General features: G+C 36.6%; 3 non-coding genes across 3 annotated transcripts; all 3 read left to right on the top strand.

Annotated features, from left to right (window-relative positions):
* Positions 1–37524: 37524 nt before the first annotated feature.
* Positions 37525–37629, top strand: LOC128279827 (small nucleolar RNA R71). The gene has a single exon (XR_008270020.1). It is a non-coding gene; the product is annotated as a small nucleolar RNA R71 (small nucleolar RNA).
* Positions 37630–44261: 6632 nt separating this feature from the next.
* LOC128279788 (small nucleolar RNA R71) lies at positions 44262–44368 on the top strand. The gene has a single exon (XR_008269983.1). It is a non-coding gene; the product is annotated as a small nucleolar RNA R71 (small nucleolar RNA).
* Positions 44369–55069: 10701 nt separating this feature from the next.
* LOC128279740 (small nucleolar RNA R71) lies at positions 55070–55176 on the top strand. The gene has a single exon (XR_008269936.1). It is a non-coding gene; the product is annotated as a small nucleolar RNA R71 (small nucleolar RNA).
* Positions 55177–72089: the final 16913 nt, after the last annotated feature.

The raw sequence follows: 72089 nt of genomic DNA, 5'->3' as shown, positions 1-72089 counted from the left end.
TAAGAGTTGTACATGAAGTAGCCATCTGGCTTTGAACAAATTGGTAAAAATGGTGAATTTTCAGTTGGCAAGCTGAACAAGACCTTATATGGGCTCAAACAAGCTCCTTGAGCTTGGTTTCACAAATTGAAAGAGTTCATGACAAGTGAGCTATAATTTTTTTACTTCAGTCTCTGATCCTTCACTCTTCATGAGAAGAACTTCAAGTACTTGTGTGTTATGTTTAATGTATGTGGATGATATAATCCTCATTCGAGATGACCCAGAAGAGGTTGATATTGTTATCAAGAAACTCAATGGAAAGTTTTCACTCAAAGTCATGTGAGATTTGACGTTTTCCCTTGGTATTAAAATCAAAAGATGCAATAGTTTGATAAGGCTAATATAATAAATTCAAAACTAGTTTTTACTCTAATGATCATGTTTCCTTTATTATCTACTTCTAATAATTATCCTTTTACTTCTGAGTATGCTGAAAAATATCATAGTGTTGTTGGAGGACTTTAGTACATTTATCTCACAAGGCTAGACATAGCTTTTTCAGTAAAAAAAGTTAGTGAACATAGTAAAAAAAAGTTAGTCAACATATGCAAGCTTTTACTGACAAACACTAGCAAACAATAAAAAGAATTTTGAGATATCTACAAGCAACTGTTACACATGGACTTGTTTTTTTAGCTAATCAATTGATTTTAACAACTTTCTCATATTCTAATTGGGGTAGTTCGCTGGAAGATCGTAGGTTAACATCTAGTTATTGTGTGTATTTAGACAATAACTTGATTGATTAGTCTTCAAAAAAGTAAAATGTAGTATCACGTTCTACATTAGAGGTTGAATATCAAACCCTTGCTAATGCAACTACTGATTTATCCTAGGTGGTGAATTTATTGAATGAAGCTGGTAAAAAGTTGGTTGGTACACAACGAAATGGTGTGATAATATGTGTGCTATTTTAATAGTAGCCAATCCTATGCTCCATGCTAAACTGAAGGATGTAGAGCTCGATGTGCACTTTTTGTGTGAAAAAGTGATGCGAGGAGAACTTTTGATCAACCATTTACTAGCACAAGAATATATTTATGATCTTTTCACCAAGCCCTTATCTAAACAAGTTTTTGCGAGATTGAGATCAAAACTTGAAGTCGGCACTACTGAGAAGGATGACATACATAAGTTGTTTAAAGCAAAGAAAATAAAGGAAATATTGGAATCATTGAGCATATGTTAAATGTGCATTGGAAAGTTTGTTAGGCTGTTAGCTGTCAACTGTCAACAGTTAATAGATTGAATTATTAGTGTGACAGCCCAAAATAGACCCTAGCCGGAATGTGGTTTCGGGACCACTAAACCGAGTCATAAAAATAATTAATTGTTATATTCTATGCTTACTATGTGTGTGCATGCATATGTGGAAATTTTATTCTCTAATTTTACCCATTTGTATGAGAAAGTATTAAATAGGGATCAAAGTGAAACATGGTGAAATATGATAGGCTAATTTTAAATGGCTTGTTAGTACATGTTAACAAAAGGTGGAGTTGCATGTCAAATAATCCCTTCCTAAGGAGGAGTGGGCCATGACAAGGTTATGGGCAAGGAACATGTTCCCAACATGTTTTACTAATGGATGATGTTAGAAATAATAAACAACTAAGCATGGGTGAGAAAAGAAAAAAATGTGTGTGAGAGAGTAGCATCCCCCATTGCCGTGCAACCAAGAAGAGAAAACAAAAAATTTGTTCATGCTTGCTCTCTCCTTTTGGCCGAAAATACTAAGAGGAAGAAGGGATTTTGCTTCATTTCCTTTGTTTAGAAGAGATCTAGAAGGAGATTTGGCTAAGTTGCATCAAGATTAAGGTATGTATGAGGTTGTGTTGGGAGTTTCATGCATGGTTTGGTTGCTAATTTGATGTGCATGTTAGCCATGGCTCAAATCCTTGTTATGCCATGGAAATGGTATTTGGCCAAAGTTGTTATGGTGATAAAGCCATTGCATACTAAGTGTGAAGCTTGATGATGATGCATGCAATGATGGATTGTCTACTCTTGAGTAAGATTTTGAGTTTTCTTTTGTGTTTAACCATGATTGAAGTTGAATGGAGCATGATTGTCATATTCGCCATGATGCATTCATGAGCATGGTTCATGCTTCTTGCATGTTAGTTAAAATTTGTATTTTGGATGGCTATGGACACCTTGAAATTCGCCATGCTCATATTGTATATATATGTTTGCACATGATGTTTTGGCTATGAAGTAAGTGATGAATATATTGGTTTAAAGAAGAAGATGTGGAAGAATGCTTGTGAAATTGCAAGCACAATTGCCTAGCACACATATAAGTGCTTGATGCTATATTATAAGTTTTGGGCCACAATGTGCAAAGCATTAACTAGTAAAATGCATGCTGTTTTTGTGAGGTATTAAGTGCAAAATTGACCTCAACATGTACATGAATATTCGCCTTGGGTAGCCTATTGAAGGCCTTAGCTTTTCCTTGATGCTCAAATAAATTGTATTGAATTGCTTGATGTAGTATAAAATGTGCATGACCATTGTGTATTCAAGCTAAAGAGTGGCCATATGACCATTTAAACTCCTTGTCATATTCGCCATAAGCAAGCACAATGAGGTTTTAATAAATTGAATTTGTTTGAATTAGCTCAAGAGCTAAGAGGGCCACAATTGGACAAGGGAAGGAAAAGGTGATCGAATAGCCGAAAAAGCCGTTCGACAACATCCGAGGTAAGTCCTCAAGAAGTGACCCTACTTGAATTATGTGAAATAAAGTATGGATGTGTATTGATTATTGATTATGTATGTATGAGCATTTGAATTCTACCCGGGCTAAGTCCCGGCGAATATGCTTGTGATTATATTTATGTTTTGAGCCTTAGTAATGAAAATGAAATATGTATGTCCAATGATTATTGATGTATGTGTACATGAGAAATTGAATGATATCCGGCTAAGCCCAAGACAATTATGCTGGAAATTATATCCGGTTAACACCAAGGCAATTGTGCTAGTGGCTATATCCGGGTTAAGACCAAGGCATTCGTATGAAGTTATTCTATCCGGCTAAGACCAAGGCATTTGTGCACGTGACTATATCCGATTATATTCGAAGAATCTTGGGCTGGAGGTGAGTGTTGGTTGCTGTAATGAATTCAATTAGTACACTCGAAAAGCCCAAAGGATAAGGTACGTTATATGTGCATTGGAAAGTCGACATGTTTGAGCAACATTCGCTCAATCGACTAATAAATTTCAGTTATTGAATTGATTGATACTTTGTGAAAGTATATAATGATGAAGTGTGAAGTAAGAATGTGTATTAATGAAATGATGCATTTGGCTATGTGAATGTATTGCTGTAATTAGAGCTGATTATATTCCTTGAGACTTACTAAGCATAAAAAATGCTTACCCGTTACTTTGGCTCTCTGTTTTATAGATTTCGCCGATAGCAATCGGATTCGGGATCAATAAAGTCGAAGTCATCCACACTATCCATGCCTCTATTTTGGTATAAATTTTGGTTGAACTTTGAAATGGCATGTATAGGACTACCCTTGTTGGTTGAATATGTTGTGATGTATATATGTACGGCCATGCGAAAATGGCTCGTAAAAGTGAAGTATCGACTTAGACTAATTGTGGTTTGTATGTATATATTTGGTGTCATGATGTGGCTATGGCTTGAAATGGGAATGTTGGTCATATGATCAGCCATTGGCATGGTTAAAATGATCATATATGAACCTATGTATGGCAAGACTAGTTGGTTCATGGAGACTACCAAATAGGTAAGACCTACCTTAAAAACAGATGCTGCCAGCTGCAGTGACGTGAATGTGAAAAATCACCAAAATTCGTAGGAATGGAATTAAATAGTGAATAAGCTATGTAAATGAACCTTGATGAGTCTATTTTCATATGGAAGAAACGAAATGGTCATAGGAGTTACATGTTAAGAGATATTAAAGCTATTGTGAGACAGGGCCAGAATGGTTTCTGGGTTCCCTGTCGCAACTTTAAAAATTTACTATAAATTATCCAAAAATAATTAGGAGACATACCTTATATGTACAGATTCCATTTTGAGTCTAGTTTCATTAGAAACAAACGGAACCAGAATTAAAGCCCTGTACAGAGAGATATTCAAGTTATACCACGCGAAGGTCAGAGCAGTCAATCCCTGTAACATGGGTGACTTTAACTAATAAACTGTACCAATTTGCCAAACCAAAAATTCTAGAAATAAATCCATGGATGGATATATGAGTCTAAATTCAGGGAAAATTTACGAAACCAGTTTCCGAGTTTTGAAACTCGAGATATGATTTTTAAGGCTACAGTGACGCAGTTTTCCAGCCTGACTGGAAATGTCAAATGGATGGGCAAAACAAGTGAACTTGGCTTGTTAACCCCTCGTGTCCGACACCGGCGATGGTCTCGGGTTCGGGATGTTACAATTTTATTGGTATGGACACCTTGAAATTCGGCCATGCTCATATTGTATATATATGTTTGCACATGATGTTTTGGCTATGAAGTAAGTGATGAATATATTGGTTTAAAGAAGAAGATGTGGAAGAATGCTTGTGAAATTGCAAGCACAATTCGGCCTAGCACACATATAAGTGCTTGATGCTATATTATAAGTTTTGGGCCACAATGTGCAAAGCATTAACTAGTAAAATGCAGGCTGTTTTTGTGAGGTATTAAGTGCAAAATTGACCTTAACATGTACTAACAAGCCATTTAAAATTAGCCTATCATATTTCACCATGTTTCACTTTGATCCCTATTTAATACTTTCTCATACAAATGGGTAAAATTAGAGAATGAAATTTCCACATATGCATGCACACACATAGTAAGCATAGAATATAACAATTAATTATTTTTATGACTCGGTTTAGTGGTCCCGAAACCACATTCCGGCTAGGGTCTATTTTGGGCTGTCACAATTAGCAAGTATTAACAATCTTTTTTAATCTATTAATAAGTTGTTAACAACAATTAATTAGTCACTTGATTAGTTAGTATATAAACACTGAATGTCTGCATTCTACTTCTTATGATGATTGAAAATGAGTTTTATCTCAAAAACTTTCTTTCTTCTTTAACTTTTTTATATTTCATTTTTCTTTCTTTTTCTATTTGATCATTGCAAATTTTTCATTTGTTAGATTTTTTCTATTAGTTTGAAGCAAATATTGTGTTGTTTAGGCAACTTCATGTCACTCATTCTTACCGCAAGTGTAATTCCCTTTTACCTTTTTAACATCCCCTCTTTTAACTTGATTTTAGAGAATATATCACCTACAATTATTTAAAGTGCAACCAATCAATTACTATTATTTTCTTTGTAAAAATTATGATTTAAATGATGGAACTCATATATAATTTTACATTATAATGAGATAGTTATAGGATTCTAATAAGAAGAATGCATCAAAAATGATAGGCTTGGGTTGCATGTTGTTTAAATCTAATAACAACCTGATCTCCACTTTCTTTACCTACTCATCGAGCAATGATAGGCTTAGGCTTACCTAGCATGAACAAAACTTGATGTTATTAACAAACAATATTCAATCATTATGCTCCCTCATTTTATATAATCTAACAAGACTTGATTAATATCACATCAATAAAGAGTTTAAGCTTTTTTTAAAGCAAAGGTTGGATTCTGATGAAAGGCTTTAAAGCATAAAATAAACGAGAGATTGCATGCTTGGAAACTTGATCCACATCGTCCAATAGTTTATGGGTCCAACATCTTAGACAAAAAATGGTTTGCAACTCAAAAGTCTAAGCAAATATTCAAGCAAAAAGAAACCTCATTAATATATGTAATTTGACCTCTATATCTTACAGTTTGTAACTCAAGGGCTATCTCTCTTTTAAAATGATCATACATCTTTATGGTTGTTTGTGTTGAGGATATTAACTTTTCGATGCCTTGTATTGTATGACACTAAGATCCTTGACTATTTTCTTTGTGGGTCTGAAAAATTAGTAGCCTTGAATTGAACCTTATTCCTCATATACAAATATAACAATTTCTTTCTCTATAAAATGAAACATCCCATAAAAAATCTATCTAAGTATAATTTTTATTTAAAAATATTATAATCATAGTGTAGATAAACGAAAATCATTGGTGTTCATGAATGAAGGCGACAAACAAGCAAGCAAGTAGTTATACTTGGAAAGTTTTCGTCTTTAAAGGCGAATTATCTATAAGCTACGATATTGAGTAAAAATTTGGGTAGGTGTTTGCTCTATTAAAACCACCTCAAGTTTCTTGACATGCCTCTGTGGGCCAACTCAAACTCTATATAGAAAAAGATAACATAAAGGAGATATGAAGTTTTGACGGGTGAACATCTAATAAGTGGAAGATACGTGTTCGAAGAAATTTTATTACATTAGGAGTCATATTGCTTTGATTTGTTTATATTTGAATATTATTAGGAAATTGTTTTATGAAAATGGTTTGTTTTAATGGAGAATCAAGGTTGAGTAGGTGAGATGGAGCATTTGGTAGTGACTTAACGCGACCTCTTCCCTGGGCTCGATAGGGAAGATGATGGAATGTTTTATCCCTACAAAAAAGATATATGGTTGTAATGTCTGTATGAAAATTTAAAGATGAGGATGGCAATGACATGATGACAAATATGGGGAAAACATGTAAAACATGAAGTGAGGCTAAAACATAATTAAATTTAAATAATTGTTGGAATGTTTTCAAAATATTTATAATGCTCCAATTGTTATAATTGAAAAATTACAAGTGATCCAAAAATTATGTCACTTGACTATTAACCAAGACTTGTCACTATTCATACTGATGAGTTATGTCTCTTGTTACCAAAAGTCATGTCACTCTTGATACACCCAAAAGACATAAAAAGTTGAGAAACAAGAGTTTCTTTTTTTAATTCTCTTCCATCTTCTAATATTCCTAGATGTTCTATAAAGAATTATTGCAGAAGTTCTTTATAGAAATTGATATTCCTCGAAACTTATTCGCCAATAACTCTACTGCACACAAAAATATAGGTGGGGGAAAATGGAACATTAAAGAAAATGACTTTGATACACACCTTGAAGCCTTCATTAATTTTTTATAAGTTCAATTTTATCACCCCATACAAACAATTTTAAGGTTCTATTTTTGAAATTTATGAGAAATTAAAGAAGGCTTGTCTATTCACCGCTGACCGTGTTCGCGTATGCGTATAAAAAACAATTTTATAAAAAAAAGTTAAAGTGCAGTTTTACTGCAAGCGTATAGGTCAATTATAATATTTGTAGTGTTCCAATGGAACACTGGAGTATTCCAAGGATCAAACCCAAAGGAGATGTCGATTGAGTGATAAATAGCATACACTATAGAGTCTAAGCATTTGCTGTTATGATTTTATAGTATATCAAATCATAACAAGGAAGTCTTGTAAGAAAAATAAATATTCTAATATAGGAACTAAATTGTAATGTAACACCTCGCCTAATGAAGCCTTAATGTCTGGATACTATTTAGGGAAACAAGATGGATGAGATAAATTTCGAATATGTATAGTGTTAGAAATAGACTAAGTATAAGAACCTTTTGAACATGCTTATTACGCCTTGATGTTGGTGAACACTAGGTTGACACATAGTGATCAAGAAGTGTGTCTGGTAAGGAAGGATTCACCCAAAAGATTTAATGACACATAGAGTAGGCAGACTTTATTATGGATAAGGGAAACAATCCTTATGATGGGAGTTTATGTCAGCAGTGTAGAGTATCCTATAAGGTTGGCTTTGAGCCAGTAAAGATGGAAGTAATAATAGTTAGGAACTAACCAAACGAGAACCGAGATAGTTAAGGACCACGTAACAGTCTGATTTTTAGTGGTGACGGAATAGTGGTTTTGGGACCATAAATTTCCATTGAGTTAACTAGTGAATATTGCTATTAGAATATTTATGGATTTATTAGGGTTGTATTAAAATTTGGTTAAGAGATTTTAATGTTAGGATAGCTAATTAAAAAAGGATTAAATTGAAAAAGAGGTAAAGTATAGTAATTATAACATTTAAATGATTAAATAGCTTAATTATTAAATTAAAATGACAATTGTACTAAATAGTCCTTAGTATTGACATTGGACGACATTATGTATTAAAATTATAAAATATTACATGTTTTAATGGAAAATTAGTAAATTTTATGAAATCAAAACAAAATTAAATGAAGTAAAATACTTCTTCTTCATAGCTGAAAACACCATGAAAGCTTAGTTTTGGAGGTTTGGCTAGTTCACTCTATTGCATGAGTAAGTTTTTTAGCCCTATTTTTAATGAATTTTATGTTTTTGAGATTGTTGCAACTAGGTCCAGCTAGCTCGTACCTTTGTTTTTGAGTCTGTTAAAAATTTTGGAAGTTGCCACTGAAGAATCTTGCATGTTTTTTTTATTATAACTATGCATTTGAAGCTTTGATTGTGTTATTTGGTGATTTTGTAAAGTGATTTTTGTTATATTTTGATTTAGGGATTAAATTATGAAAATGTCAAAAATTTAAGGTTTGATAGTGAATTTGATGTTTAGTAGGGACTGTTTAAGGGCTTAGTATATTCACTATAATGTTGACTTGAGAAAAATGATTAATTTGATGATTTTTGGGTTGAGGGACTAAATTGTAAAAGTTATAAAAGTTAGGGGTAATTATGTAAATTCAAAAAATAAAAAGGGTATAAAATGTAAAATGAATTGGAATGTGAAATGTAAGTGAAATAGTCCCTGAACTTCTGCAACTACTACAATTTAGTTTAGGTAAGTTCGTACAGTTTATAATTTAACATCTATGTGGAATGTTTGATAATATTATGTAATATGATAGAAATTTTTTATTATAAATGATGTAAAGTTTATTTGAGGAAAAATTGTTGAAATTCTTTTACTTAGATCGGATTGAGCATGGGATAGAGTATAGTCGAGATATGGTGTGTTATAGGGGATTGGAGAGGGGATTGTTGTGAAGTGATATATATATGTTTCCCAAATAAACCGAGGTTTAGCATTTTCTGTGAACTCTCGTGTTATACTCCCTATTTTGGTGTGTTTTGATTGGACTAGCTCTTTGGAGCCATTGGTGTGTTTTGGATGGATTAGCTCTTATGAGCATCTGGTGTGTTTCGAGCAGATTAGCTCTTATGAACATCTAATGTGTTTTGGTTGGAATATCGATGAACTCTTATTTGTAAGTCGTTCATTAGATTGTAAATCTCGGTAAGTTAACTTGTTTAGTGATTTTTGATGGTTGATGGTTTTGTCATGTATTTAAGTTTTGAATTGAATTTTACAATTCACCGTTGAGATTGTGGATGATACGGAACACAAATGATTGTATTATTACTTGATTTGTTGTACTTACTTTGGTAAGATTTATTTTTTTAGTTCGTGAAACTTACTAAACTTCAATGAGCTTGCTTGTGTTATTTTCTACTCTTGTAGATACTTTGAAGGTTGGATGGTTGGATCAGAACTCAAGTCACACTATCCACTCATTTTCGATAGTTTTGGAATGTTCATTTTGGATTATATGGCATATAATAGGCTTGTATGTCATTACTATTGTTTTGGATATGTAAAATGTTAAGTACGATTTTAAGTACAAATAATCAACTTATATGATATATGAGAATGAGGTAAGAAGTTTTAATGCAAATATGAATGATATGTGTTAATGCAATGTTGTGCTTGAGGTGCCTACGATAAACACATTGGTTAGGTGTTAAATTTTTTGAATTGTTAAGTTGTGATTGATGATTCATTTTGATGTATAATTGTATATACTTGTGGTATCAATGAGGATACATTGGTTAGGCACTTAAGATGTTGATTTGACATGTTTTTAGTTTGGTTAATGTCACTATGAATAAGTTTTTTGGTTGGTAAATGGATTACTTAGAGTCTAAGTAGACCTTAAATGGAAAACTTGTTGTTTAAGGCTCATTTTGGGTCCACACGGCCTGAGACAGGGCATGTGACTTATCCGTGTGAGATACACGGCTTGGTGACATGACCTAACACATGGCCTGGCACACAAGTGTGTAGGACAACTCTAAGAGTTACACGGCCTGGCACATGGGCTTATGACACGGCCATGTGATCCCTGTTTTTGCAAATTTTGCATCTTTTTCCTAGATTTTTTGGTTGATTATTTCCATGATGTTTTGGATGGTTACTTGGATTTGTTTCTTGGATTTTTTTCTCATAGGATTTTTAGACGTTTGACATTAGCTTATTGGTTTGCTTAGCTTAAACTATTGATGATGCTTTGAGTTGTAATTTCAGATATTTTTTATGTTGAACTTTGATGTCTAAGATGCTTGTTGATTTGGTATATGTATGATTAAGTTAATTGCCCTATTCTGCTATGAATATCGATATTTAGTGTAGACATATAGATAATTGGGTAATTAGTATCGATACCATCATGGTATTTTGAATTTGCAAGAAGTCAATAGCTCATTTTGGTATTGATACAATTTCTCTAGTATCGATACTCGAGGTAATAATATCGATATTTTTTATTGGTATCGATAGTTTGCTGATTTTAATTTTTGTAGGAAAACAAAATGCTAAATTAGTATCGATTTATTAAATGATATTGATACCATCAAATGAGTATTGAAACCTTTGTTATCTTCTAAGAATTTATGTTAAATGGACTTTAAGCATGCTTCTAACTTGTTTTAAGATCGATTATTATATGTTTAAGCAAATTTTAACTTTACCTAGGGGAGATTAGACTTAAACCTCATAAAGTTACTTGATTATGATGTTAATCGCATGTCAATGAGATGTTTTTTGCTTTGTTGATGATGAGACAGCGATGTGGTGTCCTGTTACCCAAGCTCGGCGACCGAGCCTGGTATAAGGTGTTATATGAACCTTAAAAGGAAGGATATTGAGTTTGAGGTAGGAGACTGTGTTTTCCTTAAGGTATCTCCGTGCAAGAAGGTTCTCAAATTTGGTTGTAAGGATAAGTTAAGCCTTCGATTCATCGGGTCGTACCAAAATTTGAGGCATGTTGGACCGTTTGCTTATGAGTTAGAGCTACCTCTGGAGTTGGACTGCATCCATGACGTCTTTCATGTGTCCATGTTGAGTCGATCTAACCTGTCTCATATGCTTCCAGTGGAGGAAATTGAGTTCAGACCGAATCTTTTTTTTTTGAGGAGGAGCTAGTTCAGATTCTGGATCATGAGGTTAAGGTCTTGAGGAGAAAGACCATTCCATTAGGTAAGGTTTTATGGCAGAATCATGGTTTAGAGGTGGCCACTTGGAAGCTAGAGGAATCAATCTGTCAATAGTATCCCCATCTTTTTGAATCAGGTTGGAGGTTGAAATTTCTTTAAAGAGGGGAGAGTTGTAATGCCCAAACTTTCTTATATTTAAATTGTTTAAAACATGTCAATTGATATAATTTGATTTGGTGGTTAAGTTCATGGAATGTCTGCTTTGGGTCCTCTGTTTGAACCCTTGTGTGTGGAAAGATGGATTCTTTTTGCTCTTTACCTATTTGTTAGTGGTTGAGTTAATCTTAAATTCTAGATAAGCTGGTGGGTTATGATACTACCAAAATCCTTTTTATTTATTTTGTTTTTATTTTTTTATTTTTAAATAATCAAAGTATCCCTAATTTTTCTCCTCATTTACCGTTAATTTTCCACTGCCTTTTGCACGTTTCTTTTCCTTTCTTCTTTACATTTATGTTACTTTCTTTTTCTTCTTTTCCTCTTTCTTTTTCTCTTCTATCTTGGTGTGCCAATTTTCTTTCTTTGCTATCACCCTTGTTCCATTTGTTCTTTATGTTTTTCTTTTTCCAATCCTTCAGTGTTGCGTGTTAAGCGGGGTACATATTTCTTTTCTAATTATAAGAACGTATGTAGATATTTTAGTGATAAGGGTAAACGGTTCTATTACTTGTGGATGTTAGGATGTTTAGATGTTTCTAACATTCGGTGTTAATTTTTTGGGTCTTCCTAGGCGAAGTGTGTGAGATACGTGACCTATTGGCGACCTAACTTACCATTTAGTCACTACTTTTATAGGGTAAGTGTTGGTAGATCAGTTTAGGAACTGATTTTCTCAAATTGTGTTATTGGAATTAAGTTTTATTTTTGGTATTGAGTTAATTCGCATTCGTTAATCAATCCATTTTAATGTTATATGTTGGATTCAGAGTGCGATATTTGTGTTGTTAATCAAATTTGTCATTAGGTGTGTGAACTAACTCGAAACACACGATTGAATCTCGAAAAAAACCCCAAAATAGAGGCTATTTTCAAAACTACTCAGCATCACATAACCGTGTGGTAGGCCACGTAATAGACCGTATGCACCACACAGTTGTGTGGTTAGCCGTGTAAAGCACATGGCTGTGTGTGATTACACAACTAAGCAAGTAGGCCATATGGGCCACAAAGGCTAGCTTATTGGGTTGTGTGGGCCCTTTTTGCCCAAATTGTAGGCCCGATTAAGAGATTCAAAAATTGGATCTGTGGGCATTTTTGTAGGCCTATGACAGTGAAAAACTTAGTATGTTATACATAAGTAAGCTTAGGAAGCATGTTAAGTATGTTAAGCATGTGTTATGTTATATTTTATGAACATATGTCTAGACATGCATGCCATGAAGCCTATATGATACATATGTATGTTAACATGATTATGCATATGCGTTGGGGTGGGTTTTACTATGTTGGTTGAAGTGTATTCTGGCAGTTCTACGCAACTTTGGCGGTTAAATAACAATTTCTATTTGGCAGCTCAGTTGCACATTTATGAGTGGCATACCGCCACATTTTGGTGTGATTGGATGGATGGACTCTTGTAGTCCTAATTGGTGTGATTGGTTGGTCAGAGTGTGTAGTGAATGGGGGTAGGGTTTATTCTGATATGATAATTGTATATGAGAAATTCTATAAGTAAATTTTGTATGTGGGCCAAGTTACACACTCGGCTTCTAGCTTATTCATTTGTTTTGTTTCGTTTCAAGTGTCTTCAAACTTAGGATTGGATGGCGTATCCAGAGCTCAATTCAGACATTTTATTTTTAAGTATGTCTGGATTTAATTTTGGACTTTATGGACTTTTAGACTGTTTGGTTTTTGTTTTAGGACTTTAATGTTGGTTTGAATTTTTTTTACAAACATATTAATTAAAAAAGGTAGAAATAACACAAGGTAAAAATAACACGACGTTAAAAATAACACGACGTTAACGATTAAATTTTAAGATTTATAAGTTAAGAACTCTAAAATGTTTTTAGCTACAAATTTTTGGAAATAACACAATATTTTGCGGTATAAGTGGTCAAACGATTGTGTTTATTTTGGTCAAATTAGTAAAACACGATTTTCGTCAAAGCGCAAACATAATTTTATAAAAACTTATGATTTCGATAAATGAATCAATTTTGTTATCTTTGAATTAAATGATATTTTCTCGAGAACTAATCAACAATGTCTTTACGTAACAATCTAATCTCGATAATCCGATCATAATGTCTAGGCCAAGTATGGGGTGTTACAATGGTAAAGTCTTATATAGAGATTGCTGATGTCCAAAGTGAAAGAAAATGAGTTAAATGTACAGATTTGATGAGTTCCCATGTTCTGTCAATTAGGGGCTGCCAATCTACTCGATAGAAACCCAGATTTGGTGTTTAGAGCTATTAAAGGCCCAAGTCAGGTGCATACCTAAGCCGACTCTTTGAAATGTATTTTGCATATTAAAACCTTCGATGAAAATAAGCTAAAAGTTCATGATATGATGATTCTGTGAGAAATGAATGCCTAATGAACTTGCATGAATGATTCATATGGAATATTGGTATGAACAAGTCTGTTGTGAAATATGCTATCATGAGTAGGTCAGATGTGAATGAGTCTGTCAAGTATGAGTTTGCATGAAATGTCTGTTTCTATCTTCGAAGTCGTCTAAAGGGGTTCGTCAGGACTAAAAACATGAATCTTTAAAAGGAAAAGTCCTTGGCACTTTGAAAACCATATAGTGTAAGACCATAGCTAGGCTATAGCATCATATGGAAAAGATTTAAAGGACGGTTGGGTGAGTACCAGATGATGAGGGGCAAACCTCATGATGGTGAGTTTAGGAGAATCCCTATCGTCAAAAAACACAAATTTTAGTAAAAGGACGCCTTTGTGGCTATCTTTTTTAAAAGGATGCTTTTGTGGCTATCTTTGTTAAAAGGAAGCCTTTGTGGTGATCTTAGTTAAAAGGTAGCCTTTGTGGCGATCTCTGTTAAAAGGAATCTTTTGTGGCAATCTCTGTTAAAAAAAATCGTTTGTGGCAATATTTGTTAAAAAAGATGTCTTTGTGGCAAGACTCTGAAGGAAAGCCTCTATGTCTATTTTTGGAAAGGAATGCCTTCGTGGCATAATTTGAAGAACGACTCTCATGATAACCATCGGAAGACAACGCCTTTAGGCGAACCTTGTATAGTTATAAGGGATTAGGGTAGTGTGTGCCAGAGTACGTGGCAAGAAAAAGTTATGTGTTGAAAGTATTTATAAAGAGTGCACTAAAGTTAGGAAGATCTAGGTGAATTATGAGTTAAGTATTGGGCGTAGTCTACCTCGCCCGAAGAAAATGATAAGACTTGTACTTATGGGAAAAGATATTAAGTCTGATAATAAGGAGAGATTTAAGAAATGATATAAAAAGTAAAAAGATATTAAGTATAGTACGCTCAAGAGAGGGGAAAATGGTTCTGAAGAAAGAAAGATGGAAACCTCAGTATTATACCTACCAAAGAAGGAAGAAAGGTCAATAAATACCTCAAGGATGTGCAAAATAACATAAGTAATGTAGAATGAATGAAAAAGGCATTCTAAGGTTTATCTCACTAAGTTCTTATGAACTTACCAAAGTTGTTTTTATATTCAGGTTTGTAAAAAATTTGCGCCGAGAGATGATGTTAAGGCTACGCTAAGGGAGCGACGCGCTGGGCTGTTATGCATACAGAGGAAGACAAATGGCATGTTCGAGTTTGCGTATAAGTTCATTAAGTAGCAATCTCATATGTGCTCAGTAGCATAAGAGATAGAATAGAAGTCGATGGAATTTTATTATTTTGAAATGTAAATGAAATCATACAATGCATGCTATAAGAGTTTATGTTACACTCATAGATAGACGTTTACATCAATGAATAAGAAAGAAAATTTTTGAGTTACATTTGTAAGGACGTAACACCTAAGATTCAGATCCAGTAGATCAAGCCTAGCCGAGGACATTGCATGTAAAGAGTACAAACTAAGAGGTTAACCAATAAATGACTAACGGTGGTTGTAACAACCCAATTCTGGGCCTAGTCAAATTAGTGGTTTTGAGACCACAAATCCAGATTCAGAGAAATTATTTTGGAATTATTTTATTTGTTAGGCATAATTATACGAGTGCATGAAAATTTTGGTGGATTAATTTTAGCAATTGCATGCTTAATTGTGAAAAAAAGGACTAAATCGCATAAAGTGAAAAAGTCCTATTTTGATAGCTAAGGGTGTCAAATAGCTAGAGAACCAAAATTGGGGGTCTTTAAAGGGAAAATAGACCCTTAAAATAGTGGTGGCCGGCCATAGGGGCAAAAGGGATGAGAAAGTAAATGTTAGGTGGCCTAAATTGATTAAAATAAAACCTAAGAAAAAGGCTATCATCTTTTTGTTTTGCTCTTTTCTCTCTACTGATTTTCCTCCAAGAAAATGGACATGGAAGCTTGAAAAATTCCAGCAACTTAAAGCCTTTGCAAGTAAGTGACTTTGAGGGCTTTTCTTGAATATTTTTGTACTTTTAAGATCCTTGTAGCAGAGCTTTCTAACAAGGGGACTATTTTGCAAAATGGTTGAAAGTCTAGGGTTTTGCCATGATATAGACATGTTGATTTCTGAAATTTTATGGAAGAATATGAGTTATGGTTGTGAAATAAACAACTTTTTTGAAGTACTTTTCATGGAAACCTTAACTAGGGACCATTTAGCATAAGTTGTGAAATAGATGTTACATGTGTGTCATAATTAGAATTGTGGGCTGCTTCTAGTATAAAAAGCATTCGTCTAGGCTTGGTTAGTGAGAAAATATGATAAAAATCAATTTTTAGACCTAGAGGTAAAACGATCATTTTGTTAAAGTCTAAGGGCAAAATGGTCATTTTGCCCAATTATGAATTTTCGAGTGTATAGATTAATATGGTGATGAAATGAAAGAATTTCTATCATTTTAGATCAGGAATTATGAAATTCAGGCCTGGATCGGGGAAAAACAAAGCTAGTGGACTAAGACGAGCTAGTCGCCTACATTTTGTATACCGAGGTAAGTTGTATGAAAATAATACAACTACATTGTTATTATATGTATTTGAATTGATATAGCATAAATTGCTGGTTTGTGGAAATGATTATGTATGATGAATATTGAGATATTAGAACTCCCGTTTGAACCTTAGGAAATAAATCGGATATTTATGCCATGACATTCAGGTTATTTGTGTTCTAGTGTAAGACATGTCTGGGACATGCATCGGCCTCGAGATGTAAGCCAGTGTAAGACAAGTATGGGACATGCATCGGCTACGAGATGTGTCAGTTTAAGACCATGTCTGGGACATAGCATCGGCACGGATATGTGAGATCTAGTGTAAGACCATGTCTGGGACATGGCGTCAGCCTCAATTTCAATAGTCAGTGTAAGACCATGTCTGGGACATGGCATCGACTTGATAGATGAGCCTGTGTAAGACCATGCCTGGGACATGGCATCGGTATTATACCCTATGTTTGAGGCTTGGTGAATACCCGATAGTATTCCAAATGGTTCAATGGTGAAAGTTACAGTTTAAGTTAAATGAGAAAAGTATAACCACATTGTGAGTGGTACAGGTACCTATTTGAAATGTATGAGATGTGAGCTCAATATATGCTATGTGAATTGTATTGGATAGTGATTAGTAAGTTGTTCTTATGCCTACTTTTGTACTATGAGCATGATGATGAAGGGTAAAGTTGTTGTTATATTTATTTGCATGCAAGTTACTAAGCTTTATGCTTACTCCCTCTCTATTTTCTTATAGTGTCGTCTAATTAGCTCGAGGATCATTCTATTACACTATCAACCGAAGCACTTGGTATAGTTGGTTTTATTATTTTGAATATGGCATGTATAGGACTTAGACATTTGAGTTTTGTGTCAATGTTATTATGGACAAATGTTTTGGCTTGGGATGAATCCCTTCATTTTGTATAAAGCCTTGGATAATGGCTAATGTTCATTATTGATATATGCAAATGATGATATTTCCATGGATGAGTAAATTGCATGAATGAGATAATGCCTTGTGTGGCTGATTAGACCTTGTATTGTTGTGTGGATTTGCCATGTCAGATGTTATGTAGGTTAGTGCAAGTAATGGTGGCATAAAGGCTTGGTAAATAGCCTTATTTTGTCCACACGAGCTTGTGTCTAGGCCCTATGTGACACACGGGCAACCCTATGGGCGTGTTGCTTGGCTGTGTGTCCCTTGCACATAAAATTTACAAGTTGATATGCATTGTAGTAAACACACGGGCAGAGATACAGCCATGTGTCTTAGCAATGTGAAGGACACGGCCTCTGGCCACAGGCGTGTGCCTTGGCCATGTGCCCTAAATTGGATGTTGATGTCAGAAACAAAATGTCAAGGTGTTTAGACACGGGCTAGGACACGGGCATGTCATGGCCGTGTGAGGGACACGGGTTATAGACACGGACATGTATCAAGCTGTGTGAAAACCGCTGTAGGTTCGAATTTACCATTTATTTCACTTGGGCATAGGACACAGACGTGTCCCTAGATGCTTAAGTAATTTGTGTCACATGGGCTATCAGCACGATCATGTTATAATAACCACCGGGCGTGTGTCCTGTTTCAAGAGTTATTTTTCTAAAGTTAGTTAAAGGACCCGGGTTGGTCCCGAATGGTTTCCAATTGATGTTTGAGGCCTCGTAGGCCCATATTAAGGAGTTTAGAAAAAGTTTGAAAAAGCTTTTAATTTGACCGAGTCTTAATGACATTGAAATGATAGTATGTATGTGATTAAGTGTAGTAACGTCTCGTATCCCGTCCTAGCATAGGGCTCGGGTGTGGGGTGTTAGATTTAGTGGTATCAGAGTTATGGTTTAGTCAGTTCTAGGACTAACCTAGCATGAGTACTGGTCTAGCTATACATGCCATAATTGTATATTGATAGTGTGACGACTCCTGACGAGATAAATTGTGTTTTTTATATATAGTAAATGGATCTTGACTTAGCTACGGTGGATGACGTGGAAAGTAATGCACCGGCTCCCGTTGAAGGGACTGTGCCAATAGATAATGGGCCTGTGGCAATGAGTCAAGGAGGAGGCGATAGAGAGGCTTACCTCTATATGATGGATGCTTGGTACACGAAGTTTGTTCGTGCGAATCTGAACAGTCCATCTCTCCCACCTCCTCCAATTCTTCAGTATGCCCCTGTAGCTCCTCAATGAGTAGATATGGTTAGGAGAGAGAAACCTCCGATAGATAAGACTCGAAAGCAAGGGGCCACGGAATTCTGGGCTAATATTGATGACGACCCAGAGAAAGGACAGTTCTGGTCAGAAAATACCATTAGGGTATTTGATGAGCTATCCTACACGCCTGAGGAGTGTGTGAGGTGTGCAGTGTCACTCCTACGAGACTCGGCCTACCAATGGTGGAATACTCTCATGTCCGTTGTACCGAGAAAGGATAACTTGGGAATTCTTCTTGGAAGAGTTCCAGAAGAAGTATATTAGCCAGAGGTTTATCAACCAGAAAAGGAAAGAATTTTTGGAGCTGAAGCAAGACCGTAGAACGGTGACAGAGTACGAGTGTGAATTTGTGAGACTCAGCAAATATGCACGGGAGCGTGTATCTATAGAAGCTATCATGTGCAAGAAATTTGAAAATGGTCTGAACAAAGATATCCGTCTATTAGTTCACATCTTAGAATTGAGGGAATTTGTGGTGCTCGTGGAGAGAGCATGTAAGGCCGATGAATTGGAAAGAGAAGAGAAAAGACAGATGGGGAAATCACAGCAGACCTCATCAAGAGATCAAGAGAGTTTCCTACCCAATCAAACGTGTCAGTCGGGTTCTCGAGCAAGAGTAAGAACATGCAGCACACGACGTCTAAAGCTCAAACCACTTCTATCGCAAGTGTTGGTAGTGCTCAGCCAAATAGGCCAGAGTGTTCACACTGTGGTAGACGTCATTTCAGCAAGTACCGAGGGAATGAGAGGGGTTGCTTCAAATGTGGATCACTAGACCACTTCATCCAGAACTGCTCGAAATTAGATGATAAAGAGAAAAAGTAAGATATGAGGGTGAATAGTGCTCCTTCGAGGGGTAGACCACAGAAGAACTCGGGTAGTAGGGCTAGTAGTAGAGGTACTCCTAGAGATACATCTGTGAGGTCTGAGGGCCGAGTGCTTGCAATGACTTATGTCATTCGCGCTCGTGAAGAGGCATCTTCACCAGATGTGATTATGGGTACTTTTTCTCTTCATGATATTTCTATTGTTGCTTTAATTGATCTGGGGTCTACCCATTCTTATGTCTGCATGAAATTGGTACTCAGTATGAATATGTTAGTTGAACCTACTGAATTTGTAGTAAAAGTGTCAAACTCGTTAAGCAGGCATGTGATAGTTGATAAAGTGTGTAGAGATTGTCTTTTGATGATTAGAGGTCATTATTTTCCGGCTAACCTCATGCTACTACCGTTTGATGAATTTGATCTAATTCTTGGAATGGATTGGTTGACTGCTCATAGTGTGATAGTGAATTGTGGTAGGAAGTTCATTGAAGTGAAATGTGAGAATGGGGATATTATTCAGGTTGAATCAGGTGAACCAGATAACTCGTCAGTACTGATCTCGTCTTTGACTGCCGAGAAATATTTGAGAAAAGGGGATGTGTCTTACCTGGCATTTGTGTTGAACACTAAAGAGTCTGAAGTAAAATTGAGACAATGCCTGCAGTATGTGAGTTTACAGATATGTTTCCAGAAGAATTACCCAGACTGCCTGTAGTGAGGGAAGTTGAATTTGGTATCGAGTTGGTCCTTGGTATGACACCTATCTCGATCGCTCCATATAGGATGGCTCCAACGAAGTTAAAGGAGTTGAAGACTCAATTACAAGAGTTAACGGATAAAGGTTTTGCAAGACTGAGCTATTCACCGTGGGGTGCTCCGGTACTTTTTGTGAAAAGGAAAGACGGGTCAATGAGATTGTGCATAGACTACCAACAGGTCAATAAGGTGACCGTGAAGAACAAGTATCCTTTGCCAAGGATCGATGATTTGTTCAATCAGTTGAAGGGAGACACCGTGTTTTCTAAGATCGACTTAAGGTCTGGTTACTACCAGTTAAGGGTTAAGGAGCAAGACGTACCGAAAATTGCTTTTCAGACGAGGTATGGCCATTATGAGTTCCACGTCATGCCCTTTGGTTTAATGAATGATCCTGTGGTATTTATGGACTTAGTGACCCGCACTTTTCAACAATATTTGGATAAGCTCGTCGTCGTTTTTATCGATGACATATTAATTTATTTGCATGATGAGAGCGAGCACTCGAAGCATTTGAGAACGGTTCTACAAACATTGAGGGATAAGCAGTTATACGCCAAGTTTAGTAAGAGTGAATTTTGGCTACGAGAGGTCGGATTCTTGGGACATATTGTGTCGGGTGACGGAATCAGAGTTGACCCGAGTAAGATCTAGGCTATCATTGAGTGGAAACCGCAGACGTATGTGACAGAGGTTCGAAGCTTTCTGGGTTTAGCTGGGTACTATAGAAGATTTGTGAATGGATTCTCCATGATAGCTACTCCAATGAAAAGGTTGTTACAAAAAGATGTCAAGTTTGAATGGTCAGAGAAATGCCAAAAGAGTTTTGAGAAATTAAAGGCTTTGTTGACCGAAGCTCCAGTTTTAGTACAACCGGAATCAGGCAATGAATTCGTGGTGTATAGCGATGTCTCCTTGAATGGATTGGGGTGTGTGCTTATGCAAGAAGGCAAGGTAATAGCATATGCCTTGAGATAGCTAAAGCCACAGGAGAGAAACTACCCGACGCACGATTTAGAGTTGGCCGCCATTGTGTTTGCATTGAAAATTTAGAGACACCATTTGTATAGCGAGAGATGTTGAGTATTCACCATTTATAAAAGCCTCAAGTATTTGATGACTTAGAACGAGTTGAATTTATGGCAACGAAGGTGGCTAGATCTGATAAAGGATTACGAGTTGGTGATTCACTACGACCTCGGAAAGGCGAATGTAGTCACCGACACTTTGAGTAGGAAGTCATTATTCGCCTTGAAGGCTATGAATGCTCAGTTGTCTGTGACTAATGATAGTTTGATTCTAGCTGAGATAAGAGCTAGACCAACGTTCATTGAAAAGATTTGTGAGGCTCAAAAAGATGATAGAGACTTATAAGCTAAAATGGCTCAGTGTGAGACGGGAAACGAATTAGAGTTTAGTATTGGCATCGACGGTTGTATGATGTACCGAGACAAAATTTATGTACCCAAGGATAATGAGCTTATTCAGAAGATTTTACAAGAGGCACATAGTGGTTGTTTGTCTATCCACTGGGTAGTACGAAAATGTACAATGACTTGAAGAAAATGTACTGGTGGTTGCGGATGAAAAGAGACATTTCAGAGTTCGTTTCTAAGTATTTAATTTGTCAACAAGTGAAAGCTGAACACCAAGTACCTTCAAGTTTGCTTCAATCTGTAATGGTTCCTAAGTGGAAATGGGATCGGGTAACCATGGATTTTGTATAGGGTTACCTTTAACGCCAAAGAAAAAGGATGTCGTTTGGGTTATTGTCGATAGGCTTACAAAGTCGGCGCATTTTATACCAGTGTGTACTGACTATTCCCTTGTCGACTATTTCGGATAGGGACCCAAGGTTTACCTCGAGGTTTTGGAAGAAGTTGCAAGAAGCTTTGGGGACAAAGTTGAATTTTAGCACAGCTTTCCACCCGTAAACCGACGGTCAGTTAGAAAGAGTAATTCAGATAGTAGAAGACATGTTACGGTGTTGTGTTCTTGAGTTTCAAGGAAGTTGGGAAAAGTATTAACTGCTAGTCGAATTCGCCTATAACAACAGTTATCAATCTAGTCTGAAGATGGCGCCTTATGAGGCTTTGTATGGGCCTAAGTGCTGAACGCCTTTATATTGGGCCAAGCTGAGAGAGAATCAGATTCACGGGGTCGATTTGGTCAAGGAGACCGAAGAGAAGGTTAAGGTGATTCGTGATTTCCTGAGAACCGCATTGAATAGATAGAAATCCTAAGCAAATTTGAAACGAAAAGAGATCGAGTTTCAAGTTGGTGATAAGGTATTTTTGAAAGTATCCGCATGGAATAAAGTCCTTAGATTCAGTAGAAAAGGCAAGCTGAGTCCGCGGTTTATTGGACCTTATGAGGTGACCGAGAGAATTCGAACGGCAGCATACTGATTAGCCTTGCCTTGTGAGTTAGAGAAAATTTATGATGTGTTCCATGTATTGATGGTGCGTCGCTACCGATCTGACCCCTCACACGTGATTTCATCGGAAGAAATTGAGATTCATCCGGACATGACTTATGGAGAAGAGCCGGTTAAGATTTTGATTCGGGAGGTAAAACACTTGAGGAATAAGAGTATTGTACTTGTTAAAGTATTATGGCATCGACATGGGGTCGAATAAGCCACATGGGAACCCGAGGAGACTATGAGAGATCAATACCCGAACCTACTCACCGGTAAGATTTTTGGGGACAAAAATCCTTAAGGGGGAGAATTGTAATAGCTCGACTCTGGGCCTAGCCATAATAGTGGTTTTGAGACCATAAATCTGGAGTCAGAGAAATTATTTTGGAATTATTTTATGTGTTATGGCATAATTATACGAGTGCATGAAAATTTTGCTAGATTAATTTTAGCAATTGCATGCTTAATTGTGAAAAAAAGACTGAATCGTATAAAGTACAAAAGTCCTATTTTGATAGCTAAGGGTGTCAAATAGCCAGAGAACCAAAATTAGGGGTCTTTAAAGGGCAAATATACCCCTAAAATAGTGGTGATCGGCCATAAGGGCAAAAGGGATGACAAAGTCAAAGTTAGGTGGCCTAAATTGATTAAAATAAAACCTAAGAAAAAGGCTATCATCTTTTTGTTTTTCTCCTTCTTCTCCACCGATTTTCCTCCAAGAAAATGGCCATGGAAACTTGAAAAATTTCAGCAACTTAAAGCCTTTGTAAGTAAGTGACTTTGAGGGATTTTCTTGAATATTTTTGTACTTTTGAGATCCTTGTAGCATGAGCTTTCTAACAAGGGGACTATTTTGCAAAATGGTTGAAAGTCTAAGGTTTTTCCATGATAGTAGACATGTTGATTTATCAAATTTTATGGAAGAATATGAGTTATGGTTGTTAAATAAATAACTTTTGAGAAGTAGTTTTCATGGAAACCCTAACTAAGGACCATTTTGCGTAAGTTGTGAAATAGATGTTACATGTGTGTAATAATGACAATTGTGGGTTGTTTCTAGTATAAAAAGTATTCTTCTAGGCTTGGTTAGTGAGAAAATGTGATAAAAATTTATTTTCAGACCTATGGATAAAATGGTCATTTTGTGGAAGTCTAGGGGCAAAATGGTTATTTTGCCCAATTATGAATTTTCGAGTGTCTAGATTAATAAGCTGATGAAGTGAACGAATTTCAATAATTTTAGATCAAGAATTACAAAATTCGGGCCTCGACCAGGGAGAAACAAAGCTAGTGGACTAAGCTGAGCTAGTCGCCTACATTTTGTATACCGAGGTAAGTTGTATGTAAATAATAAAACTACATTTTATTATATGTGTTTGAATTGATATAGCATAAATTTCTTGTTTGTGGAAATGATTATGTATGATGAATATTGAGATATTAGAACTCCCGTTTGAACCTTAGGAAATAAATCGGATATTCATGCCATGACATTCGGGTTATTTGTGTGCTAGTGTAAGACATGTCTGGGACATGCATGGGCCACATTATGAGAGACAGTGTAAGACCATGTCTGGGACATAGCAACGACATTGAGACGAGCGCTGGTGTAAGACATGTCTAGGACATGCATCGACCTCGAGAGTAACCCAGTGTAAGACATGTTTGGGACATGCATCGGCTACGAGATGTGTCAGTGTCAGACCATGTTTGGGACATGGCATCAGCACGGATATGTGAGAGCTAGGGTAAGACCATGTTTGGGACATGGCATCGGCCTTGATTTCGATAGTCAATGTAAAACCATGTCTGGGACATGGCATCGACTTGATAGATGAGCCAGTGTAAGACCATGTCTGGGACATGGCATCAGCATTATACCCTATGTTTGAGGCTTGGTGAATATCCGATAGTATTCCAAATGGTTCAATGGTGAGAGTTAGAGTTTAAGTTAAACGATAAAAGTATAACCATGTTGTGAGTGGTACAGATACCTATTTGAAATATATGAGATGTGATCTCAATATATGCTATGTGAATTGTATTGGATAGTGATGTGTAAGTTGTGTTTATGCCTACTTTTGTACTATGAGCATGATGATGAAGGGTAAGTTGTTGTTATATATATTTGCATGGAACTTACTAAGCTTTATGCTTACTCACTCTCCTTTCTATTTTCGTATAGTGCCGTCTAATTAGTTCGAGGACCATCGGACGTCGAAGGCATCGATCACACTATCAACCGAAGCACTTGGTATAGTTGGTTTTATTATTTTGAATATGGCATGTATAGGGCTTAGGCATTTGAGTTTTGTGTCAATGTTATTTTGGCCAAATGTTTTGGCTTGGTATGAATCCCTTCATTTTGTATAAAGCCTTGGATAATGGCTAATGTTCATTATTGATATATGCAAATGATGATATTTTCATTGATGAGTAAATTGCATGAATGAGATAATGCCTTGAGTGGCTGATTAGACCTTTTATTATTGTGTGGATTTGCCATGTTAGATGATTTGTAGGTTAGTGCAAGCAAGGGTGGCAAAAAGGCTTGGTAAATAGCCTTATTTTGTCCACGCGGGCGTGTGTCTAGGCCGTGTGTGATACGTGGTCAGCCCCATAGGCGTGTTGCTTGGCTGTGTGTCCCCTGCACGTAAAATTTGCATGTCAGTATGCATTGTACTAAACACACGGGCAGAGACAAGGCTGTGTGTCTTAGCCATGTGGAGGACACGGCCTCTGGCCATGGGCGTGTGCCTTGGCCGTGTGCCCTAAATTGGATACTGACGCCAGAAACAAAATTTCAAGGTTGTTATACATGGGCTAGGACACGGAAGTGTCATGGCCGTGTGAGGGACACGGGCCTGGGTCAGGCTGTGTGAAAACCCCTGTAGGTTCGAATTTAGAATTTAATTCGCGCAGGCATGGGACACGGGCGTGTCCCGAGATGCTTAGGCCGTGTGTGTCACACGGGCCATCGGCACGGTCGTGTTATAATGACCACACGGGCGTGTGTCCTGTTTCAAGAGTTATTTTTCTAAAGTTAGTTAATGGACCTAGGTTGGTCATGAATGGTTTCCAATGGATGTTTGGGGCCTCGTAGGTCCATATTAAGGGGTTTTGATAAAGTTTGAAAAAGCTTTTAATTTGAACAAGTCTTAATGACATCGAAATGATAGTATGCATGTGATTAAGTGTTGTAACATCTCGTATCCCGTCCCGGCGTAGAGCTTGGGTGTGGGGTGTTATAGTGGTTGGTTTATATCAATGTGGTTTGTTAGTCCTCGAATGAGGGACTTCAATCATTTAAATTACTCAGTGGTTCTATTTTATCTCTCAATCTCAATTTCACCAACTTAGACGATTTAATCTAATTTATCTTATTGATTAATCTCACTTGTCTAGATAATCTCTTTAGAGTGTCAATTCTGAAGTTTTTAGGTCTATTCGATTTAGCCCAATTTATTACAATTTACTCCATTGTCCAAAAAATCAACTTACTCACATCTCCATCAACTAACCCCCTTTGAGGTTCAGCTAATCATGCTGAAAATAACGATAATGGACATGGAAATGAAAAGCAAAGAAACCACCAAAATAAAGCTTAAAAAAATATAAAAGTTTAGATTTTTATGCAAGAAAACTTAAAGAACATGAAACTAAAAGCATTCAACCAAAAAATCTAAAACAATAAACATAAAAGGAACAAACTTTAGTTGAATTAATGTAAAAGAAATTGAAATACATTAAACTAAAACTAGAAATGTCTTACAACCAAGGTATAAGGACTAAAATTGCAAATAATCCTAAACTATAGTGATAACTTGTAACATCCCACCTGGCAAAACCCTAGTGCTCGAGTGTTATTCAGGAGTAAGAATTATGGAATAGGTTTTGAGTAAGTAAGGTACTGGATTGAACCAAGAGGTCAAAGTTTATGGGTATGCCCTTGGGTGAAGTCTTGGTTAGGCGAACAAATCGGAGGAAAACTGTAACACCCCTTATCCATATTCAACGCCGAAATAGGGTACGAGGTGTTACCGGACTTAAACTCAAGCAAACATACAACATCGGACCATAAAATTTCATTCAAATTAAATTCATTCATACATATGAAAATTGTTCTTTATATGGGCCTAAGAGGCCCAAAACATACATTGGGAGTGGTTTAGGACTAAATGAGAACTTTAGAAACTTTTGGGAAACTTAAAAGCTTTTCATCGTGATACAAGACCACACACCCATGTGGGTTAAGGGCCATGCCCGTGTGGCATATCACACACCCGTGCTTCGGGCCATGTCCATCTTAAAATGCATTCTATTTATGATGTCATCATTAAATTAAAGTCACACGGCCAAGTCACACACCCGTGTGCTTAGGTCGCCTCCTCTACACGGCTGTGACACACACCCGTGTCTCTGCCCGTGTGGTGGCTACTGGACATTCTATTTTGCTAAAAGTTAAGATGCAGGGGACACACGACCGGATCACTCACCCTTCGGGGCAGACCATGTGTCACATACAGCCTAGACACACGTCCATGTGTCTACTCATGTTTACCAAGCCATTTGCCACCCTTATTCAAATATACACTCACATCAATTCAAAGGCATAAAACATAACATACTTAGGCAACTAAAACATCCACAATTATGACCAACACATGCCAATACAATATCAACAAGCATTCATAACTAATAACATAACCCATCACATACACACAATCACAAACCACATCTCAAAGACATAGGTACATGTATAATCATATGATCAATATAAGCCATCATTCATGGCTATACACAAATTGGACCATAACCATTATAAGCTAACACATTTGGCCACATTAACAATGACATAATTAATCAATAGACTAACTCCATCGACATGCCATAAACTTAAAATACTTGCATTCACTTATACCCAAATGATAACTTGATAGTGTGATAGCATCTCCGGTGAACTCCAACCCGAGCTAGCTAAATTAACCTCTAAGAGATAGGAAAGGAAGGGGAGTAAGCAATAAAGCTTAATAAGTTCATATGCAAATAATAAACAACTATTAACATTCATTTACTTTATCCATCCATAAGAATACTATTATTACAATTTGCATTAAATCTCAAGATTACCACTTATTCATTCATAGTGCTTACTCTTGTAACTTATAAACACCATTTACATTCCTTGGCATTAGCCTAGCCACCATAGTATCTGATCAAGATTTTCGTGTGACAGGTTTTAAATATTTATAATTAATCGTTCTTGAAACTAACTATTATCACGATGTAGGCAAGTGTACCTATCGAATAGTAGTATAGTTTTAGCAAGACCGGATTGTCGAACCCAAGAGAACTAAAAGTACTAGTAATGACTGTCTTTTTATTATCTAGCCTAAAAATAAGGGGGCTTTCTTTTAACTAACTAATTATCTAAACTAAGAATTCACAGAAAGTAGAATTGAGAGATTACTTTTGGAAAACGATTGAATTAAGACAATACCTAAGGAAAAATCCACCTAGACTTTACTTGTTATTCTGGCTCCAAATGGGACAATTTATTCATTTAACTTGCTCCGTAGAGATCCCTCAGTTATGTTATTATCCCTATTCAAGACTAATAATGTCTAATCCCTAGATTGAATAATTGAGACTTTTCTCTAATTAACACCCTAGGGTTTGCATTAACTCGATCTATGGATCCCCTTATTAGGTTTCACCCTAATCCGGTAAAATCTTGTCACCTTATCTCTAGGCGCGCAATCAACTCCGAATAATTATGACAAATTTACTCTTAGACAGGTTCTATTCCTCCTCTGAATAAGAGCTTATCTTGAATCAATATCCTGGGATATCAAAATAAGAATTAAGAACACATAATTAAGAACAAGTTAAATATTTATCATACAATTCAGAAAATAATAACAAGATTCGTCTTAGGTTTCATTCCCCTTAGGTATTTAGGGGATTTGAACTAAACAGGAAAACATCTTAGAAGAATAAAGAATACAAAACATAAAGAAAACCCAAAACTCCTCAAGCGAAATTGAGGGGAGATCTTCAGTCTTAATGATGAATCCGACTTCTGAGATGGAACAATCGGCTTTCTTCGAGTAATTCCTTCCTCCTTCTCTGTGCCCCTATTTTCTTTCCTCCTCTAGGGTGTATTTATAGGCTTTGGAATGCCTAAGAGCACTCGAAATTAGCCTTTTTTGAATTGGACTCAACTTGGGCTCGGCAGGGACACGCCTGTGTGACACGCCCGTGTGCAATTACTTCAGGCCGTGCTCGAGCCTGTTAAATAGGCACAGCCATGTGGTCCACCCGTGTGAGTCATGCTTCGATTCTGCCAAATTGACATGGCCGTGTGATATGCCTGTGTGAGGAGGTTTAGGTCGTGTTGAATTAGTACTTTGGCCCATTTTCTCCATTTTGGCCTGTTTTTCTTTTCTTTCTCTCTCCTATACTCTCCTAAGTATAAAACATGAAATTAAGGCATTAGGAACATCGAATTCACCAATTCTAAGGAAAAATCATCCATAAAATGTGTTAAGCATTGGGTAAAAATATGTATAAATTATGGTTTATCAAATAACCCCACACTTAAGCATTTGCTTATCCTCAAACAAAATTCTAAACTCATAATCAAAATAAATCCTTCTCAACCTATAATTCCTATTGATAATATCTCAAAATAATCCATAGTTAATCATACATTGAAAATTCAACTGAAAGAACATCAAAGTTTCAATCATTCCAAGTTGAGCACTTTATCATGAAAATATAGGTGTTTCCCCTCGTCTAAATAATTACCTTTGATTCAAAATGTCACAGAGTTTCACATCCTCACTAAAGATTCACTCAAATCACTCGAGGTGTTTAAAGACAATAAATGAAGCACTCAATAGTCAATAATGAAAAGTCATTACCATAGGCTTGCATGGAAATCACATCTCCACCACTATAAATTGCTATGATACATCAATCAAAAAGTCTTTAGATGGTTGTAATAAGGCTTGGTTAGGGGGTGTGGTCACAAGATGAAAGAAACGGTTAGAATCGAGATTGAACTGAAAAATCACTTAACTAGAAAGCAATTTAATCATCACTTGTGTACAACAGAGCTTCTTCTTAGAATATGGAATTTAAATACTTAAGCTCAAAAACAAAAGATTACTACTAATGTATATACACAGTTTTTTTTTTAAGAACAAGTTAAATAACATAAACTAACTATTAAGAACAAGACATAACTGAGCAACTATTTCAATTCAAATCTCGACAAAAATAGGGATCAAATTAATTTAGGGGATTTCAACAATAATGGGTTAAGGGTTAATATTAAGGGTAATACAAGAAATGGCTTGTTAGGCTCAATGCGTTCACTAAGGGTTAATCGTGGAGGTAGGCTTTTCATGTCATGAGTGGGTTAATCCTAAGTGCCTTAATCATTTTGACATATCAAATCAAATGGTGTGGTCTTGACATGCATAATCAAGCAAGTTCTAGAATAACAGTTCACTCGAAGCAATAATAAAAGTGAGCATGAAAGAATTAATAGATGCTCAAAAGGCTCAAAAATCTCACAAAAATTATGGCTTTTTGATGTTTAAAACTTGTGAATTCCAACTCAAAGTAATACCTAAACTTTGGGGAAAACAACCTAAAATTTTAAATTCTTAAAAGTCAACTTATCATGCTTGATTCCCTAATGTCTTAAAGTTTAAACAATTAATGCATAAATGCCTATGTTTTAATTCAGGATGTATCAATCAAAATCATAAATCAATCAAAATTTATCCTAAATATGATATGAGAGCTTTTCAAGAGAACAAGGCAGTCATTCAGGGATTTTTTTGATAGTGAAATGAATACCCCCCACACTTAAGATGTACATTGCCCTCAATGTACAAAGATAGATATAAGAATATAAAAATAAGATAGGGAGATAAGTGAAACTTCCTGAGTGATGAACGAGTTTCCTTGAACTGGAGTTTCGGAGAATAATCGGCGTGAGGGTGGAGGAAGATACTCCAGCGGTGGTAGAGGTTCATTAGTCCATAAGTCCTGCGCCAAAAGGATATTATATCTAGTGGTAGATATGGTCGTGGGCGAGCAGGAGATGGCAGTCGTGGAGAACCGTTCCCAGTAGAGTTTCGAGTCCCTGAGTAATAGTGAGCTTTGGAGCTTTTTATAATTGTGATAGCATCAGGAACTCTTTTAGAAAGTATATAAGGAAGAATGATTACTTGGTAAGAAATAGCTGGAATTCAAAATTGTTAAATAATAATTATAAATCCGAATAAAAGCAAGATGAAAGAAAAATAAAAATTAGTCTTAAAATTAAAAAAAATAAAAAATAAAATAGTAAATAATAGTTTTTAAACATCTTCATCGCTAGATGATTCGCGAGGTGGGACTGGCGATGAGATGTGGAGGTGCTGACAAATCTGCTGTAGAGTAGCATCAATGTTGTCAAATCATTGAAAACACTGTTGCTCGAATAGAGTGAGACGCTCATAAATGTCAGTATATGAAGCCGTCGCATGATCTGGACGAGAGAGTGGTGGTGGCTGAGACGGTGGGTCCTTGTGCTGTGGAGGGACAACATCAGAAATGTCCTCGGAGTCCTCCTCCTGGGTAGATTGGGCGAGACGATATTGAGGAGGGTAGGTTCCTCAGCGCTTTTCGATCATCCTCATGCTAAGAATGCTCGAGATGCCTTGTGGAGACATCTGGCCAATGAGGGTGAAGGATGATTCTTGGGCCGCGGTGCTGAGGAGCCCGAAGTGTCGAGCCAACCAGGTAATATAAGGGCCAATGGAGATGACTCCTTTTCTATGCCGCTCAGTCTGGTGCTGAATGGCGAGGGCAATGAAATAGGCAAGGTCGATGACATGCCCGTGCAACATATGATCACGTGATTCGTAACAAGTAATCAATATTTATAATGAATATCAAACCTAGACTAACTATTATCATGACGAAAAGGCAAGCGCACCTATCGAACAATAGTATAGTAATGGCAAGACCGAGATATCGTACCTAAGGGAACCAAAAGTTCTAGTAATAACTATCTTTTTATTATCTAGCCTAAGAATAAAAGTGTTTGTTTTAATTAACTAATTATTTAATCTAACAACACACAGAGCAAAGAATTGGGGAATTGCTTTCGGGAAAATTGATTGACTTGAGACAATACCTAAGGAAAAATCCACATAGACTGTACTTGTTATTCTGGCTCCAAATCGGATGATTTATTCATTCAACTTATTCAGTAGAGATCCCTAAGTTATGTTATTATCCCTATTCAAGACTAATAATGTCTAATCCCTAGATTGAATAACCGAGACTTTTCTTTAATTAACGCTCTAGGGTTGCATTAACTCAATCTATGGATCCCCTTATTAGGTTTCACCCTAATCCGGTAAAAACTTGTCACCCTATTTCTAGGCGCGCAATCAACTCTGCTTAATTATGGCAAATGTACTCTTAGACAGGGTCTATTCCTCCTTTGAATAAGAGCGTGTCTTGAATCAATATCCTAGGATATCAAAACAAGAATTAATAATACATAATTAAGAACAAGTTAAATATTTATCATACGATTCACAAAATAATAACAAGATTCGTCTTAGGTTTCATTATCCTTAGGTATTTAGGGAATTTAGTTCAAAACTAAATAAGAAAACATCTCAGAAGAATAAAGAATACAAAACATAAAGAAAACCCAAAACTCCTGAAGGAGAATTGAGGAGAGATCTTCAGTCTTGATGATGAATCCGACTTCTGAGATGGATCAATCGGCTTCTTTGGGGTAATTCCTTACCCCTCTTCTCCGTCTCCCTTTTTCTCCTGCTCTAGTGTGTATTTATAGGCTTCGGAATGCCTAGAAACCCTCCAAAGTGGCCTTTTTCGAATTGGACTTAACTTGGGCTCAGCAAGGACCCGCCCGTGTGACATGGCCGTGTGATGTGATTGTCAGGCCGTGTTTGATCCGTTAAATTACACACGGCTGCATGGGTCAATGGCCAGGCCGTGTGAATCGTGAAAGCCTTGGTCGACACCCTCAAAAGACACGGGCGTGTGAGCTGCCCGTGTGGCAAGGCTTAGGCCGTGTGATCTTCTCGATTTGGTCTATTTTGTCCCTTTTTGGCTCGTTTTTGTCTCCTTTTGACTCTTGGTGCTCTCCTGAGTGCAAAACATGAAATTAAAGCATTAGGAGCATTGAATTCACCAATTTTAATGAGAAATCATCTATAAAATGCATTAAATATGGGGTAAAAATATGTATAATTTACGGTTTATCAAATACCCCCATACTTAAGGATTTGCTTGTCCTCAAGCAAAATTCTAAACTCATAGTCAGAATAAATCCTTCTCAACTTATAATTTCTATCAATAATATCTTAAATTAGTCCATAGGTAATCATACATTGAGAATTTAACTAAAAGAACATAAAAGTTTCAAACATTCCAAGTTGAGTATTTTATTCATGCAAACATGGGTGTCTCCCCTTATCTAAGTAATTACCTTTGATTCAGAATATCACAGAGTTTCACATCCTCACTAAAGATTCACTCAAATCACTCGAGGTGTTTAAGAACAATAAATGAATCACTCAATAGTCAATAATAAAAAGTCACTACCATAGGCTTGCATTAAAATCAAATCTCCACCACTATAATTTAAGATGATACATCAATCAAAAGGTCTTTAAAGGGTTGTAATGAGGTTTGTTAGGGGGTGTGGTCACAAGCTGAAAGAAAGGGTTAGAATTGAGATTGAATTGAAAAATTGCCTAACTAGAAAAGGAGTCAACCTTCACTTGCATACAACAGAGCTTCTTCTCAGAATATGGAATCACTAATATGTATACATAGTTTTTTTTAAGAACAAGTTAAATAAAGAAGAAAAACATAGCTAAGCAACTTTTCCAACTCAGATCTCGACAAAAATAGGGATCAAATTAATTTAGGGGATTTCAACAATAATGGGTTAATGGTTAATATTAAGGGTAATACAAGGAATGACTTGTTAGGCTCAAGGGGGTTTACTAGGGGTTAATCGTGGAGGTAGGCTTTTCATGGCATGAGTGGGTTAATCCTAAGTGCCTTAATCATTTTGATATATCAAATCAAATGGTGTGGTCTTGACATGCAAAATCAAGCAAGTTCTAGAATAACAGTTCAATACTGACGCACTCAAAGCAATAATAAAAGTGAGCTTGAAAGGATGAATAGATGCTCAAAAGGCTCAAAAATCTCACAAAAATTATGGCTTTTTGATGTTTAGACTTGTGAATTCTAATTCAAAGTAATACCTAGACTTGGGGAAACAACCTATGATTTTAATTTCTTAATAATCAACTTATCATGCTTGATTCTCTAATGTCTTAAAGTTTAAATAACCAATGCATAAATTCCTATGTTTTAATTCAAGATATATCAATCAAAATCATAAATCAATTAAAAGTTATCCTAAATATGATATGAGAGTTTTTCATGAGAACAAGGTGATTATTCAGGGATTTTTTCTGATAGTGAAATAAATACCCCCTCACACTTAAGATGTACATTGCCCTCAATGTACAAAGATGTTAGAGAATAAAAATAAGATAGGGAGAGAAGTGAAACTTCCTGTATGATAAATTCCTCGAACTTAGAGTTTTGGAGAGTGATCGGTTTGAGAGTGGATGAGGATACTCCGGTAGTTGTAGAGGTTCATTAGGCCATAAATCCTATGCCAAAAGAATGTTATATCTAGTGGTAGCTATGGTCGTGGTCGATCAGAACATGGCAGTCGTGGAGAACCTTCCCTAGTGGAGTTGTAGTTCCTATGTGATGATGAGCTTAGGAGTTCTATATAACTGTGACAAAATCAGGAACTTTTTAGGAGATATTAGAAAGTATAAGGATTCGAAAAGAAATAACAGAAATAAAGAATAAAAATAAAATTCTAAAATCTAATAAAAATAATAGAAATAGTTTCAATAATAAGTAAAAACAGAAAATAAAAAGTAAATATTTCTAAATATCTTCATCGCTGGATGGTTCGCAAGGCGGGATTGGCGATGAGATGGGAAGGTGCTGACAACTCTGCTGTAGAGTAGCATCAATGTTGTCAAATTGTTGAAAACACTGAAGCTCGAATCGGGTGAGGTGCTCAGAGATGTTAGCATATGAAGCTGCCACATAACTGGACGAGAAGGTGGTGGTGGCTAAGAATAGGGATCAGGGAGTGGGGAGGAGGAGTTTTCGGCTAGGGTTTTGAAAGGGGGAAGATGATAAATAGTGGTTTGTTTATATAGGGGAGAGTCACACGGCCTAGGGCCACGCCCGTGTACTTTGAGTGTGAGCCCGTGTTTTTCAAATTTTTCAATTTAGGTCATGTCCGGCTACTGTCCCACGCCCGTGTGTCTTAGGCGTGTGTGGCACACAGTCATGTCGCACGATCATACCTAGCTTTGTTTGCTTCTCCCACGCCTGTGTGTTATGGTAGCACGCTCGTGTATTGTTGTACACGGCTGAATGGCACGGCGTGCCGCATGCCCGTGTCGAAGAAACAGAATTGAGCCTTGTCCTTGGCACGCCCGTGGATTTTCATTCCCACACCCGTGTGTTCCTATCAAGTTTACCCACGGCCATGTCGTACAGTCGTGGGGATTTATCGCACCCCGTATTTTGGGGAAATCATGTCTTGTTTCAACACGGGCGTATCGTACAGTGGTGTCTCTTCCCCTGTTTGGCCACGACTTTAGGTACACCCGTGTGCCCGGCCGTGTGTGCTGAAAAACTTTGCAATTCAAAGATTAAGTTAAGGATCCAAAGTGTTAGAAAATAAAAATAAAGAAATCAAAATATGGTAGTGCTCGGGTTTCCTCCCGAGAAGCGCTAATTTATAGTCTAAGCTCGACTTACCTCTCCGTTGATTTATCATGGTGGTTTGAGGAGTTCATACTCCTCAATAAGGTTTTAAACGAGTGTTGTTTACCTTAAAAGGGCCGAACTTGGGGTGACTCACCTCTACTGTACCGAATGGAAAAATACTGAGTACCGTAAGAGGGATTTCCTCATTTGGTATGGTAGTGACAATGTGAGGATCAACGGCATCTAGTAAGACTGTATCGCCTACTTGAAGTTGATTAGGAGAGATATCGGGCTTGTGTTTGCGTAGTTTCGATTTATCATGTGTTCTCGATTTGTGTTCTCGCCATTCGTCTAGCTCCTCTATCCATAGTCTTTGTTCTTCATGGACGTCTTTGTTCTCTTCATGATAGTAGCGCACTGTCTCTATTGTCTTGGTTCGAGGAAGTTCCTGCAAGGGCGATTGAATATTAGTTTTATCATCGACAGTTTTTATAGCATTATCTTGATTCTTAGAGGTTTTGACTGAGTCGCGTGCTTGGAGTGTTACTGCATCGTCACCTGCACGAAGTGTTAGCTCTCCTGTGCCTACATTAATAATGGTTCTGGTAGTTTCTAAAAATGGTCGTCCTAAAATTAAAGGTACCTCGTCATCCTCATCCATATCTAAGACAATGAAGTCTACTAAGTAAATAAATTTATCAATCTTAACGAGAACGTCTTCAATAATACCTTTAGGAAATCTAACTGTTTTGTTAGCCAATTGTATGCTCATCCTAGTTTGTTTGGGTTTATCGAGACCTAGTCGTTTAAACATTTTATACGGCATAACATTTATACTTGCCCCTAGATCAGCTAAAGCATTATTCACAGATAGACTACCAATTGAACAAGGAATTGTAAAACTCCCTGAATCTTTCAATTTGTTAGGTAGCTCATTCTTTAGAATAGCTGAGCAGACTGCATTGAGTTCCACATGTGATGTAGCATCTAATTTCCTTTTATTGCTCAGAAGTTCCTTTAAGAATTTTGCTGAGTTGGGCATCTGCGAAAGAACTTCAATAAAGGGTAAGTTAATATGTAATTTCTTTAAGAGTTTGACAAACTTACCAAATTTTTCTTCTGTTCTATCTTTCTTCATCACTTTAGGATATGGCACACAAGGTTCATGATTCGTACTTCCCTATTTGGGATTATTATTTTTTACCTCTTCTCGTCCTTTGTTCATCATTTTGTCTTGTTGTAATTCTGGTTCAGGTGCAATGAATCCTTCCTTATTTTGAGTGCTAATTGCATTGAGGTGTTCCCTCGGATTAGGTTCAGTATTACTTGGTAGGCTACCTTGTGGTTGTTCGGAGATTAGTTTGGACAGCTGGCCTATCTGAGTGTTGAGTCCTTGGATCGATGCTTGTTGATTCTTAAGTGTTGTCTCGGTATTTTAGAAACGGGTTTCTGACACCGAGATGAATTTAGAAAGCATCTCTTCAAGGTTTAGTTTTTTCTCCTGTTGATAAGGTGGATAATAAAAACCGTGAGGATTTTGTGGCTTTGGATTTCCTTGACCTCCCTAGGAAAAATTGGGGTGGTTCCTCCAACCTGCATTATAAGTATTACTGTATAGGTTATTTTGAGATCTAAAGTTATTGTTACCCAATAGTTGACTTGTTCCTCTTTGGTTGTGGGATTGAAGGATTGATATTCTGTATGCACACCTCCTCCGCTTGAGTCACACCTCATTACTGGATGTACCTGCGTAGAACCAAGAAACTATCAATCTTTTTATTGAGAAGTTCTACTTGATTAGAGAGCATGGCGACTGAATCGATGTTATAGACATCGGCTATTTTTTTTGGCTTTGTCCTCATAACTTGCCACTGATAGTTGTTCAGTGACATCTCCTCTATGAATTCATAGGCATCTTCCGGAGTTTGATTGTTAATGGTTCTGCCAGCAGTTGCGTTAATCATTTTTCTTGTCGAGGGATTCACACCATTATAGAACATTTGAACTTGCAGCCAAAGCGGTAACCCATGGTGAGGGCACCTTCTTAGTAAGTCTTTGTATCTCTCCTATGCATCGTAAAGTGTTTCTAAATCCATTGCACAAAAGAAGAGATATCATTATGCAATTTAGCCGTTTTAGCTGATGGAAAATATTTTAGTAAAAATTTCTCGGTCATTTGTTCCCAAGTAGTGATAGACCCTCGTGGTAACGAGTTTAACCACTGTTTAGCTTGTTTCTTAGTGAAAAGGGAAATAATCGAAGACGAATAGCATCATCAGAAACACCATTTATTTTGAATGTATCGCAAAATTCAAGAAAATTCGCCAAGTGCGTGTTGGGATCCTCATCCTGCAAACCATCAAACTGAACAAACTACTGTATCATCTGAATTGTCTTAGGTTTTAGTTCGAAATTATTTGCAGCAATAGCAGGTCTAACTATACTAGACTCAGTTCCTCTTAAAGAAGGTTTAGCATAATCATACATAGTACGTGGAGTAGGATTTTGATTAGCTGCGATTGCAGGAGGCAGCTGATCGCTTGGATTTTCGGCCATCTTTTTGGTTGGGGTTTGAGTATCGTCTTCTCGCTCGTTCTTCGTGTAGCATAACCTACGCCTTATTTCTCTTTGATTTTTGCAAAATTGTATGATCGATTTCTTCGTCAAAGAGAAATGGTCCTGATGGGTTTCTTCTAGTCATAAACTATAAAAACCTATCAAGAGCAGAGAAAAAGTAAGTAATAAATAATAAAATAAAATAAAATTGCAAGAAAAATAAATGGCTAAAGTAATAAAAATTTAGTGTTCCTAATATTTCAGTTCTCTGGCAACTGCGCCAAAAACTTGATCGCGTGATTCGTAACAAGCAATAAATATTTATACTGAAGATCAAACCTAGACTAACTATCATCACGACGAAAAGGCAAGCGCACCTATCAAACAATAGTATAGTAATGACAAGACCGGGATATCGTACCCAAGGGAACCAAAAGTACTAGTAATAACTATCTTTTTATTATCTAGCCTAAGAATAAAAGGGTTTGTTTTAATTAACTAATTACGCACAGAGAAAAGAATTGGGGAATTGCTTTTGGGAAAATCGATCGACTTGAGACAATACCTAAGGAAAAATCCACATAGACTGTACTTGTCATTCTGGCTCCAAATCAGACGATTTATTCATTCAACTTGTTCAGTAGAGATCCCTAAGTTTGTTATCGTCCCTATTCAAGACTAATAACGTCTAATCCCTAGATTGAATAATCGATACTTTTCTCTAATTAACGCTCTAGGGTTGCATTAACTCGATCTATGGATCCCTTTATTAGGTTTCACCCTAATCCAGTAAAATCTTGTCACCCTATTTCTAGTCGCGCAATCAACTCCGCTTAATTATGGCAAATGTACTCTTAGACAGGGTCTATTCCTCCTCTGAATAAGAGCGTGTCTTGAATCAGTATCCTGGGATATCAAAGCAAGAATTAAGAATACATAATTAAGAACAAGTTAAATATTTATCATACGATTCAGAAAATAATAACAAGATTCGTCTTAGGTTTCATTCCCATTAGGTATTTAGAGGATTTAGTTCATAACTAAATAAGAAAACATCTCAGAAGAATAAAGAATACAAAACATAAAGAAAACCCAAAACTCTTGAAGGAGAATTGAGGAGAGATCTTCAGTTTTTATGATGAATCTGGCTTTTGAGACGGATCAATCGGCTTCCTTGGGGTAATTCCTTACCCCTCTTCTCCGTCTCCCTTTTTCTCCTCCACTAGTGCGTACTTATAGGCTTTGGAATGCCTAGAAACCCTCAAAAGTGCCCTTTTCTGAATTGGACTTAACTTGGGCTCAGTAGGGACACGACCATGTGACACGACCGTGTGACGTGATTGCCAGGCTGTGTTCGATCCGTTAATTTGCACATGGTCGTGTGGGTCAATGGCCAGGACGTGTGAATCGTGAAAGCCTTGGTCGACACCCTCGAAAGACACGGACGTGTAAGCTACCTGTGTGGCAAGGCTTAGGCCATGTGATCTTCTCGATTTGGTCCGTTTTTCCCTTTTTGGCTCGTTTTTGGCTCCTTTTGACTCTTGGTGCTCTCCTGAGTACAAAACATGAAATTAAAGCATTAGGAGAATCGAATTCAGCAATTCTAATGAGAAATCATCTATAAAATACATTAAATATGGGGTAAAAATATGTATAATTTACGGTTTATCAACATACACCATAGAAAGTAGGCGTCGAGAGTGTTGACAACCTGGTACTAGTGCGTCCCAGCACCGTGAAGGAGAACGATGGATGTGGCAGTTGAGAGTATCTAAGTCATTCTCCTCCTTGAATTCCTCTGTATATATGCCCAGTAAAGTACCGAATTCTGGGACACTGAGCTGGCGGACTAATCCGCCTAGGTGAAATTAGACCGTGTCGGGATCATTGTAGTTCATCATTACGGTCTAAAGATGGAATGTTGAGCATAGTTCCATCGTGATCTGGAGGTATGTTGGCTCGATGATCCCAAAAACAGCTCCTAAGGGTCGGTGGTTAGGAAGGCCCGAATCGCTTCAGCCAACTGAACTTGTTCTACCGCAGCTCAATCGATGCAGCGGCCCGCAATTAAAGGTCAGGCCCGGAGTATTTGGAATAGTTCTTCTTAGGGCCCGATGGGGAACCTCAGGAAAGGGTGACGAACTTTCGCGGTAGGACCCGAAGAAGATGACGTTCCCTTCCTTTTCTTTGAAGTAGGGACAGCGGCCTTTTTACCACGTGAAAATGACATGGTAGGCTAAAAAATGGAGGAATAAGCGTCAGGAATAAAGTTGGAAGCGACGCATGGGCGTGGCGGGGAGGGCGTGTGGACTTGCAGCGGCTCGAGTTAGGGTTTTTGGGTGAAAAAGATAATGAATAGTACAACCTATTTATAGATTTTGGGGCACACGGCCATGAAGCACGCCCGTGTTCCCCAATTTTTGCTCGCGTGACTCGCGAATTTTGAATTTGGGCAGGTCTGAACAATTAGTCAACACCCGTGTTCCTTGAGCATGTGGGTGCACATAGCCATGTCGCATGGCCTGGCTTCGTTCGCTTCTTCCACGCCTGTGTATGTAGGCCTATGCCTGTGTTAGTTTAACAAGTTCAACCATGGTTGCTTGGCACAGGCGTATCGCACGCCCGTGTTGATTTGACAGGTTCGGCCATGAGTTCTAGTCACGGGCATGTCAAACACCCGTGTTGGTTTGGCAGGTTCACTCACAGCCATGTCGCACAGCCGTGACGATTTATCGGAGCCCATGTTGGGTAAATATTTGCCCTGTTTTCACATGGCCCTAAGCACGCCTGTGCGCTTGGCCGTGTCTCTGTGGAAAACCTGTATTCAAGAGCTTCGTTAGTAAGGTAGGTGTTGAAGACTAAATTTTAAAGAAGTTAATACAGTTCGTGCTCGGGTTGCCTCCTGAGAAGTGCTTATTTATAGTCTAAGCTCGACTTACCTCTCCATTGAATGGTCATGGTGGTTCGAAGAGTTTATACTCCTCATTCGTGCTATCAATCTTATCAAAATAAGGTTTTAGACTGGTGTTGTTTACCTTAAAAGTGCCAAACTTGAGATGACTCACCTCGACTGGACCAAATGGGAAAATGCTAAGTACCGTAAGAGGGATTTCTTCATTCGGTGTGGTAGTGACAATGTGAGGATCTGCAGCATCTAATAAGACTTTATCTCCAACCTTAAGTTGATTTGGAAAGGTATTGAGCTCGTTCTGGCGTAGTTTTGGTTTATCGTGTGTTCTCAGTTTATGCGTCTACCATTCATCTAGCTCCTTGACTTGTAACCTTCGATCTTCATGAATAGGTCCTCTACTACTGCTTGAGAATGACTCATGTGCTTCCTTCAAACTCATTTCCTACAAATTAGGTTGTACTATATTGTCAGTTTTAGTAGAATGGTCTAAACAATCACCTTCAATTTTCGATGTGTTGCCAGAATTGCGAGCTTGAAGGATGATTGTTTTGTCTACCATATGGAGTGTGAGCTTACTATGCCAACATCAATAATCGTTTTAGCAGTTGCCAAAAAGGGCCTTCCTAAAATCAAAGGAGTGTTGCTATCCTCCTCTATGTCTAAAACAATGAAGTCAACTGGAAATATAAATTTATCGATTTTAACTAGCACATCTTCAATAATAACCCTAGGAAATCTTATAGTTTTATCCGCTAATTGAATGCTCATCCTAGTCTGTTTGGGTTTCCCAAGACCTAATTGTTTGAACATTTTGTAGGCCATGACGTTAATACTAGCCCCTAAATTAGCTAATGCATTGTTAACATCTAAACTACCAATTAAGCAAAGAATTGTAAAACTCTCTGGATCTTTTAATTTGTTTGGTAGCTTATTTTGCAGAATTGTTGAGCAAACTATGTTTAACTCCACATGCGATGCCTCGTCCAACTTCTGCTTATTTTCTAAATGCTCCTTTAAAAATTTCATTGTGTTTGGCATCTATGATAGAGCTTCAATAAATGGTAAGTTAATGTTAATTTTTTTAAGAGTTTAAGGAATTTACCAAATTGTTCATATGAGCGGTCTTTCCTTGTCGTGTTAGGGTCTGGCACACGACGTTTATATTTGACATTCACTAATTTGTTTATATCATAACCCACCTCACCTTGATCTCTGCTTACCACAATTTCTTGCCTCGGTTCTGGCTCAGGCTCAACGAATTCTTCTTCATCTTGAACATTAATCGCGTTGAGCTGTTCCCTTAGGTTGGGTTCATTATTACTTGGCAAGCTATGATCGCGAGGTTTCATGATAGGTTTTAAATAATTATAATTACTCATCCTTGAACTAACTGTTATCGCGATGTAGGCAAGTATACCTATCGAACAGTAGTTTAGTTTTAGCAAAACCGGATTGTCAAACCCAAAGGAACTAAAAGTACTAGTAATGACTGTCTTTTTATTATCTAGGCTAAGAATAATGGGGTTTTGTTTTAATTAACTAATTATCTAAACTAAAAACGCATAGAGAAAAGAATTGGGGAATTGCTTTTGGGAAAATCGATTGAATGAAGACAAAATGCACCTAGACTTTACTTGTTATTCTGGCTCTGAATCGGACGATTTATTCATTCAACTTGTTCCGTAGAGATCCCTAAGTTATGTTATTATCCCTATTCAAGACTAACAACATCTAATCCCTACATTGAATAACAAAGACTTTTCTCTAATTAACACTCTAGGGTTGTATTAACTCGATCTATGCATCCCCTTATTAGGTTTCACCCTAATCCGGCAAAATCTTGTCACCCTATGTCTAGGCACGCAATCAACTCCGCTTAATTATGACAAATGTACTCTTAGACAGGGTCTATTCCTCCTCTGGATAAGAGCATGTCTTGATACTGGGATATCAAAACAAGAATTAAGAACACATAATTAAGAACAAGTTAAATATTTATCATACGATTCACAAAATAGTAACAAGATTCGTCTTAGGTTTCATTCCCATTAGGTATTTAGGGGTTTAGTTCATAACTAAATAAGAAAACACCTCAGAAGAGTAAATAATACAAAACATAAAGAAAACCCAAAACTCCTGAAGAGAAATTGATGAGAGATCTTCAGTCTTGATGATGAATCCGGCTTCTGAGATGGACCAATCGACTTCTTTGAAGTAATTCCTTACTCCTATTCTTCGCCTCCCTTTTTTTCCTCCTCTAGGGTGTATTTATAGGCTTCAGAATGCCTATGAGCCCTCAAAAGTGGCCTTTTTCGAATTGGACTCAACTTGGGCTCGGCAGGGACACGCCCATGTGCGATTACATTAGGCCATGTTTGATCCTGTTAGAATGGCACGGTCGTGTGGTCTGCCCGTGCGAGGAGGTCTAGGCCGTGTTGATTTTGTACTTTGGCCTATTTCTCATTTCTTTCGCTCTCCTATGCTCTCCTAAGTATAAAACATGAAATTAAAGCATTAAGAGCATCGAATTCACCAATTCTAATGGAAAATCATCCATTAAATGTGTTAAACATGGGGTAAAAATATGTATAAATTACGGTTATCAAGCTACCTTGTGGTCGTTCGGAGATTAGTTTGGACAGCTGGCCTATCTGCGTTTCGAGCCCTTGGATCGACGCTTGTTTGATTTTTAAGTGTTGTCTCGGTGTTCTGGAAACGGGTTTCTGACAACGAGATAAATTTAGACAGCATCTCTTCAAGGTTCGGTTTCTTCTCTTGTTGGTAGAGTGGTTGTTGGTAGCCAGGAGGTGGTCTCTAATTTACTTGACCGCCCCACGAGAAATTGGGATGATTCCTCCAACCTGCATTATAAGTGTTACTATATGGGTTGTTTTGAGATCGAGGATTTTTACCCATGCAATTTACCTGTCCATTATCCATGTTGTGGCCATAAGGTTGGTATTCCAAATTGCTTGAGCCACCTCCACTTGCTTCGCACTGCATTGTTGGGTGAACCTGTGAAGAACTAAGAAAACCATCAATTTTCTTATTCAAGAGTTCTACCTGATTAGAGAGCATGGTGACTGAATCGATATTATAAACATCGGTTGTTTTCACTGGTTTTGTCCTCATGACTTGCCACTGATAGTTATTTAGTGACATCTCCTCAATAAATTCGTAAGCATTTTCAGTTGTTTTATTATTGATGGTTCTGCCAGCAGCTGCATCAACCATTTGTCGAGTCAAAAGATTCAGGCTATTATGGAATGTCTGAACCTGTAGCCAAAGCGGTAACCCATAGTGAAGGCACCTTCTCAAAAGGTCCTTGTATCTCTCCCATGCATCGTAGAGTGTTTCTAAATCCATATGTACAAAAGAAGAGATATCATTACATAATTTAGTCGTTTTAGCTGGCAGAAAATATTTTAGTAAAAATTTTCGGTCATTTGTTCCCAATTAGTAATTGACCCTCGTGGTAACGAGTTCAACCACTGTTTAGCTTTCTTTCTCAATGAAAAGGGAAACAACCGAAGACATATGGCATCATAAGAAATGCCATTGATTTTAAATGAATCGCATAGTTCCAAAAGGTTTGCTAAGTGAGCGTTGGGATCTTCATCCTGCAAACCATCAAACTGAACAAACTGTTGTATCATTTGAATTGTGTTAGGTTTCAGTTCAAAAGTTTTTGCAGCAACAACAGGTCTAACTATGCTTGATTCAGTTCCTGTTAAAGAAGGTTTAGCATAATCATACATAGTACGTGGAGTAGGATTTTGATTAACCGCAATTGCAGGAGGTAGCTGATTGTCTTGGTTTTCAGCCATCTCTTTGGCTGGGGGTTAAGTATCGTCCTCTTGCTCGTTCTCTGTGTATCTTAAGCTTTGCCTTATTTCTCTTTGGTTTTTGTGAACTGTGCGATCGATTTCTTCGTCAAAAAGTAGTGGTTCTGTAACACTCCAAACCCGGCCTAGACGTTATGGCCGAATCCGGTTATAGATTAAAGTGAATGGAAGTTGTGCACTAGGTAGGATGCCCGAAAAGAGGAGGTGAGTCTATTAGACTGCTTAAGTACCAAGCTCTCCACGGATCCACTCCTAGACATACACACAACCATTACCACACTTTAACTGAATGATTGTTCAGGAAAAAACCATTTTGTTTTAAGCCTTTGAAAGCACTTGTTAATTTTTTTAAAACGTTTTCATTACGAAAGCTTTGTCTTGTTTCACGATATTTTGAAATCAGATAATTTCTTTTAAAAATGCGCCCTAGAGCTATTTAATTTCAAAACCTTTTAATCCATATCATGCCTAAGCTAATAATCATACTAAAGTACTTAAAAATAATTAAAGCAGCCTTATTACAACATAAAACCCGAAAATATAAAGGAAATAATCTAGAATAAAAGTGAAGGCATAAACACTTATTTTAAACAGTCCACATGGCCACTCTGAATCCCTCCAGCTCCAAGTCCACCAATCTGAGGCTCACCTGCAAAGATGGGAAAAAGAGGGTGAGTTTGGAAAACTCAGTGTGTAAAATAAACCCAACTAGAGCCTAAATCAGTTCAAGCTTCCTGGGCGTAAGCCCTATTCAGAAATCAGAGTTAATTGGGCCTTAGCCCATATCAATAACAATCTAGGCCATAGCCCTTACAGTATTAGAGTATACTGGGCCTAGCCCATATCAGTATCAATCTTGGTCGTAGCCCTATTACAAGTTGAGATAAATTAGGCCTTGCCCATATTAACACAGTTGGGCCCATTTCAATACAGTTGGCCCATAATAAAACAGTCTCATATGATTAACGCATTATAACCCCATCCAACCCTGCACTTGCCTCCGTCCATCCCTACACTTTGTGCGGGAAATAAATCACCCACGCCATCCCTACACTTACAGTGTTAGCACCGGTTACGACACTAACTATAATCCGCAGTAAAGCTGCTTATATCAGAATATGTGGCACAGCCACCAGAACGGGTTCTTCCTCCATAACAAAACCCAACCCCATGTAGTATGACATGTATGCAGAATAAATATAATTAACAAGGCATGCTTCAGAAAGGCAGTCAGATTATAGCGTAAGAATAATTATTTACCCTCGAGGGGCGTAATCGTAAACTTACCCCTTTAAGGGCATTACGGTAATTCTACCTTACAGAGGTATTTCAGTAATTTTATCAGTCTTTTTAGGGTTTCATGCTCATTACAGTTATTAACGTATTAACAGAAACACTTACCGAATGTTTTTACTGAATTGGGCCTGTTGGCCCATTAAACCCAAATATACCGAAGTGCACGGAATTGCGTACTATGCAATCTTACAGTTGAAGTTACCAAAATTATCAATACAAACAATCCCACGAGTGCTCACACGCTCGCAAGTTCTCGAAATGCCTACTTTTCGGCATTTCGGCTTTTCGGCGTTAGCCGATCCAGTCTACTAGTGGGTGTCGTTTACACACCTAATTTGCGACAAATGCTACCAAAATCTCCCACGATATCCTACAATCGGTCACTGGACATATCAGATCCAAAATATAATGAAAAACATCATAAACTTACTTACCATAATCAGGCATCAATACATATGGCCCTTGAGATCCTACCTTTACAAAAACTAGTGACCAGATCTTGATTTAGTCGTTCCACTTGTCCAAGTCTTCGATCAGCAGCCTCTAGATCACACTAAAACCAAAACAAATCAATTGTTACAACCCTTAGAGCCTTAAGCTCCATTCGACAGCCTCCCTATGCCTTTAGGGATTTCAGCTATTTTAAAACCCGAAATAAAGAATAGATCTGAATACTTACCACAGGTTCTTTCAACCAAAACGATTCCACTTCAGTTTCTACTCAGATCTGATGCAGATCCAGCCCTTAAACACTTGTAGAAATCGAATCTTAGAGATCTAAAGATTCGGCTATATGTCCCTAAAAACTATGGTGTTTTCGGCTTTTGGAACTATGAAGAGGAAGATGATTTGGTATGGTGGTTTTGGCAGTGGTATTGCCGACAGGGTTGAGGTTTAGAGGATGTGAAAATCGACCAAAAGAGATGAAGAAAATAGGAGGATTTTTTGGCTAGAAGAAATCGACACAAGAAACAATTTTTGGGATTTCGGCTTTTATGGCAATCGGCTATATAGGTTTAGAAAAGAATGGGAATAAAAGAAGAGATGAGTAGAATGGTAGGAATTTTTTGGCGAGAGAAGAAAAGAAGGAGAAAAGAAAATAGAAGAAGAGAGAAGAAGAGAAGGAAGAATTCGGCACTCAGGAGATCTGACTTTGCTTTTTTCGGCTTTTTGCGATACTGAGAAGAGAATAGAATGAAAGGGAAGGCTCTCGGTGGCTAACCCTAATTCGAAAAAACAAAAAGAAAATAAAGCTTGCCCTAATGGCCATTCAGACCCACGGCCCAAGCTTCCTAAAGCCCTAACCGAATTTCCACTTAAGCTCTATCACATGCCCGGCACATGCACACATAAAAAAAATAAAAGTAACAATACGCTTACCTTGTGACTTGAACTCTGGCTCCCCCTAAACATCCACACGTCACTCCCCTAACACCTAGGTGGCGCCACATGCCACTTTACCATAGATCTTTTTGTGTCCTATTTTACCACCTCAACTTTAAAAGCCCATATCGCCAGAACCCTCTCTCCCAAAATTAATATTCAGAAATTGCCTCAAATTAAATTTACTCTTGGGCCTTTTTTCCCACACCATAAACCCTTCGTAATTTATTTAATTACTAAACTAAACATACGAAATAATAATAACATCCAAATTATTCGGGCCGTTTTCCACCTGAACCCAGACTCAAGGCCCAATACTTCCAGGCCCAAAAATCGGGGTGTTACAGGTCCTGACGGGTTTCTTCTAGTCATAAACTATAAAAACCTGCCAAGAGAAAGAAAAAGTAAATTAATAAATAATAAAAAATTAAATTAAATTAAATTGCAAGAAAAATAAATGGCTAAAGTAATAAAAATTGAGCGTTCCTAATATCTTAGTTCCCCGGCAACGGTGCCAAAAACTTGATCGCGATTTTCGTGTGATAGGTTTTAAATATTTATAATGAATCGTTCTTGAAACTAACTATTATCACGATTTAAGCAAGTGTACCTATCGAACAGTAGTAAAGTTTTAGCAAGACCAGATTGTCGAACCCAATGGAACTAAAAGTACTAGTAATGACTGTCTTTTTTATTATCTAGCCTAAAACTAAGGGGGTTTTGTTGTAACAAACTAATTATCTAAACTAAGAATTCATAGAAAGTAGAATTGGGAGATTACTTTTGGAAAACGATTGAATTAAGACAATACCTAAGGAAAAATTCACATAGAATTTACTTGTTATTCTGGCTCCGAATCGGACAATTTATTCATTTAACTTGCTCCGTAGAGATCCCTAAGTTATGTTATTATCCCTATTCAAGACTAATAACGTCTAATCCCTAGATTGAATAATTGAGACTTTTCTCTAATTAACACCCTAGGGTTGCATTAACTCAATCTATGAATTCCCTTATTAGGTTTCACCCTAATCCGACAAAATCTTGTCACCCTATCTCTAGGCACGCAATCAACTCCGCTTAATTATTACAAATGTACTCTTAGACAGGGTCTATTTCTCTCTAAATAAGAGCTTATCTTGAATCAGTATCCTGGGATATCAAAATAAGAATTAATAACACATAATTAAGAACAAGTTAAATATTTATCATACAATTCAAAAAATAATAACAAGATTCATCTTAGGTTTCATTCCCCTTAGGTATTTAGGGGATTTAGTTCATAATTAAAAAGGAAAACATCTCAGAAGAATAACGAATACAAAACATAAAGAAAACCCAAAACTCCTGAAGGGAAATTGAGGGGAGATCTTCAGTCTTGATGATGAATCTGACTTCTAAGATGGAACAATCAGATTTCTTCGAGTAATTCCTTCCTCCTTCTCTATGCCCCCCTTCTTCCTCCTCTAGGGTGTATTTATAAGCTTTGGAATGCCTAAGAACCCTCGAAATTAGCCTTTTCCGAATTGGACTCAACTTGGGCCCGGCAGGGACACGCCCGTGTGCGATTACTTCAGGTCGTGCTTGAGCCTGTTTAATAAGCACGGCCGTGTGGTCCACCCATGTGAGTCGTGCTTCGATTCTACCAAATTGACACGACCGTGTGGTCTACCCGTGTGAAGAGGTCTAGGCCTTGTTGAATTCGTAATTTGGCCCATTTTCTTCGTTTTTGGCCTTTTTTCTCGTTGTTTTCGCTATCATATGCTCTACTAAGTATAAAACATGAAATTAAGGCATTAGGAGCATCGAATTCACCAATTCTAAGGAAAAATCATCCATAAAATTGTTAAGCATGGGGTAAAAATATGTATAAATTACGGTTTATCAAATACCCCTACACTTAAGCATTTGCTTGTCCTCAAGCAAAATTCTCAACTCATAATCAAAATAAATCCTTCTCAACCTATAATTCCTATCGATAATATCTCAAAATATCCATAGGTAATCATACATTGAAAATTCAACTGAAAGAACATCAAAGTTTCAATCGTTCCAAGTTGAGAACTTTATCATGAAAATATAGGTGTCTCCCCTCGTCTAAATAATTACCTTTGATTCAAAATGTCACAGAGTTTCACATCCTCACTAAAGATTCACTCAAATCACTCGAGGTGTTTAAGGACAATAAATGAAGCACTCAATAGTCAATAATGAAAAGTCATTACCATAGGCTTGCATGGAAATCACATCTCTACCACTATAAATTGTGATGATACATCAATCAAAAAGTCTTTAGATGGTTGTAATGAGGCTTGGTTAGGGGGTGTGGTCACAAGATGAAAGAAACAATTAGAATCAAGATTGAACTGAAAAATCACTTAACTAGAAAAAGATAATCATCACTTGCGTACAACAGAGCTTCTTCTTAGAATATGGAATTTAAATACTTAAGCTCAAAAACGAAAGATTGCTACTAATGTATACACACAATTTTTTTTTTAAGAACAAGTTAAATAACATAAACTAACTATTAAGAACAAGACATAGCTGAGCAACTATTTCAATTCAAATCTCGACAAAAATAGGGATCAAATTAATTTAGGGGATTTCAACAATAATGGGTTAAGGGTTAATATTAAGGGTAATACAAGAAATGGCTTGTTAGGCTTAATGGGGTTCACTAAGGGTTAATCGTGGAGGTAGGCTTTTCATGGCATGAGTGGGTTAATCCTAAGTGCCTTAATCATTTTGACATATCAAATCAAATGGTGTGGTCTTGACATGCATAATCAAGCAAGTTCTAGAATAACAGTTCAATACTGACGCACTCAAAGAAATAATAAAAGTGAGCATGAAAGAATTAATAGATACTCAAAAGGCTCAAAATCTCACAAAAATTATGGCTTTTTGATGTTTAAAACTTTTGAATTCCAACTCAAAGTAATACCTAAACTTTGGGGAAAACAACCTAAAATTTTAAATTCTTAAAAGTCAACTTATCATGCTTGATTCCCTAATGTCTTAAAGTTTAAACAATCAATGCATAAATGCCTATGTTTTAATTCAGGATGTATCAATCAAAATCATAAATCAATCAAAATTTATCCTAAATATGATATGAGAGCTTTTCAAGAGAACAAGACAGTCATTCAGGGATTTTTCTGATAGTGAAATGAATACCCCCCACACTTAAGATGTACATTGCCCTCAATGTACAAAGATAGATATAAGAATATAAAAATAAGATAGGGAGAGAAGTGAAACTTCCTGAATGATGAACGAGTTTCCTTGAACTGGAGTTTCAGAGAATAATCGACGTGAGGGTAGAGGAAGATACCCCGGCAGTGGTAGAGGTTTATTAGTCCATAAGTCCTGTGCTAAAAGAATATTATATCTAGTGGTAGCTATGGTCATGGACGAGCAGGATATGGCAGTCGTGGAGAACCATTCCCAGTGGAGTTTCGAGTCCCTGAGTAATAGTGAGCTTTAGAGCTTTTTATAGCTGTGATAGCATCAGGAACTCTTTTAGAAAGTATATAAGGAAGAATGACTACTTGGTAAGAAATAACCGGAATTCAAAATTGTTAAATAAAAATTATAAATCTGAATAAAAATAAGATGAAAGAAAAATAAAAATTAGTCTTAAAATAAAATAAAAATAAAAACATAAAATAGTAAATAAAAGTTTATAAACATCTTCATCGCTAGATAGTTCGTGAGGTGGGACTAGCGATGAGATGTGGAGGTGCTGACAAATCTGCTATAGAGTAGTATCAATGTTGTCAAATCGTTGAAAACACTCTTGCTCGAATCGAGTGAGGCACTCATAAATGTCAGCATATGAAGCCGCCGCATGAACTAGACGAAAGAGTGGTGGTGGCTGAGACAGTGGGTCCTCTACTATGGAGGGACATCATCAAGAATGTCCTCGGAGGCCTCCTCCTCGGTAGATTGGGTGAGACGATATTAAAGAGGGTAGGTTCCTTGGCACTTATCGATCATCCTCATGCTAAGCATGCTCGAGATACCTTGTGGAGACATCTGGCCAATGAGGGTGAAGGATGATTCTTGGGCTGCGGTGCTAAGGACCCAAAGTGTCGAGCCAACCGAGTAACATAGGGGCCAATGGAGATGACCCCCTTTCTATGCCGCTCCGTCTGGTGCTGAATGGCGAGGGCAATGAAATAGGCAAGGTCGATGACGTGCCCATGTGACATATGCCATAGAAAGTAGGTGTCGTGAGTGTTTACAACGCTAGTGCTTTCTCGCCTTCCTATAATCGTGTGAGCCAAAATGGCGTGTAGGTACCTTAGTGATGGAGAGAGAGCCGATGCCTTGGAGCGATTAGGATTGTAGGTGGCCCCACCTGGTACTAGTGTGTCCCAGCAAGGTGATGGAGAACAATGGATGTGGCGTTGAGAGAATCTAATTTATTCTCCTCCTTGAATTCTTCTGTATATACGCCCAGTGCAGTATCAAATTCTATGATGCTAAGCTGGCAGACTAATCTGCCTAGGCGAAATTGGACCATGCCGGGATCATCGTAGTTCGTCATTACAGTCTGAAGATGGAATGTTGAGCATAGTTCCATCGTGATCTCGAGGTATGCTGGCTCGATGATCCCAAAGAATAACTCCCAAGGGTCGGTGGTTAGGAGGGCCGAATCGCTTCAACCAATTGAACTTGTTCTACATGACCCGACCAATGCAAAGGGTTCATAATTAAAGGTCGGGCCCGGAATATTTTGAATAGTTCTTCTTTGGGCCCGATGGGGAACCTTGGGAAAGGGTAACAAACTTTCGCAGTAGGACCCGAGGAAGATGATACTCCCTTCCTTTTGTTTGAAGCAGGGACAACGACCTTTTTACCACATGAAGATGACATGGTAGGCTAAAAAATGGAGGAATAAGCGTCAGGAATGAAGTTGGAAGCGGTACACGGGGGTGGCAGGGAGGGCATGTGGACTTGCAGTGTCTAGGGTTAGGGTTTTTGGGTGAAGAAGACAATGAATAGTCCAGCCTATTTATAGATTTTGGGGCACACGGCCATGGAGCACGTCCGTGTTCCCCAATTTTAGCCCGTGTGACTCGCGAATTTTGAATTTGGGCGCGTCTAAACAGTTAGTCCACGCTCATGTTCCTTGGGCGTGTGGGTGCACACGGCCGTGTTGCACGATCGTGCCTGGCTTTGTTCACTTCTCCAACGCCCGTGTATGTAGGCCCACGCCCGTGTTAGTTTAACAGGTTCGACCACGGTTGCTTGGCATGGGCGTGTCGCACGCCCGTAGTGATTTGACAGGTTTAGCCACGGGTTCTAAACACTGGCGTGTCGAACACCCGTGTTGGTTTGGCAGGTTCGCCACACGGCCATCGCGATTTATCGTAGCCCGTGTTGGGTAAATCTTTGCCCTATTTTCACACTGCCCTAAGCACACCCGTGTGCTTGGCTGTGTCTCTGTGGAAAACCTGTATTCAAGAGCTTCGTTAGTAAGGTAGGTGTTGAAGACTAAATTTTAAAGAAGTTAATACAGTTAGTGCTCGGGTTGCCCCCTAGAAGCACTTATTTATAGTCTAAGCTCAACTTACCTCTCCATTGAATGGTCATGGTGGTTCGAGGAGTTTATACTCTTCATTCCTGCTATCATTCTTATAAAAATAAGGTGTTAGACGGGTGTTGTTTACCTTAAAAGGGCCGAACTTGAGATGACTCACCTCGACTGTACCGAATGGGAAAATGCTATGTACCGTAAGAGGGATTTCTTCATTCGGTGTGGTAGTGACAATGTGAGGATCGGATCTACAGCATCTAATAAGACTTTATCTCCAACTTTAGGTTGATTTGGAAAGGTATTGAGCTCGTTCTGTCGTAGTTTTGGTTTATCGTGTGTTATCGTTTATGTGTCCGCTATTCATCTAGCTCCTCGATTTGTAACCTTCGATCTTCATGAATAGGTCCTCTGCTACTGCTTGAGAATGACTCATGTGCTTCCTTTAGACTCATTTCCTACAAAGTAGGTTGTACCATATTGTCAGTTTTAGTAGAATGGTCTAAACAATCACCTTCAATTTTTGATGTGTTGCTAGAATTGCGAACTTGAAGGATGATTGTTTCGTCTCCCACACGGAGTGTGAGCTCACCTGTGCCAACATCAATAACCATTTTAGTAGTTGCCAAAAAGGGTCTTCCTAAAATCAAAGGAGTGTTGCTATCCTCCTCTATGTCTAAAACAATGAAGTCAATGGGAAATATAAATTTATCAATTTTAACTAGCACATCTTCAATAATACCCCTAGGAAATCTTATAGTTTTATCTGCTAATTGAATGCTCATCCTAGTCTGTTTGGGTTTCCCAAGACCTAATTGTTTGAACATTTTGTAGGGCATGACGTTAATACTAGCCCCTAAATTAGCTAATGCATTGTTAACATCTAAACTACCAACTAAATTAGGAATTGTAAAACTCCCTGGATCTTTTAATTTGTTCGGTAGCTTATTTTTCAAAATAGCTGAGCAAACTACGTTTAGCTCCACATGCGATGCCTCATCCAACTTCCGCTTATTTGCTAAAAGCTCCTTTAAAAATTTCATTGCGTTTGGCATCTGTGATAGAGCGTCAATAAACGGTAAGTTAATGTGTAATTTTTTTAAGAGTTTAAGGAATTTACCAAATTGTTCATCTGAGCGGTCATTACTTGTTACGTTAGGGTATGGCATACGAGGTTTATATTCGACATTCACTGATTTCTTTTTATCATAACCGACCTCACCTTGATCTCTGCTTACCACAGTTTCTTGCCTCGGTTCTGGCTTAGGCTCAACGAATTCTTCTTCATCTTGAACATTAATTACGTTGAGCTATTCCCTTGGGTTGGGTTCAGTATTACTTGGCAAGCTATCCTGTGGTTGTTCAGAGATTAGTTTGGAGAGCTGGCCTGTCTGCGTTTCAAGCCCTTGGATCGACGCTTGTTCATTTTTAAGTGCTGTCTCGGTGTTCTGGAAATAAGTTTCTGACACTAAGATAAATTTAGACAACATCTCTTCAAGGTTCAGTTTCTTCTCTTGTTGGTAGGGTGGTTGTTGGTAGCCTAGAGGTGGTCTCTGATTTCCTTGACCACCCCATGAGAAATTGGGATGATTCCTCCAACCTTCATTATAAGTTTTAATATATGGGTTGTTTTGAGATCGAGGATTATTACCCATGTAATTTAGCTGTTCATTATCCATGTTGTGGCCATAAGGTTGGTATTTTGAATTGCTTGAGCCACTTCCACTTGCTTCACACTGCATTACTGGGTGAACCTGTGAAGAACTAAGAAAACCATCAATTTTCTTATTCAAGATTTCTACCTGATTAGAGAGCATGGTAACCGAATCGACGTTATAAACATCGGCTATTTTCGTTGGTTTTTTCCTCATGACTTGCCACTGATAGTTATTCAGTGACATCTCCTCAATAAATTCGTAAGCATTTTCAGCTGTTTTAATGTCGATGGTTCCGCCAGCAGCTGCGTCAACCATTTGTCGAGTCAAAAGATTTAGGCCATTATGGAATGTCTGAACCTGTAGCCAAAGCGGTAACCCATAGTGAGGGCACCTTCTCAAAAGGTCCTTGTATCTCTCCCAGGCATCGTAGAGTGTTTCTAAATCCATCTGCAGAAAAGAAGAGATATCATTACGTAATTTAGCCGTTTTAGCCGGGGGAAAATATTTTAGTAAAAAATTTTCGATCATTTGTTCCCAAATAGTAATTGACCCTCGTGGTAACGAGTTCAACCACTGTTTAGCTTTGTTCCTCAATGAAAAGGGAAACAACCGAAGACGTATGGCATCATCAGAAATGCCATTGATTTTAAATGAATCGCATAGTTCCAAAAGGTTTGCTAAGTGAGCGTTGGGATCTTCATCTTGCAAACCATCAAACTGAACAAACTATTGTATCATTTGAATTGTGTTAGGTTTCAGTTCAAAAGTATTTGCACCTACGGCAGGTCTAACTATGCTTGATTCAGTTCCTGTTAAAGAAGGCTTAGCATAATTGTACATAGTACGTAGAGCAGTATTTTGATTAATAGCAATTGCAGGAGGTAGCTGATTGTCTTGGTTTTCAGCCATCTCTTCGGTTGGGGGTTTAGTATCATCCACTTGCTCGTTCTCTATGTATCTTAAGCTTCGCCTTATTTCTCTTTGGTTTCTGCGAACTGTGCAATCGATTTCTTTGTCAAAAAGTAGTGGTCCTGACGGGTTTCTTCTAGTCATAAACTATAAAAACCTGCCAAGAGAAAGAAAAAGTAAATTAATAAATAATAAAAAATTAAATTAAATTAAATTGCAAGAAAAATAAATGGCTAAAGTAATAAAAATTGAGCGTTCCTAATATCTTAGTTCCCCGGAAACGGCTCCAAAAACTTGATCACGATTTTCGTGTGACAGGTTTTAAATATTTATAATGAATCATTCTTGAAACCAACTATTATCACGATGTAGGCAAGTGTACCTATCGAACAGTAGTATAGTTTTAGCAAGACCGGATTGTCAAACCCAATGGAACTAAAAGTACTAGTAATGACTGTCTTTTTATTATCTAGCCTAAAAATAAGGGGGTTTTGTTTTAACTAACTAATTATCTAAACTAAGAATTCATAGAAAGTAGAATTGGGAGATTACTTTTGGAAAACGATTGAATTAAGACAATACCTAAGGAAAAGTCCACCTAGACTTTACTTGTTATTCTGGCTCCGAATCGGACGATTTATTTATTTAACTTGCTCTATAGAGATCCCTAAGTTATGTTATTATCCCTATTCAAGACTAATAACATCTAATCCCTAGATTGAATAATTGAAACTTTTCTCTAATTAACACTCTAGGGTTGCATTAACTCGATCTATGGATCCCCTTATTAGGTTTTACCCGAATCCGGCAAAATCTTGTCACCCTATCTCTAGGCACGCAATCAACTCCGCTTAATTATGACAAATGTACTCTTAGACAGGGTCTATTCCTCCTATGAATAACAGCTTATCTTGAATCAGTATCCTGGGATATCAAAACAAGAATTAAGAACACATAATTAAGAACAAGTTAAATATTTATCATACAATTCAGAAAATAATAACAAGATTCGTCTTAGGTTTCATTCCCCTTAGGTATTTAGGAGATTTAGTTCATAATTAAAAAGGAAAACATCTCAGAAGAATAACAAATACAAAACATAAAGAAAACCCAAAACTCTTGAAGGGAAATTGAGGGGAGATCTTTAGTCTTGATGATGAATCCGACTTCTGAGATGGAACAATCAGATTTCTTCGAGTAATTCCTTCCTCCTTCTCTATGCCCCCTCTTCTTCCTCCTCTAGGGTGTATTTATAAGCTTTGGAATGCCTAAGAACCCTCGAAATTAGCCTTTTCTGAATTGTACTCAACTTGGGCTCGGCAGGGACATGCCCGTGTGACACGCCTGTGTGCGATTACTTCAGGCCGTGCTTGAGCCTGTTTAATAAGCACGGCCGTGTGGTCCACCCATGTGAGTCGTGCTTTGATTCTACCAAATTGACACGGCCGTGTGGTCTACTCGTGTGAGGAGGTCTAGGCCTTGTTGAATTCGTAATTTGGCCCATTTTCTCTGTTTTTGGCCCGTTTCTCGTTCCTTTCGCTATCCTATGCTCTCCTAAGTATAAAACATGAAATTAAGGCATTAGGAGCATCGAATTCACCAATTCTAAGGAAAAATCATCCATAAAATGTGTTAAGCATAAGGTAAAAATATGTATAAATTACAGTTTATCAGTCTCCCCGTTATAACATATCATATTATTTAACAATTATTTCGGTCCTCTTAATCACATGCACATTATTTATGAGTAATTATAATTTCAACATATAGTTCAACCATACTATATCACAATGGAACACAATTTAAAATAAATAAACCATACTATATCACAATTCAATTAGGCTCATAAACCTATCAAATGATCATTATCAAATTTTTTCATGTATCCATTTATCTTAAGTGTAAATCAATATTCATAAGGTTATCAATATTTCTCAAGTGTAACCTACTCGAATACATTCTTACCGAATGTTCATCACACCCCGAGCTCATTACTCATGAGTTGTTGTACAAACCTGTACCATCTCGTAACATATTTATACATTTTTCATCTCATCATTGATATACTCGTTGAACCACTCGGAATACTAAAGGATACTTGGAAAGTCTTGCACATACATGCCTCATACATAGCCAAATCTACCACATATCTCATAACACATGAAGGCTCATTCTCAAGCTACTCACGGGTCTGCTCACACAAGCTGTCGGTCAGGACGTAACTACACAGGCTACACACACAAGTTGTTAGGTATCCGCAACACATGCTGGACTACCCAGCCACTGGTAGGACGTACAAGACCAGCACTAAGAACCACATAAACATATATCACATATCTCATGAGCTCATAAATCACAGGGTTCCTAGTGACATGTCACTCGTATCCTATTCTATTCCTAAAGTTCAAACGAAATTTTTCACACTTAGCAGAACTTGTCAATTGCATCTATAGAATTAACCATTCATTCCACACATTAGCGAAGAATTTAAAATGTTTAAAATACAAACATAATAATGTATTATTCACATACGAACTTACCTCGATACCAAATGGCAAAAAGGGACCTAACCGTCAATTTCTCATTTTTCCCCCGTTCTAGGTCCGAACCTCATTTTCTTTGATCTATAATATCACATTTAGTCTATTTATTAGTCATATTATTCAATGTGATCCAAAAATCACATTATGGAAAAATTACACTTTTGCCCCTAAAGTTTCATATATTTGCATTTTAGTCCCTAGGCTCGTAAAATGAATTTTTTTTCAATTTCTTTACTACCCATGCATAGCCAAATCATTTTCCTGCTTATATAATCCCACATTTTCAATTAAATCAGATTTTTAACACATACTTCATAACTTTTACAAATAGGTCCTTTTATGCATTTTTACCAAAAATCACTTAGTAAAAGTCGTTTCTCTAACCATAAACATGCATTTTCTAACATTAAACATCAAAATAAACACATATTCATCATGGGTTAAAACTCTAGACTTTAACCATATCTCAAGTTAGTGGTAGAAAAAGATAGATCTTGTTACGAGGATTTCAAAAATGTAAAAATCATTAAAAATAGGGGTAGAACGGACTTACAATTGAGCTTGGAAGCATGAAAAACCCTAGACATGGTTTCTCCATGCATGTTTCGGCCAAGGGGTTGAAGATGGACAAAAATTGGCTTTTAATTTTGTTTTTAATTCATTTTAACTAGTAAAGGACTTAATTTTGTTTTTAATTCATTTTAACAACTAAATGACCAAAATGTCCACCAACTTAACCAATGGTCTAATTACCATATAAGGACCTCCAATTTAAAATTTCATAACAATTGGACACCTCTAACAAGTAGAACTCAACTTTTGCACTTTTTACAATTTAGTCCTTTTGACTAAATTGAGTGCCCAAACGTCAAAATTTTTGAACGAAATTACCACGAAATCATTTCGTGAAATTGTATACCATAAAAATATAATAAAAATAATTTTTTCCTCGTAGGATTTGTGGTCCCAAAATCACTGTTCTGACTAGGCCCAAAATCGGGCTATTACAAAAATAGTAGTGTGGTTCTGTCCTCCCAAACGTTACTTTGGTAGATGGATTTGGGTGAATCATTAACATTTAGGATATTGAAGGAACATATCTCAAAAAGTGAGTCATTTATAAGAGTGAAACTTAGTAAAGTGTTAAGGAATCTTGAAAAAAGAACAAGGGATATCGCCAAAAGGTGTTACATACCAAGTTTGGATAGTTAAGGTGTTGGTTATATTCTAATAAGACGGTTAGAAAAAAAAATGATGAATTTGACCTGAAAATATTCATTTATATATATAGCCATGGATTGTCATACATATTTTCTTACAATTGTAAACCAACTATATTGCAAATAGAATAGAATCTTGATGTGTGTCAAGTTCATATAGGGGTAAATGTTGTATATTTAGATAGACAGAAATTGAAAAAAAAAGGGAGTTTTTCTTCTTCGTTCTTTAGGAAGTATTTCTCTGGTCTAGATCTAAAGCAATCTAAAGTGCTTCCTTCCTTTACCAAAATGGAGGTGCTGATCTAAATTCCCACCTATGAGTGCTTCATGTCAAGGTAAGATCCATGGTCTTCCTTACTATGTTGTAGAAAAAGAGTAAGTCTTAGCAACATAGTAGGGTTAAGGACATACAGCTATAGTAGGGGATATAAGTGTTAGAGATGATAAAAAAAAGTAAGCCTTTCTAGAGAACCTATTAAAGGATAGTCTTTGTGGGAAAACTTTGGAAGGGTAAGCCTTCGTAGTGAACCTCTTAAAAGACAACTTTGTGGCGAGACTTTGAAAGAAAAGCCTTTGTGGTGAGTACTAAATGAAAATGACATTTTTACGGCAATCTCAAGATAAGAAAGCCTATGTGGCTATTTATAAAAAGGAATGCCTTTGTGGCAACATCCAAAAAATGACCTTTGTGACAACCATTTGAAAGAAACGCCTTTGTGGTGGACTCTAAATGGGAAGAAAAGAACCCATGGCAAAATCAAATAAAAAGTTGTATGAAGTCTTTTGAAGGAACAATAAGTATGGCGAACTCTGAAAGAAAAGCTCTGTACGAAGTGTTATGGCTAACTGAGTATAGTAACATGATAAGAACAATGAGACTAAAGTGCGCGATAGTATGTGGCGAACCTAGAACATTATGTCTGAAAGCCCTTCTGCAATGGGAACGGTTAAGGAATTAGAAAAGAATAAGTCAAGGAACACAAGAGTGGGACAAAATATATGAAAGGCAATATATGACTTCACTGCGAAGTGTGACACCCATGGTATAATGAATAGATTCTAAGGGATGCATCCACCAGAGTCAAAGAGAATGATAATGAAGTTCGCTGATAAAACTCAAGTAAAAGAGGGTTCACTAATTAAGTTCCCATGAACTTACCTCTATGCTTTTGCATCACAGGTGGGATAGAACTTCGCTAGGAGGGACGATGCAAGGGCTGCATCAAAGGAGAGGTGAGTTGGGCTATTATGCATACAGAGCAAATTTGTGTAACAGCCCGATTTTGGGCCTAGTCGGAGCAATGGTTTCGGGACCACAAATTCGACGTAAGAAAGTTTATTTTTATTACATTTTTATGGTCTACAATTTCATGAAATGATTTCTTAAAAATTTCATTCAAAAATTTTAACATTTGGCCACTCAATTTAATCAAAACGACTAAATTGTAAAAAGTGAAAAAGTTGAGTTCTACATGCTAGAGGTGTCCAATTGTTTTGAAATTTTAAATTGGAGATCCTTAAATGGTAATTAGACCATTGGATAATTGTTTGGAAAAAATAGACATGAAATAGGTGAAATAGAATGTTTTTAAGTTAGGGGCATTTTGGTCATTTGGTAATTAAAAGAATTAAAAAGCCAAAATCAAAGAAAAATTGTGTCCATCTTCAAGCTATGGCCGAATTTCACAAGGGGAAACCATGGCTAGGGTTTTTCAAGCTTCCAAGCTCGATTATTAAGGAAAACGAGATTCAGACTTAGAACGAGAGGAAAACAAAGAATATGATGAATAAGTCATTTTCACCGATTGTTTTACCGAGGTAATTTTGTATGTAAATAAGATATTGTTTTTACTTATGTTATAATATTTTGTTATTATATGAAAGGTGGTTGCATATTGAATGATCACTTGATGTAAATTATGAATTGAAATTGATTATGGATGAATTGATAAAATGTTGAACAGTGAGGAATTTTCTGGTTGGACCTCTGGAATAGAAAAGATATGAATGATCCGTTGTGAAAACATATGTGTAGTACTATGTGCAGGCTACTATGTGTTTAAAATGGTTTTAGGTCACGTGTGTAGTACTAAGTGCAGGCTACTATGCGTACCCGATAGCTTCGATCACATGTGTGGTAAGTGTAAGCACTATGTGTAAAAGATAGCTTTGGTAACAAGTGTGGTACTACATAAAGGCCACTTTGTGAAGAAGGTAGCTTTGACTACAAGGGTGGTACTATGTGCAGGTCACTAGGCATCCGTTATTATTCCGATGTGTTCAACGGGAAATGACTAGGTGTAATTGAATATGACTATGTGATGAATAAGTGAAGGTTCATGTGTATAAATTTATGAGCAACATGTTCGATATGTGATCGAACTTTGGTAAGATTGATATGGAGTAAGTGTTACAATGAAAGTTACTACAAAGAAAACATAAAAGAGTGAAATTTAGTAATAAAACAGTTCTGGAGAGAAAAAATTGTGTGAGTTTGAAAAATCACCAAAAATGGTAGAAATAGAATTACAAGTTGGATAAGAGATGAAATAAAATCTTATTGAGTCTATTTTCTTATAAAGGAAACAGTGTAAGCAAAAGAATTTCATATTATGAGATATTTTAGTTTTTGTGAGATAGAGTCAGAATGATTTTAGAATCCCCTATTCTGATTTTGGAAAATCATTAAAAATTGTAAAAAAATAATTATGGGTTATAACTTATATTCTTAAAATCCTTAATGAGTCTATTTTCGAAAAAAACAAACAGAAACATTATCTAAATCTTGTAAAAAGAGATAATTAATTTTTAGTGCAGAGGGGTTGGAACTATCGAACAGAAAAACATGGGTGGCTTTAAAGAATAAACTGTACTTATTGGCTAAACCCAAAATCCTGAAAATTTTATGGTAAGAAGAGATATGATCCTAGTTTCAGGGAAAAGTAGATGATCTTAATTTGGAGTTTCGTATCTCAAGATATAAATAAATTTGAGATGAACATGAATAAAAAGTAGAACTATGTGCAATTATGATTGTATTATCTTGAGAACATATTGTGAAGATTTATAAAAGCATGTTAATAGACTACTTGTCATTTACATACCTATTTACTAAGCGATAATGCTTACCCCCCTTCCTTTCATTTTTCCTATAGTGTCACAGATGCTAGCTCAAGTTGGAGGTCATCAGAGATTCTATCACCCTAACAAGTTATTGATTGGTATAGTATTAACGATCTTCAAGTAATTTTAAGTCTATGGCATGTATACAGACTTGATTATGTGTATATGTTATTATGAGTTGGCCTATAATAATTGATAGTTCATTTTGTATAAGGCCATTGAGGATGTTTAATATTAGTTAGGTTATATGTTTATAATGTTGTATTTTGTGGATGTGCAAGCTTGCATGATTTGGTTGAATGAGTGTGTGATGATTAATTATAGAAAGTCAAGCATGTGAATGGTTGTCTGAAGGACACGGCCTTGGACACGAGCGTATACCCCTATTTTTCAAGAAATTTTCTAATATTTTTTAAAGTTCACGGTTTAGTCCCAGACCACTTCCAAAGTATGTATTAGGCCTCATAGGCCCGTATAAGGGACGATATGCATGTGTATGAATTATTTTAAATTGAATAAAATTTTATGACTCGGTTTAATATGTTTCCAAGCGTATGTGTTTCGGTAATGTCTCTTACCCTATTTCATCATCGAATATGGGTAAGGGGTGTTACATTTAATGGTATCAGAGCTATAGTTTAGTCATTTATCGTCTAATATACATGCCATAGGTGAACTGTGATAGTGTGATATCTCCCGACTCCGATGAGATTTGTTTTGGTTAAAGCAGGGATGCTTTCCAACTGAGCTACCATCGATTATGCTGAAACGGTATAAGTAAGTTCGTATAACTTAGAGAATATATTGATCTGCTTGAATTGATCTTTGTGATTTGTGATGATATGTATGTGTTAATGGATACAATACAATGGATTAACCAAAAGTTGAGGAATATGAATAAAATGTTATCGTTTCGATTGAACATTGCATTTCGATAAATCAGAATGACTTTTTGCAGTGAATAACATGAAAAATTTATTTTGAGATGAGCTTATTACGATTGGTTGATATTTATATGTGATAATACTGAATGTGTTACTAAGATATTTGAAAATGTGTTCATGATTAGTAGAAACCTAGAGATGTATGAATTAGAATATATGATATTATGTTAATGTTAAATGCTATATTGTATATGTGTATGTATGAGAGTCAAAACTTTAAAGGCTTTACAATCTTCACCCCCTTACCGGTATAGTGTCATATAACAAAGTTCACGAGATTTATATTGAATAAACTCACAAGTGGGGAACTAAAGAGTTCAGTGGTGGAATAATTAATAATGTGATCAGAGATGGGAATGACTTAGCGAGTAAAAACAGTTATAAGAGAGATATCAGATTATTCTAAAGATTATTTGGAATGCACAATGCCACGGTTAGAGAAGAAGTTAATCTCGGCTAATCGACTCATTCAGGTATGATGTCTAAAGACTGTACTTACTGGGAATTCTTCTGAATTGATTTTTGTTAATGAATGAAATATTATGGGATTAATAATGATAGAATTAGTCTGAGGAATGATGTTTGAATTGTAAAGATATTTGAGTATGACAACTACAGTTGAGTAATTTATAATTATCTCTTCTGGGTATTCTATGTATTCTCATTTTCTTAGAGGTATTTGAGGATGCTTCTTTTCTGATGAAAGCATTGTTGGTCTGATTAATTTATGATTGGTATTCTTCTACCTTCCATTGGTATCCTATTTTGTTACGTCAGAGATAAAGAGTTGACGAATGTATGAACAGTGTTTCTTTTCCTTTTGGTTTTCTCTGAGGAATCGTCAAGATCTCTATTATTTCATATGAGTACTATTCTAGGACATTCAGTATGGTTTTGTATCTTGGATTTCATTATCTTGGTTTTCTTATCATCCTTATTGTTTAATTTATCAAGTATGACTTATCTTTGAAGTCGATATCGGCAAAAGTGTGGATTATGATAGTCAAGATCAAATTATATTCTGATTTTCTTTCCTCGGGTAATTTTGATTATTATCAGTGAGTTCAAGCAGGATGTTATGTTTCATATGAGTTAATACAGTTAGTAAATATCTATGACTAGCATGTTGAAAGAACTATGAAAGATTGCATGTTTGAACTGTCCTAACAACATGAAGAAAGAAGCATTTTCTTATGTTATTATTTGATAATCAAAATTGACTTGGTTGTTTTTATCAAAGTGAATTGGTCAGTTGAAATGTGATTTGAGTTACATTTAGTTAAAGCATCCTCAGTTATGGTAATAAATTTTGTGCATTCATGAGTATATCATTGGACAATCTGAATGAAGGATTGATATTCTAGAAATATGATATCGAGATACACCTATTAGATTTGTTCTAATCTGATGATGCTTTTATGAGTTAAAGCTGTTCTAAATGATGGTTATTAAATTTAAAAAAATTTGGATGGTCTATGCATGTTAGCAAAGTTGAAAACAGTTGAAGATACTATTAACCGAAGCTCTGGTTCTGAGTTCAGCTCGAATTGAGCAATGAATTCATGATTTTTCAGTGATGTACTATTGAACAGATTGGAATGTGTTTTATTACTAGAATGTAAAGTGATGGTTCATGTTTTCATACGGTTAATGCCACATGTTCCCTGATTTCAAGAATTAAAGTGTCGAATGTCATAGAAAGATCAGAAGTTAAGATAGTGTTAAAGACTTGAGCTATTGAAAGATTGCGGGTAGTTATTGATTAATCTCTGGGAAAGCAGATACAGTCACAGATGTTATCGGATTGTAATTGATCATTCGTGTATAGATTTCTTGTTTAACAAACCAGCCGAGTAAGATTTTTCTGGGATTATTCGATTATGCAAAGTATCAATCTCCATTATTTAGGATTGAGATCCGAGGGTTAAATCCCAATTATGAAAAGAGCTACAGGAAACTATGAATACACAGTTGTATCTTTGCACGGTAATACACCTGTAAATAGGTGGTAAGTCTCAGAGAGTAATTCAAAACTTTGACGATATACTCCGACATGATTTGTTAAAGTTTAAAGGTGACTAGAAAGAGATATGAGGTTGATTTGATTTGATTTGTGATTCTGATAAATTAGTGGAAGTGATTCATGAGAGTTGAAAGCAATTTCTTCTGGTAAGATTTTTAGGGACGAAAATCACTAAATGGGGGAAGTTGTAACAACCTGATTTTGGGCCTAGTCAGAACAGTGGTTTCAGGACCACAAATTCGACGTAAGAAAATTTATTTTTATTATATTTTTATGGTCTACGATTTCACCTAACGATTTTGTGAAAATTTCGTTCGAAAATTTTAACGTTTAGGCACTCAATTTAGTCAAAAGGACTAAATTGTAAAAAGTGTAAAAGTTGAGTTCTACATGCTAGAGGTGTCCAGTTGTTATGAAATTTTAAATTGGAGGTCCTTAAATGGTAACTAGACCATTGGATAACTTTTTGGACAAAAATGGACATGAAATAGGTGAAATAAAATATTTCTAAGTTAGGGGCATTTTGGTCATTTAGTAATTAAAAGAGTTAAAAAGCCAAAATCAAAGCAAAATTGTGTTTGTCTTCAATCTATGGCCGAATTTCACAAGGGGAAACCATGGCTAGGGTTTTTCAAGCTTCCAAGCTCGATTATCAAGGAAAATGAGATTCAGACTTAGAACGGGAGGAAAACAAAGAATATGACGAATAAGTCCTTTTCACCGATTGTGCTACTAAGGTAAGTTTGCATGTAAATAAGATATCGTTTTTACTTATGTTACAATATTTTGTTATTATATGAAAGGTGGTTGCATATTGAATGATCACTTGATGTAAATTATGAATTGAAATTGATTATGGATGAATTGATAAAATGTTGAACAGTGAGGAATTTCCCGGTTGGACCATCGGAATAGAAAAGATACGGATGATCCATTGCGAAAACACATGTGTAGTACTATGTGTAGGCTACTATGTGTTTAAAATGGTTTTAGGTCACGTGTGTCGTACTAAGTGCAGGCTACTATGCGTACCCGATAGCTTCGATCACATGTGTGGTATTCACCGATTGTTCTACCGAGGTAATTTTGTATGTAAATAAGATATCGTTTTTACTTATGTTATAATATTTTGTTATTATATGAAAGGTGGTTGCTTATTGAATGATCACTTGATGTAAATTATGAATTGAAATTGATTATGGATGAATTGATACAATGTTGAACAGTGAGGAATTTTCTGGTTGGACCTCCGGAATAGAAAAGATACGAATGATCCGTTGTGAAAACATATGTGTAGTACTATGTGCAGACTACTATGTGTTTAAAATGGTTTTAGGTCACGTGTGTAGTACTAAGTGCAGGCTACTATGCGTACCCGATAGCTTCAATCACATGTTTGGTAAGTGTAAGCCACTAAGTGTAAAAGATAGCTTTGGTCACAAGTGTGGTACTATGTGAAGGCCACTTTGGGAAGAAGGTAGCTTTGACTACAAGGGTGGTACTATGTGCAGGCCACCGGGCATCTGTTATTATTCTGATATGTTTAATAGGAAATGACTAGTTGTTATTGAATATGACTATGTGATGAATAAGTGAAGGTTCGTGTGTGTAAACTTATGAGCAACATGCTCGATATGTGATCGAACTTTGGTAAGATTAATATGGAGTAAGTGTTTCAATGAAAGTTGCTACAAAGAGAACATAAAAGAGTGAAATTTAGTAACAAAATAGTTTTGGATAGTTGCAGTTGTGTGAACTTGAAAAATCACCAAAAATGGTGGAAATAGAATTACAAGTTGGATAAGAGATGAAATAAAATCTTATTGAGTCTATTTTCATATAAAGGAAACGGTGTAAGAAAAATAATTTCATATTATGAGATATTTGAGTTTTTGTGAGATAGTGTCAGAATGATTTTGGAATTCCCTATTCTGAGTTTGGAAAATCATTAAAAATTTTAAAAAAATAATTGTGCATTATAATTTATATTATTAAAATTCTTAATGAGTATATTTTCAAAAGAAACAAACGAGAAGATTATCCAAATCTTGTACAAAGAGAGAATTAATTTTTAGTGCAGAGGGGTCAGAACTATCGAATAGCAAAATAGGGGTGACTTTAAAGAATAAACTATACTTATTGGCTGAACCAAAAATTCTGGAAATTTTATGGTAAAACGATATATGAGCCTAGTTTTATGGAAAATTATCAGATCTTAATTTATAGTTCCGTAGCTCAAGATATAAATAATTAAGTGATTGTGACTCGAGTAGACAACTTGAGATGAACATGAATAAATAGTGGAACTATGTGCAATTATGAATGTATTATCTTGAGAACATATTGTGAAGATTTATAAAAACATGTTAATAGATTAATTATCATTTACATACCTACTTACTAAGCGATAATGCTTAACCCCCGTTCCTTTCCTTTTTCCTATAGTGTCACAGATGTTAGCTCGAGTTGGAGGTCGTCGGAGATTCTATCACACTAACGAGTTATTGATTGGTATAACAATCTTCAAGCATTTTTAAGTCTATGGCATGTATACAGACTTGATTATGTGTATATGTTATCATGATTTGGCCTAAAATGTTGACCTATAATATTTGATAGTTCATTCTGTATAAGGCCATTGAGGATGTTTAATATTAGTTAAGTTATATGTTTATAATGTTGTATTTTGTGGATGTGCAAGCTTGCATGACTTGGTTGAATGAGTGTGTGATGATTAATTATGGAAAGTGAAGCATTTGAATGGTTTGTGAAGAACACGGCCTTGGACACGGGCGTATACCCCTATTTTCAAGAAATTTTCTAATATTTTCCAAAGTTCACGGTTTAATCCCGGACCACGTCCAAAGTATATATTGGGCCTCGTAGGCCTGTATAGGGGACGATATGCGTGTGTATGAATGATTTTAAATTGAATGAAATTTTATGACTCAGTTTAATATGTTTACAAGCGTATGTGTTCCAGTAATGCCTCGTACCCTATTTCGACGTCGAATACGAGTAAGGGGTGTTACAATTTAGGCTTCCGTGATCGACATTAAAGTAATTAATGAAACAAGTCCAGGAATTTGCTTGTAAGTCCCTGTAATGGGTACAAAATAATTTGATGAACCCATTAACTTTAGTGCAAACACTTAGAAGAAAAATGAATAGAATAATGTAACTAAGTCATGATTATTCTCTTGCAACCCCACAAATAAAGTCTATTGTAACCAACATAATCGTCAAACTTGTCTCATATGAATTTTTTCTGAAAGAAAATGTTTAGTACAGATGAAATGTTTTGCGTATCAATCTAAGGATGAATTTGTAATATGAATGGTAACACCCAAGATATGGATCCGACGAATTGGATCAGGTCGAGGGCGTCACATAACTAACTTAATGATGACTCTTGAAAATAGTTATATTGCAGGCCTTAAAACTTGATTAATTGTCTATACTTCAGTGGATATATTTGCATTTTTAGGATATTTTTATAACATTGCATCCTGAAGCTTGGACTGTGCTTTCAATGTTACTATATGCCACTTTTGTTGGTAGAAGGAAAGGAATAGTTTGTGTTTGTAACAGGTCTAGAATGGAAAAAGAGAAATGAAGGAGTGAAGTATTGTCATGGTAAAAGGTTGCACAGATTGCTAGCATAAATGCCATGGCAATTCCAAGAAGATTCTAACGTAGCATTCGGTACTTGTCACTCTCAGCTAGCAGGATGTATACCAAATAAATCCACCTGAAAATGAGGGAGAAAAGTGTGTGCTTAGAGAAGGGACCTACCCTATAAAACAAGAAAGAGAGGAGAATTCTACACACGATATTTTTACACGAGGATTTAGGAGCGGTTTTTCTTCTTCAACAAACTCTCGTGAAAATTCTAGATAAAAAAAGAGAGGGCGGTAGCTAAAGCACAGAATTGAGGCGCAAGCAAGGGGACAAAGCATTCAACCTTAGGTCTTGCATAATATTGCAGCACTAGAGTTGGGAGCTGATTTGGCAAAAGCTTTCTGAAGTTCTTTCTTCATTGTCTTCATTACTTTCTGTGAATTTTAACTATTAAATGATTTTTTTGAATGATACATTTATTTTGGACGTTAATTTCCAACCCATGAGCTAATCTCATCAGGATGGAATTACTTGATGAATCTTTATTTCCATTAATGACAAGGCATTATCTTGATTAGATCTACTATTTCATTTGATTTGCATTATTTTGAATGCATGCAACCAATCTCTATACATAGATGGATGTATGGTATGTTTAAAGACTTGATTTAATTCTAAAAAGGTTAGATGAGTTGGATTGTCATCAAATTATACAAGTGAATACTTTAAAGAATATTTGTAGTACTCTAGACATAGAGCTACACTCTGTACAGAATACAGAAAAAACAATATTGGGTATCATCCTTGAAGCTTGTAGACATACAAAGCCTTAGGAATGGTGGCTTGAAGTCTGACTCTATAAAGAAATAGACTACTATAGCTAGAATCTGAACAGTAGACTCGTTAAAACTTTTCCATGGCATTATTATGTTATAAGGATGTAATATGAGTAATTCCAACCTTCTCATTCAATAGTGTAGTTTCTTTCAACTTTGCCTCATTAAATTGCCATAGCATTTTAAGTTAGTTATCAGATTTTTATACTGCATATGTTATTATCATTTACAAATTTGTTATTCTATTTTTTCCATAGCTTGATTCATATAGTTCATAGTGATAACTTAACCAAATTAATCCTAAACGACCCCTATGGAGACAATCTTACTTACTACTTTATTACTTGATTCAACATGTACACTTGCACATTCGCATGCCATTTCACCCACGACAAGTTTTTGGCACCATTATCGGGGATCAGCAAATTAGTTCATTTTGGTTTGTTACTATCGATTTAATTTTGTTAGTTTCAACTTACTTAATTGATTTTTATTATTTTTCAGGTCTGTTACTAGTTAATGAGTAGAGGTATTCCTGGTAATTCTGAAACTGAGAGAACGTTAAGGACAAGGAGAAATGAATTGCAAGAGATGGCAAAGATTGGAAATAATCCAAATGGAGAAGATTCGTTACGTCTAAATGGTAGGGATGTTGTTATTCCTTGTGTGATAGATGATAGAGAGAGACCCATTAAAGAACATGTAGTGCCAATCTTAGATGATTTGAATCCAGGGATTGTTAGGCCACAGATTCAAGCTTAGCATTTCGAGTTAAAACCAATGGTGTTTCAAATGCTATAAATAGTAAGACAATTTAGTGGATTACCAACTGAAGATCCACAACTGCGATATAATCCTCCTAATATGAATTCCAAGCTAAGGAATAAAATTACATCTTTTTGGAAATCCGAGGATGAGACGTTGTATGAAGCTTGCGAGATATTCAAAGAATTACTTAAAAAAATGCTTGATGCATGGTTTCCAACATTGGATACAGATGGAAATGTTTTACAATGGATTAAATGCACATACAAGGATGGTAGTGGATGCATCTGCCAATGGCACGTTGCTAGATAAAACTTATAATAAGGCGTATGAGATTTTGGAAAGGATAGCCAACAATGATTATCAATATCCAACTACAAGAGTAGGGACAAGTAGAACAGCTACTAGAGCAATGGAGTTTGATGCAATCACCTTATTCACAGCTCAGGTATCATCCCTAGCTGATATTATTAAAACATTGAAGGGACCAGCTGCAGTGCAGGAAATGAAAGCAGTCGAGCTAACATGTGGTTGTTATAGGGAAAATCATGTTTTTGATGAATGCCCATCTAACCCAGCCTTAGTATATTTTATGGGAAAGTTCAATCGGAAATATAATCCATATTCCAATACGTATAATCCAAGGTGGAAACAACATCCCAACTTCAATTGGAGTAATTAGGGATCGGGAAATTCCAGTAATGTTGCTGGACAGAATGTCACTAGTGCACCAACTGGATATAATTAACTCATGCCACGACAAAATGTTCAAAAAAGTTTAGCATAATCTTTTTTATCAATGGAAGCTCTGTTAACGGAATATATTGCCAAAAATGATGATGTGATACAGAGTCAAGTTGTATCCCTAAAAGCCTTGGAAAATAAAGTAAGCCAGATTCGCAATTCATTAAGTTCGAGACTCTAAGTGTAACACCTCACACCCGTACCCTACGCCGAGACAGAATACGAGGTGTTACCTAACTCGGTCACATACATTCACACGTTTCTTAGTCATCAAAATTTGGTCAAATTTAAAATGTTTCCACTCTAAATCGAAAACTCCATAATAAAGGCCTACTAGGCTCTAAACATTCATTTAAAACCATTCGGGAGTGATTGGGGTCTAACCACGAACCCTGAAAAATGTTACTAGCCACAGGGGCACACGCCCGTGTGGGAGGGGCAACACGCCCGTGTGACCAATTCGACATTGTCGTGCTGTTGGCCCGTATGACTCACATGGCCTAAGCAATACAAGGACACACCCATGTCCCTTACATGTATGGAATTAATTCTAAATTCACACCTACAAGGGTTTTCACATGGCATAGCACACGCCCGTGTCCTTCACACGGCCATGACATGCCCGTGTCCTAGCCCATGTACAAAAACCTAGACATTTTGTTTCT

Source organism: Gossypium arboreum, chromosome 8 (assembly GCF_025698485.1).
Source record: "Gossypium arboreum isolate Shixiya-1 chromosome 8, ASM2569848v2, whole genome shotgun sequence".
In the NCBI taxonomy this organism is placed as follows: domain Eukaryota; kingdom Viridiplantae; phylum Streptophyta; class Magnoliopsida; order Malvales; family Malvaceae; genus Gossypium; species Gossypium arboreum.
Note: the sequence above shows the minus strand (reverse complement) of the source record. Positions and strands in the feature narration are given on the sequence as shown.